The 72,089-nt window shown below is 44.4% G+C and overlaps 1 protein-coding gene across 2 annotated transcripts; it reads right to left on the reverse strand.

The window, feature by feature from the left end:
* Positions 1–1,366: 1,366 nt before the first annotated feature.
* Positions 1,367–29,805, reverse strand: ZNF697 (zinc finger protein 697). 2 transcript variants are annotated; one of them, XM_064488891.1, is made up of 3 exons: positions 29,589–29,805; positions 7,616–7,896; positions 1,367–6,185 (listed from the first exon to the last, which is right to left on the reverse strand). In XM_064488891.1, the coding sequence occupies exons 2-3, from the start codon at positions 7,857–7,859 to the stop codon at positions 4,771–4,773; spliced, it is 1,659 nt and encodes a 552-aa protein (XP_064344961.1). In that variant the 5' UTR covers positions 7,860–7,896; positions 29,589–29,805; the 3' UTR covers positions 1,367–4,770. The 2 variants fall into 2 exon arrangements, with proteins under 2 accessions (XP_064344961.1, XP_031313773.2); XM_031457913.2 differs by lacking the exon at positions 29,589–29,805 and adding an exon at positions 13,430–15,046.
* Between the last annotated feature and the right edge of the window lie 42,284 nt (positions 29,806–72,089).

Below are 72,089 nucleotides of genomic sequence, written 5' to 3' on the forward strand. Positions count from 1 at the left end.
CCTCTTAGGAGAGGATTTGAGGCTTATGAGTTTTACCTACCAAAATCTCCAAGGAAAAAAGGAGGTGCTTAAATGGTCCTATAGACTTCTCAACCCTTGTTGAGATTTCCATTAAATTCCTATTAAAATAGCCTAGGAAGACTTTGCAAAATCACAGGTACTTGGACATGACCACAGACCAATCCATCAATGCCTGGAACACTCTTTTGGTTTGGGTTTTTTGTTTTTGTTTTTAAAGCTCTCCAGGTAATTCCACTGTGCAGTTAATGTTAAATGAAGAACATCTCTGTCTGAAATTAATCAAGCCCAGAGAATTCCAAGTTGACCAGAGACACCTTCTCTAACTGGGACATGGACAGAGGCTGCTCTAGGAGGAAGTTCAGGTTGAGCATACCCTCAAGGTGCAGTGCTGAAGGCCAGGTCTACTGCTGTGTCCCCACAGGACGCTGAATGAATCCTTCAAGTGCTTGGTTTAATGTAGTTTCTCCAGGGACCAGGAGTTAGACTGGTGGTTGCTTCAAGCCAGAAAAAGTCAGGCTTGGGGAGGAATGTTGCAGTCCCAGAACTGACTGCCCTCCTTCCAGGACCAGAACCCAGCATTTGCTGGCCCTGCTAGGCAGGGAAAGGGCTGTGGACATTCTTTCAAGGAGGTAGCTGTGATGATTAAAAGAAATTAAGGTGCTTTTTATGCTTCCTCTTCTCTATTTCTTGGGAAACCCTTCCTTCCACACTGCTCTCTCATTGTTTCCCTGATGTTGGGCAGAGACTAGCTAAAAAGTATTTTGAGCAAAAGGTCAGTCTAGCTGATAAGTTCCATTCCGTATTATGAGTAGCCACTAAGTTACATTTCCAAGAACTGGGGGAAAGAAAATACTTTGTTACGTGATTCAGGAATATATTTTTTATAGATTAGGGATGAGACCTGAGACTGCCTCTCTTCTCCATGACTACCTTCCCCCTGCCCGCTGCCCAAATTCCCCACAGATCGCTTCTTAACAAGGAATGAAGACACAGATCTCTGCAAATCAGGACAACAGTATAACATAAACACGTTCCCAACCTCCCGAAGCCGTATCAGTGCAGAAGTGCTGCCGTGAATTATGGGTTAGAATGGGCAGACTCTTCAGACATCAGCCAGCTCCACGATGATCTCGGATCCACCAGGACATTAAATCAGGAGGCAGCAAGCTCTCTCTGTACCGGTCCAGGCAGTAAATATCTCAGGATTGTGGGTCACGTCGCCGCTGTAACAACTACTCAACCTTGCTGTCTTAGTGCAAAACCAGCCACAGACATTAGGTAAGAAGGCTGTCTGGGTAGAACGGTATTCCAACAAAATTTTGTTTACACAAAGGGGCAGGCTGGATTTGATAGTTTGAACACTCCTGCTTTACCAGAACGGAGCTTCCATAGACTGAACTGAGTGATATTTAACAAGTGACAAGTAAAGAGAGGAAAGAATGACATGGTAAAAGATGGATATGGATTTAATGACATATTCCGGATTGGTTGCTGAACACCAGAATGCTGTCCAAGGAACCATTATTAAATAAAACCACCTGAAAATAAGGCAATTCTCACATACACAAGCACACACCCACACACACACATACAAAACCTGTTACTTTTAGGATCATTAAATTATTCACTATTTTAACAAACGGCTGTAAAATAACATTACAGGAAAGGAAAATGGGCACACACTTTAGAAACAGTTCAGATTGTCTATGAACACGGTTTCTTAGTTTGTCCTTTTTCACATATGTACAGCCTCCTGATCTTGAAGAGGCCACATGGCTCAAGGGCTTAACTTCTCCTCCTCTTCTTTGAACACAGCATTCAATATTTAATCAAGCCGGTTAACCAATTTAAAACTGCTCCAGGTTCTGCTCCGTAAAGGGCGGCCTGCCCTTGACCAAACTCCCCAGGGAACAAATGATACACTTGCCTCCACCATCATGAATGACTTGGTGGAAGGAGTCTTCAGATGACCGTTTTCAAGGATGAACCAGTTGCCAGGGTTTGCTTTAGAAATCCTAAAACTAGATCCAAGAAACAACCTCCTGAATGCATTCAACCTCACTTAACGCAGATATGTTCCCTGAAGAATTGTAAGAGAAATGGAATCACATTTGAGATGCACCAGGAGAGTGGGGCGTTGATGGCTGGACTGTCTTCTTTGCTAAAGGATGCGCTCACAGGACAGATACAGAAGTAGTAGCTGGCTCTCTCATCCAAGGTAATAGACAGAACAGGAGAGGTCAATGAAATCCAAAGATTTCCACTGCCATTAAATTATTTCACATTAACTTCAATCTCTTCTCCTCATTGAACCCACTCTCGAAATCTGCTGCTACAGGACACCCTGGGTGCCGAGGAGATTATGCAATAGTATGAAAACATCAGCAAAAGACCAAGTCACCCATAAAGTCGATCATCAACCCATGAATAATCAAAAGTTGGATGAGATTTCATACGCACAGACTCAAGAGAACTTAAAACAGCTGGAAGAGGTAGATGTGCATGAAAAAAAAAAACACACAAAGGAGAAAGGGCACCTGCAAACTGGCTATATTATTTTCCTGTGAGTCTTATACACTTAGTATTCAGACGACAGCTCAGAATAAATAATGGACGCTTGCTTTGCTCAGACTACTCTTGACTAAAAGAAAATTAAAAGGAATTCAGATCTTCCAGAACTATCTATATTTCGAAAATCTATTCGCCTTTGTGAATAACAATAAACTGATCAACAGGGCAAGATCAGCAGGCTTGACACAAGCCCCGAATTCTCAGGGTTTCTAAATAAGTGTTTTTTATAATGGCAAAAACATGCTTTCCTCTGGTACCCAAGGAGGTTCTTTGCTTGAATATAACTGATCAAGTATAAATCACCAGTATCCATAGAAAGTTGCTAAAATCACAAAAACAATCTTGTGGGCTTTTTTTTTTTTTTTTCCCTTCAAGTGTGTCCAACAGTTTGTGAAGACACTTCCATGAAAAGTGTAGGGCAATAATCACTAGCAAAGAAAACAAAACCGCTTTCCACAACTCTACCTTCTAAAGGCTAACCTAAGGGAGGGGTGTTCAGCAGAGGTCACTGAAGTCTATACAAGAGTCATCTAACTACAGTCCCTACTAGGAATGGAACATCTCTAGGACACTCTTAATTACATGACAAAGACCAGCTTTGTCAACTAGGACATCTTTGGCCCTTCTAGACTAGCCTTAAGTTTTCCATCAAGCATTAAGAATGTTCAGTGTCCTTATTTTATGATATAAATCACGGCAGGTAAGTCTTCCTAGCAGCTGAGCTGGAGAGCACAAAAAGTCAGACCACACCTATCCACACCGTCACCGCCTCTCTTCAGAACTGCGCACTGCACACCTGTCCCCAGGCCCTCCCTAAGACGGGGGTCATAATACTGCTCTACCTCACAAAGACGCGAGAAACAACTAACAATCATGAAAAAGCATAAAGCACTTTACAAATACAAAAGTGCTCTTTTGGCATTTATATAACAACCAGAAAACATTCATTGCTTGTGCTATTTGGCAATTTTGCATTTACACCTCTCCCTGCTTGTGCCCTCCTTGAGTAAAGTCTGAAGCTTTCTATTGTGCCTCCCTACATAGGAAAGAGAAATTTCTACTCACACCAGAACCCATATCAATAGGGATGGAGGTGGGGGTTGGAATAGCGCCTCCATTACTGCAGAGGGGGAGGGGCACACAGATACGAAGTGAAGGCAAATAAGAGGAAGAAGCCTTGCACCCCAACATGTGAACATTTGCTTTCCTGGGTTTATCCCACAAGGACAGGAAAACTCGAAGCTACTGGACTTTTGTAGCAGGTCACCGGGGCAACTGCTGGTGGCCTGGAGTTCACTTGAAACAAACATCAAGCAGACTCGGGAAAGGAAAAGTCACACAGAGCTGGGATCACAGATGAGACCTGAAGGAAATCCTGGGCCTGGAACACACCTGACACCAGGGGCAGGGGTCTGGTCATCCACATAGACAACCTTGACCCAGCAAGAAGCTACAATATTTTAGAGGAAGTAGCCAAGAACCAGGAGCAGGACCAAGATTTCCAAGATCTGAAAACCAGTTATGAATGAATTTCCAAACCTCCGAAATTCGGCCCTTGAAATGAGGGTGTGTAGCTTTTCTGCCCAGTTTCCCCTGGATGTCTCAAAATAGCAGCTAACGGTGGCTCAGAGAGAGGAAGGGAAGCGGACACAAGGTATCCACTCCTGTAAGATTGACAAGGTTCCTCTACTTTTTGTGGGACTAGAGCTGATGTGGGGGTACAGGGCAAACAGTGGCTCCATACCTGGTGAAACCAGGATAGAATTATTCATGCCCGCCTTTTGTTTTACCCAATAACCCTCACTGCAACCACACTCCCTCTCTGCTTCCCCCAGACCAGCACCGCCCAAACTATTCTATTGCCTGCCATCCTGTTCCCTCCCCCAGCCCGCTAGCTCGCCTTCCTCAAGATCCTCAAGTGCCTGCCCCTCCACGCTCTTCACCCCTACGGCGTGTATATGAAGTCACCAGGCTCAAGCACATCTCCCAAAGATGAAGAGGCGGGCAAAAATCCAGCACACCCAAAGAACAACTCTTACTCTACCTTCCCCTTCAGGACCCCAAACACCTAAAGGCTCCCCAGTCATTCTCAGATTGTCCCTCCCGCCCCTTCCCCATTTCTTTCTCTAGGGTCTGTCCCCAAGACAACTCGTCCAGACGCGCTCCCCGGGTCCAGCCCTAGCACAGGTGCAGCTTCTGGTGCTGCGCGAGGTGCGTTTTGTAGCGGAAGCCCTTGCCGCAGCCGGTGCACTTGTGTGGCTTGTTGCCGGTGTGGATGCGCCGGTGGCGGATCAGGTGCGAGCTCTGGATGAAGCTCTTGCCGCACTCGATGCAGGTGTAGGGCTTCTCGCCCGTGTGCGTGCGCTGGTGCTGCGTGAGAGTGGAGAAGTCGCTGAAGCGCTTCTCACACTGGCCGCAGCAGAAGGGCTTCTCGCCCGTGTGCACACGCAGGTGGTTCACCAGGTGCGAGTTGCGCCCGAAGCCCTTGCCGCACTCGCGGCAGACGTAGGGCCGCTCGCCCGAGTGCGTGCGCTTGTGCGTGAAGAGGTGGGAGCTGACGCTGAAGGTCTCGCCGCACTCGGAGCACATGTAGGGCTTCTCGCCCGTGTGCACGCGCTGGTGCTTCACCAGGTCCGAGCGCCAGCTGAAGCGCTTGCCGCACTCGCCGCAGCCGTGTGGCTTCTCACCCGTGTGAATGCGCTGATGGTTGGCCAGGTGCGAGCGGCGCACGAAGCCCTTGCCGCACTCCCCGCAGGCGAAGGGCCGCAGCGCCGCCGGCCCCGCGCCGCTGGCCGCCGCATGCGCGCGCCGGTGGCTCAGCAGGTGCGAGCTGAGGCTGAAGGCCTCGCCACACTCCGGGCACGGGTAGGGCTTCTCGCCCGTGTGCAGGCGCCGGTGCTTGAGCAGGTCGGCGCGCCAGCTGAAGCTCTTGCCGCAGTCGGCGCACAGGTTGGGCCGCTCGCCCGTGTGCAGCCGCAGGTGGTTGGTCAGGTAGGTGTTGCGGCTGAAGCCCTTGCCGCACTCGCCGCAGCGGAAGGGCTTCTCGCGCGGGGGCCGGGCCAGCGCCGGCCCCGCCCCGAAGGCCCCCGCCACGCCCACCCCCACCACCCCGACCACCGCGCCGCACTCGCCCGCGAGGCCGAAGGGCTCCAGGCTGGCCGCCGCGGCGGCCTCTGCCAGGCGGTGGATGCGCTGGTGCTGCAGGAAGGCGGCGCCCGGGCTGAAGCTCTCCCCGCAGTCGGGGCAGATGGTGGGCGCATCCATGATGCTGGCCATCAGGCTGTCGAGCTCCCCGAGGTCCATGGCCATGGGGTGGTGGAGCCGGCGGAAGCGGCGGTGGGCAGGTTTTTCGCCCCGGTGCCGGGTCCCCAGGGAGAGGTGCCTCCTCCATGGAAGCACCGGAGGGGGTGGCTGCTCCTCTTCCTCCTCTAGGCGGTTCTCCCCAGCGCTCTCCTCCTCCTCCTCTTCTCGGGGACTCCGGGAAACGCTGTCGGACTCAGACAGTCCTGGGAACATCGCCATCTCAGCTACTCCAGATTGGTCATCCTCTTCCTCACGGAGAGCAATCCCTCCTTCCTCACTCAGCAGCCCCTCTGCAACAGAAACGGCAGCAGTTGGGGGTGACTACACTTGACCCTCAGGAGGTAAACCCAGAGGTAGCCAGTGACAGTTAAGAGTGTGCCCCATGGGTAATACCCTTCCCCAGGTACGCTCACGCCCTCTCTTTCCAAGGTCCCCCCACCTCCATTCCAGCCTCCTGCCCACGTGGTTCTCCAGGGGAAAGCCTAAAGGAAAGCGAATGCCGAAAGCAGGGGGGAAAGCTCATTAACCTGCCCCCTCAACCCCGCCTGCCCTCCAGCTCTTCAGGCACCTGTCCCTTGGCCCAGGCCCCACCCACTGGACGGGAGGCTCTGCTCAGCAGAGCCACCTGAAAGCCTCACAGGCTGCTTGAGATGGGCAAGTCCGGGATCTCCGAAGAAATTTGCTTACTCTTAGAGCCACCAGCGCCTTTCAGGGACCGAGCCTCAAAAGACAGGACCACTCCAGCCAGCCACAAGAAAAGACTACCTGGCCTAACCAAGCCCTGGGCTGATTTTTAAAATATGATTGGTCAGTCAGGAACAGCTGAAGGTGAAACAGCAAACACACCCCAGCTTAAGGCCTTTTTACTGTGTAAGGGGGTGGGGGTGAAGAGGGAAGGAGAGATAGGGAAGTGAGTGCAGGGCCTGGAGCTTGCGAGTCCAGCTTAGAGTCTGAGCAGGGACACATACTTGTCTGTCCCTGACTGCCAGCCCCTCAGCAGAGGGCGCTCCAGACAGTTACTGAGATGTGGAAGACCGCGTGCTCTGTGCCCTGCAGGGGAGGGCTGCAGGGGGTCTGGGAGGTGTAGGGGGGAGGAATGTAACCTCAAGTTCCTGACCAGAAGGTATTTCAGCTCATTGCTGTCCCCAAGGGATGCACAGGGCAGGATAAAGCCACAAAAGCCCAAAGACGAGCCAGGGAAGTGGTTGGAAGCCCAGCATGTACCCTTTCCAGATCAGGAATAGCAAGGGAAAAGCAGAGGCCTTGGGCGCCTTGGGTATTAGCCATGTGAACCTGAGCAGGTCCCTTACCACTGAGTTTCCATATCTGCAAAAGGGGATGATAGCTGTAACTGTAAACATCTGGATACTGTTTGCTTGGCACTGTGCTAAGTCTTTACATGCAGCAACTCATCCTACTGTCCAACAACCCCATGAGGTTGATCCCACTATTTTACCTATGTCCCTCTTGTGCTGTTACAATTGTTCATTTATGGCGGCAGTATTCTGTACACTGTAAAGTTATATTTACCAGCACAGCCCACTTTAGTCCAAACTGAAAAAAAGGAAGTTCCTCAGCCTTAAGATGGTACAGAACCTGCTTAATGGTCTCCTCTAGAGAGCTCCCTCCCAATGAATGCTGCCCCTGGTTATCACTCTGGAGAAGCTACAAAGAAATGTGAATGGGGCAGCTTCCAGGGAGAGTACACTTTTCCCCTCACCTGTGCAGATGTCAGACACCAGCTCTCTCTCATCTGAGTGCCCCCTGGGAGCTTCCTCCTGTGTGTTGGAGCCCGTCTCCTGCTCTGGGCGGCCTTCTCTCTTGTCTGTGTTGTGTGGGTTACAGCCCATTCCTCTTTCTTCCGGGTCCCCTTCCCTGTCTTCAGAGTTCTCAAAATCAGTGCCCATCCCTTTGTCTTCTGAGTCCTGGGCTTCACACATGCCCTGGTTATCTTCTTGTTCCATCCAGGAAGAACAGGACAGGGGAGGTGACCAGGGATCCCTGCTCCAGACAAAACACACAGATAAAGGTCTTGTGAGTCTAGACGCATCCCCCTCACCATGTCTGGCTTTGATTTCCGTGAAAATAAGAGTACAGAGCTCCAAGCCCCACCTCCCATTTTAATGTAAATAGAAGTGAGGGAAAAGGAGGCTGGTCTGGGTAGCAGAAGGACAGTGGCAACTCACGAGGCTACATGCCAGCTCTCACTGGACTCCAGTTCGACCTGCTCCCACCAATGAAGCGGATTATTCTGTTAATTTGGCTCTATAGCTTTAACAGTGGGGTAACACTGGTATTCCCATTTTACAGCTGAGAAAATCTGAAGCTCAAAAGGAGGACCTGGAGGACAGTATAGCTCAGTGGTAGAGGGCAGGCTTAGCAAGCACCCGCCCCACCCCAACCCAAGAAAAAGAGGAGCCAGCTAGCCTAAGGCTAACTTGTACACAATCAAGTGGGGATTAAACCAGTCATGCTGCCTAAAAGTCCCATGTTCCTTTCTCTTGTTAAAGCTTGCCCTCCTCAAACCCACAGCAATCTTGTGAGGATCTTGAGGGGGCCTCTGAGCAGCCAGAGAAAAAGTACATTCAAGACACAAGAATGACAGAAGCATTGGTATACGAACTTCTCAGCTAAGACCATGTCACCCACAGCAGTGGCATCCTGGCTCTGCAGAGAGGATCTGCTGCTCTCCTGCGAGCAGTGAGCCAAGTAATTCAAGCTTTAGTAGGTCTGCTGGGGGTGGGTGGAACAGATGCAGGGATCTGCTATATGAGAAGCCATCTCTAGAGCTTTATTACATTTTTTTGCCTTATTATGTACTTTAATTGTCCAGAGCCCTTAAAGGAACATGCCCGGGGCATAGTCAGTAACCCCTCTACAGAACAGCCCAGCGTGTGAATTAGAGGGAAAAAATGGTATCAGGTTCCTAAACCTGCTGTAGATGTCAGGTTTACATTTCAAATTTATAAGGGCCCCCTGCCAAGACCGAGCAGTTGAGCCAAAAAATAATTGACTTCTGCCATCTATCACTCTTAGAGCTTAGCCCAGGGCAGCACAGCAGTTTATAGGTCAAGGATCTTGGATTAAGACTTTGATGTGCCCAGCTCTCTCTCTGGGGCCTCGGCAGCCCCCAAATAGGACTTGCAAGAATATGACTGAGCAAGACTCCCCTACCTTGGCTTTTCCCGCCCACCTCTGTTGAGAAGGCTTCCCAGAGGCAGCCCCAGCTCGGCCCACTCTTCATAGTGGAAAACAGGAGTTCCAGGCAGCAGCCATTCTGGCCCGGTCAGCCTTCCTCCGGAGCCCAAGGCAAGTCAATTAACCTCTCTTTGTTTCAGAATCCTCATCAGTGCAAAGAGGATGGGGCTACTTAACCTTTCTCACAGGGAGGGTGTCAGAAGGAAACATTAAAAAGCACTTTGGGCAATACTGTGGAGTGGAATTGATACTCTGAGTATTCCAAGCGTGGAATTCACACATTATTTCGCTCGTTAAGTCCTGACGCCATTCCAGCACACCTCGAAGGCACAGCAGGCCCTCCGTCATTTTGGTAGACTCATGGCCCTCAGTAGCGTGTTACATCCTTTCTCAGGGCTGATGAGATGCTCCCTAGATTAGAGTGAAAAAAGGAACCCTGTCCCTTAAACATCACAGGAAAATGGCAGTGACTGAGGCTGGTCAGTCAGCAGTGTCCTGGAATGCATCTGAGTTCCTTTAGAATATATGCTGTTAAAAATGCCAGGTTTCAAACACTCAGGACTGGGCTGTAGGAGAAAATCCCTTTAAAGCCATAAGCCTTTTAAGAGGTCTCTCCCGCAAGGGACTGTTGCCCCCAAATTGCTTCTACCCAGCACTCTCTGACCTCTTGGAGCGCAGACTCTGTAGACAAGTGCACCCCTTGTGTCTGCATATGTAATACACCCCGAAGGTGAGGGGGGAGAGGTAAGAGTAAGGTTTTCAAACATGTGACCTATTGGTTCGCTAGTGGCTAAAAGCAGCAGAGAGGTTGGGGGAACTTAAAGGGGACCTAATCAGTAGTTTCAGCCTATCTAAGACCAGCAAGAAGAATTTTATAGCAATAGAGTAAAGGAAATAAGTGTGTCACCAGGAACTCACAAAACTAAAATGCAGGGTATGGTGCCCCGAATGTGGTGCGGAAGTGACTGCTGCTCTTTACCAAGAAGGGCAGGGTTTAAGGGTCCACCCTGGGAAGCAGGGAAGTATAGGGTTTTACCTCTAAGCCCTTTTAAGAAGGACAGAACACCTTCTGAGTACCTCAGACACAGCAAAAATGGAACAAGAGGACTTTGTGACCTGTGATTTCCTGAGAACCAAGAGATAATTTATACCAGAGATAGTAAATAAATAAACATGATAGTTTTAGATCTAAGTGGAGAGCAAGGCAAGAGGCAGAGTCTGAGACTCCTCTTTAGGGCTGGCTCTAAAGTTCACAGCGCTGCCCCACTCGAATTAAGGAAGTTCTGGGTTCCCAAAGGGAGCATGTCCAGATCCTCATTCACACCAGGGGAGGGAAGATTAGGGATGCTCTGAAATGAGTGGGAAAGCTTCTGTCGCCTGGAGAGTCACCATTCATGGGACAGCGTTGACTCAAGTTTGTTTAAAAATGCATCATGTCAGTGCAAAACTGGAAATCTGCATGCCCCACAATATGGATTCAGTTCCATTCATGCCACCACATCATAGGGTTATAAGCAGCTATCAAGTAACAGAGAAGGCTATTTAGAGGTAAGGAAAGACAGTCACAATATATTATTAGATGAAAACTAGCTGGTTTAAAAATAATCTCATTTTGTTTATTAGTATATGCACACTAGCATATAGCATTACACACGTCTGCATGGGTTCAGAGAGCAAAACCAGAAGATTATTTGTTAAAATGTTAAACAGCTCTTAGTCACTTCTAGGGGCTTGGCATCATTTAATCTTAACAACCCCGAAAAGCAGGGGATTCTTTTCAACTTCAGAGCCGAGGAACTAGGCACCTAAGTTAAGTCATACAGATCATTAGTGGCAGAGCAAGGGGTAAGCCCCTGGGGTCCAGCTCCAAAGCCCACATTCTGAACCAGAAGCTGGTGTGTTGTTTGGGACAACTTATTCTGAATTCTCTACAATAGAGCCAACTTTGTTTTCAATGTGATAAAATACATTAAAGGAAAACCTATGATTATTGTAAAAGCAACAGAAAGGAAGAGCAGGCTAGGAGTTGTGATTACCCCAATTTAGAAGCCATAATTTTCCAAAGCGTTATCGAGACACTGGTAGAACTGAAGTGTCAGTCACTAGATATCTAGGCACATTCTGTTCCAACTCCATTCTCATTCATTCTCAGAATTAGAACCAGCAACGTGTTTTCCTAGGCAAGGCTAGGATTGGATAATTAGTAGGTGGCAGGGCTTGCTGATAGCTTTGTGGCTACACTGACCCGGGTTCAAATTCCTAGCTCTGTCAGCTACTTCACCTTGTGCAAGTCACTGAACCATGCTGAGCCTCAGATTTTGCACCCATAAAAATAAGGATGCTGCCACCTAACCACGTAAAACTAATGTTTGTAAAAGCCACTGGCACAGTGCAGAGATACAGTAAATATATTATGAAACTTATTCCAATGTCTTGATTTAAAAGAAAAACACTCACAAACACACACCCACACTTCTCAAATTGCAGGTCACCTTTTTACAGCTTTATTCATGGAGAATCGCCTTTGGCAAGTACAAGCAGAAATTCCTCTGGCCTAACAACTCAAGCCTCTATTAATGAATAGCCCACCGTGTGGAGACAAGACCCCAGGATGGGCTAGCTGCTGAGGGGAGCTGGGACAAAGGAAAAACGTTCAGTTCCATGTTGGTTTGGAGATGCTGATAACCCATCCTGTGTACAGAAAGTTGACCTCTCAAGTATGCACGGTCCAATGAACTCTGACTTATACCATCTGTAAGGGAGCTCTTCTCCCCCCACCAGGAAGGGACACTTGTTTAAACAGAAGGGGGAACCAAACAGAGGTGATGGTGGGAGCAGTCAGGCAAGTAAGATCAATCCTGCATCTGGTTCTAAGCACTGAACTAGCAGTCATGAGGGAGAGCCCTGGTTTGGGCCACCACAGACACTGTGCTATGTGACTTTGAATAAGTATTTGCCCCTCCGGGCTTCTGTTCAATGAGGAGGTTGGGTTTGAATGTGCCTGAGCCCTCCTCTCGCCATCACATGACAAGCCAGAGAGTGAGTCCAGGGAGGCACCACTGTCAGTTTCATTAGACGGTTTCAGCTCCAGCTTGTTGACTCAACTCCCACAGCAAGCTGTTAACTCCCCGAACACCCACCACCACCACAATCCCTTCTGTAGGATGCAGATCACTTCGGTGTGGGTTCGACCAACTTTGCCAAGACTGCTTAAATCCTAGTTCTTAGAACTTGCACTATTTTCATGTCCCTTTCCTCCTACCCTATGCCCCCCAACTCAAAAAGGAGTAATGTTTAGTACTCTATAAAGTCACTAGGAAAATGCTCCTTCTAGACACACTCAACCCCATTTGAAAGGTGAAGCAGATCATTTGGAAGATACAGACACAGAGTGGAGGTAAATGTGATGAATTATGTTGGAAGGAAGGAGGGAGGCAGGGAATGAAGAAGGGGAAGGGCAAGTAAAGCCAGTAGCTGAGCCAGATTTAGAATTGAACCTGCCTCCGTTTATTGGCAAGTTTTCCCAATGGCCCCCTCTCTGGACCTATGGAAAGGCAAGACCTATCCCTTTCCAACAGCAAAAGCGCGGCCACTTAATAGATTCAACTTCATTTCCTGTCAAGAGGCGGAGGCAGACAAGCACACATCTCTCATCCGCCTTATTAATAGGGAAACCGCTGGCCTGGCCGTATTTCTCCGGGGGCATTTTGCACGGGACCCCAACAGCGCGCCCCCTGCTGGCGGGGATGGGAGTGGTAGAGTGTGGTGCTCACCCATCGCACTGCTAGACATTTCCCATTGGAATGACCAACGCAGCTGACCTGCACTTGAGTGGATCCCTCATTTGACTGCAATAATTGCGTGCAGTGAGCATGGGGAGTCACCGACCCTGCTTCCTGTTTGAAAAAGCTAAGGCTCGGCCAGTCAAGTTCCAGGGGACCTTGGTGCTCAGGTAGAGTCAGGCCGCTTCCCAGCATCTCGTGGCTCCTGGCTATCGGATTCCCACGCCCCGCTCCTGGTCCCCCGGGAAGGTGACAGCTGTCCAAGGCGTGACGCTGGGAGAGGAGCAGGCCCACCTGTGGCCCCGGAAAAGGACGGATAACAGGGGGAGGGAGCCAGCAGCCAGAGAGCGGACTTCTCTCCACCCCCTCCCCGGCGGGGCCGGGAGTCATGTGCCATGGCCACTGCCAGGTGGCCAGGAGCCAGGCTTGCTGGGTTGTCATGTCAGGGGAAGGAAGCGGCCAGGCGGCCAGCCAGGAGCGGCTCCCACTCCGTCTCCACCAGGCTGCGGCTCCTTTCCTGACCCCCTCTCCTCTCTCGCGGGTCCCTTCCTTACCTTGGTGGCCGGGATGGCTCAGGCTCCTGCCTCCCCCGCAGCCCTCAGAGGCTTCCTCCCTTCACTTCCCACGCCCCCTGCGCACCACTCTCTCCCAAGGGAGGGTTTCCATAGCAGAGTCCGGGCAGGGACGCCCGACTGGGTAGAATCCTGGAAAAACAATTTAAGCCTGCGGTTCCAAAGGCTGAACTCATGACCACAACTGGGGTCTAACCAGGGATTCCAGGGGGTTAATCATTTGTCAGTCTTCAAGCACCAACTGAGTAAACAGTCAACCAACCTCTCAGGGCATATGGCCATCAGAGCCCTGCCTCCTCATGGGTGAGCCTGTGGTCAGAAAGATCGCAAAGAAGTCCACCTCACCATCCTTGCAGGGGATGCCTCCAGTGAACAGGGAGAATGCGTCTGCACCCCAGGGGGCAGCTGACTTGCCAGTCACACGCCCAGAGTGTCCAGCCTTAAGCGGCGGACAGCTGCACTAGGTGCACATCAATTTGACAGAGAGAGCCGAAAGATCCCTGCAGCTAAGTATTGACCACTCTCCAGACAGGAGAAGCTAAAATAATATGGTTTCCTCCTTGCGGTTACTGCTTTTTAACCTGGCGAGGGAAGCCCATGTTGAAAAAAGAGAAAGCCTCAAAGCCAAGGCAACAGAGAAATCAATTTACAGCCAGCACTAGTCTGAGACTCCTTCCAATCTCTATGGTCGAGAATAGCACACATATCCTTGGGGTCAGGCATTTCCTGTCGGTTGGGCTGGGGCCCCTCAGTTTGGCCAGAGGGCCTCAGCCTATCACAGCTGCCAAGCCTCCCGCACCAGCCCACTCCTCCTGTATAAAATCAGAATCACTGCAATGCAGGGACAGATCCTAAGCGCCTTCGAGTTTAGTTTAGACCATCTGCCCTCAGATGAGAAGGCACAAAAGCTAAAGGTTTCCATGCAGGCATTTACTCATCCATAGTTTGCATTCAACTAAAACAGAATGTTCTCCCTGATGTCCCGGGAATCCTTCCATTCATGATTTTTCTCTCTGCTCTGCTTGGCATTGTCCACCACCACTACCCGTACACAACCTCAGCTTCTTTTCTTACCCAGCACCTGGACAGTCCTCAGAAGAATTGTCTTTAGCTATTTACTCAGCAGCTGGCTCAAATGTTCAATGCTTGTAGTTCACGGAATCATAGACTTGGGACTCCCTTTGCTGAAACTCCTTCTACAGACAGGAAACTGAGGCTCAGAGGGGGAAAGTGGCCAGCTCAGAGACCGAAAGGCAGTTTGCTAGAAGAGTTTTGGCCAAATCTCAATTTTCTGATGGCTTTTCCAGTGATCTTTCCATCTCTTTAATATAAAACACCACTTCAAAAAGAGACAGCCAGATACAGTCGGGGCACATTCTGACTTGTCGCTTTTTTTGCACATTATTTGTCAGGGTTCTCCAGAGAAACAGAACCAACAGGATGTGTATAGAGGAAGAGAGGTAGGAGGAATTGGCTCATGGGATTACGGAGGTTGGCAAGTCGAAAATCTGCAGGGTGGGCCAGCAGACTGGACTCAGAACTGATGTGCAGTTCTGTCTGAAGACCATTTGCTGGAGAATTCCTCCTTGCTCAGGGGACTCAGTCTTTTCTTTCTACCCAGGCCTTCCACTGATTAGAAGAGGCCCACTCACATGATGGAGGTCAATCTGCTTTCCTCAAAGTCTACAGATTTAAATGTTAATCTCATCTAAAAGCTCTGTCACAGAAACACCCAGAATAATGTTTGACCATATCTGTGTCCCTACTGGTCAACCACATTGATGCTTAAAATTAACCATCACACACACTGTAATTAAAAGATACAGTCTGCAACAATCCCATCCTATGTCAAAATTTACTCATGAAACATCTTATTTTTCATAAAATCCATTACTACATACAGATGGTGGGAAGGGGCCTCAGAGCATATGCACTGTAGAAGTCAGTGGGGAATAATCAAAATTAATCTTAATTAAAGATCTACAGACACGTGTATACAAGCATACACTCCCTCAGGAGAAAGAGATGCAATTTAATAATCTGTTTCACTGAAGGACATAAAGCAGTGGGGTATGAGAGTTGTTAATAAACAGCTTTATTCTGGGAGAGTTGAAGCTGGACTCCTCTGTTAAGGTTACCAGATGGGGTCAGGTGACTTCAGGAAGTCTTTTCCAACCCAGATGATTCTGTGATCATATTTCCACTGGAATGAACAGCCCTCAAGAGAATGTTCATCAGAGCAAATCGGGAGAGAGGAATGTTGTGATGAAAGGGTTTGAGGCACACATTCATTCACCCCAGTTTCCCACTGTAAATTCAACAGGAAAAACTGCTCTCCAGATCTCTGCCTAAAATAACTGTGAGGTGTTGTTGATGAAGAATGGCTGGCGTGTTCCAGCCCAGTTTGTTTCAGCAGTGGGTAAGTGACACTTCTGCATATAATCTGCCTAGGGGTCTTCCAACAAAGAGAACATGAGAATAAAATGTAGGGACATCACCTGATGCTTCAATTTGCCTGGCTGATTACATTTTTACTGTATAGCTAGACTGTTTTCGGCATAAAGTGAAACATTTATATACACTTCAGTACACTCTTTTCAAAATTACATACTTGTGGTACTCTTATTCCCTTACAAGTAACATTATCAGCAAAACCAAGATCACAGGAAAATATAACAGACACACGATCCAGTTTCTTCCATGATAACAAAAATGGCAAGAAAATAAAAGGAGAACCCACAAGCCAAAACACTTGAGATGTATCAACCAACCTCAATGTACAGACTTTCTGTGAATCCCAATTCAAATAAACAAACTACAAAAACAAATGATAAAACATTGTGGACTTGTAAATGCTGATTTGATATCTGATATTAAGGATTATTTTTACGTTTTAAGGGATGAGTGAGGAAATATTTACAGGTGAATGCTATGTCTGGAATTTGCTTCATTTGAAGTGAGATGTCTGGAATTCCAGGACAAAGGGGAGCAGGCAGGGGTGCAGACGAAACAAGATGGCCATATACTGGTCCCCATGGGAGCTGGGTGGTGGAATAAGTGGTTTGACTTTTGTATTTGCTAGAAAACTTGCTAACCATGTTTAAGAATAGAAAACATCACATTTTTTCCCCTGAAATTCGAAGTTGATTATATTCATTTAAATTCTGAGCAGTCCATAATAAAATGTCAGCGACTTCCACAAAAGGATCAGCCTGCTTTTTCACAAAGGATGCCAAACCAGGAGTGATTACAATGCTTAATATTAAATAGAGCTCATGGGTATGGGGGGAGAGGCAGTGGGGAAAAGAGATTAAAGAAACAAGTTTGATGCTTTAGAGTCTCTCTTTTTTTTTTTTTTTTTTCTTTTTGTGAGATAGAGGAAGGGCTATTACATATAAAATAGAATCAGAAAACTGTTTCTACTTTCACCTACTGTGTATTTCCAAAGAACTCTAAGGATGCTGCCACAGCCAATGGTTGTTTATTTCCATGATTAGTTCAGCAACTCTACACTCCAGAGGGAAGGGAAATAAACCTGGCTGGGGGTCCTGGTTGTGACATCTCTGTGGGAGGAATGCTTTATCCCCAGGGAAGCCAAGCTGAAGAAATGATGTGAGCATCCAACAGATGAAGTACATCAATCATTGGTCATCTTCAGAATGATCTTCTAAGGGGATAAAAAAATGTGTGTAGATGAAAAGGAAGATAGTATACCAGTGATTTATGAAAATGTGATCTCCACGAAATGAACCCTGGCAGGAACAGTATTACTTTATTAGCCAAGACTGAGAACTCTTAAGTCAGTGTCCTTCTCAGAGAAATACCAGGAATGCTACCTAAATATACTCACACCACATTATAAAGAGAACAGCTAGAAGGGATCATGTTCCCACTTTATGCTGGAAACCAAAAGCTTGCAGATATTTTCCGTTTTAGCCAAGGGTACACGGTAAGTCTATGGTGTACGGAACGAGTCACAGGACACGGTTTTCAGCCAGGCAGGGAAGCATCTGTTTCAAGAGTGGGTCGGAGTGTCCAGGGCTCACTCACAGCTTGAACACCGTAGTTCCCAAGTCAGTTGTCAGGCTCCAGCTGTTTGGGTTCCTTCCGTCCCCTTTACCTCCCGTTACCACATTTCCTGGAGAGAGCAGCCGTCCTCACAAACTTGTAAACACAATAATGGTGTTTTTCTTAGACATGTACCCTCAGCCTGAGGGCCTTCAGAGTCCAGGAACTCCCTGGAACTTTATGTGAAAGTGTCTGTAGAAACTCTCTTCCAATGAAAAGGTCCACAGCTTTCCCTTGGACTCTGAAAGGATGCACGACTCACCCACACAAACACAAAATCCCTGCTGTAAACCACCACTACAGCAGACTCAGCATACATTCCTTATCGTTTCAGAAATCATCCAGAGTGGTTTTGGGGTGAGGAATAAGAGCAATTTTTTTTCTGTTTATATATTTAAAAAAATTTTTTTTAATTTACAATATTGTATTAGTTTCTGGTGTACCGCATAGTGATTCAGTTTTATATATATATATTTATACACACACACACACACACACACATACATACTCTTTTTCATTACGGGTTACTATAAGCCACTGAATATAGTCCTTTACTATACTGTAGGACTTTGTTGTTCATCTGTTCCATACACGGTAGTCTGTATCAGCCGATGGGGGATAAGAGCAATTTCACCACTCTATGCCACGAGAACTTTTGGTGGAGAAGACAGTGACAGTACTCCCCAAATCAGGCAGCACATACAAAAACATCAGTAAGTTTTAGATGGGATGGAGCAGAACGAGGGACCCAGCAAACACAACCTCCTTGATCCAGTTTGCTGATACTGTCCAGCATCCTACTTTACAGACAGGTCAGGCAACAGAGACACAGAAAGGTGGTGTGTATTCATTAGCCATAAACACACCAGTTGAGAGCAGGTATGAGCCTAAATCACTGGCATCTCAACTTTTGTTCCAATCCCCTTTCTGTTCAACCCGACGGAGCCTACAGTAGGTGGCTAAGACATTCACACTGGAGATCTGGGCCTCCCAGCATCAGTAGTTCACCTGCTTTGCAGTCCCTCATCACTTCTGTTCTGTGGCAGGTGCACTGAGGGGGTGTGAAGTTGCTCTTCAAGCCTGCAGCACACTGCCTCTCTGGGTTGCAGCTCATGTATACAAGTTTGACCCCGGGCCTGTGGCTCAGCTGCTTATTTGGGCAATGAGTCAAAGCACATTAATCAAGCCGTAACCTACCCAGGACACAAAATGCTTTGTTAGTTAATCCTTCTCTTTTCTAAAGAAAGAGAATTAAAATCTGGCCAAAGTCACCAACTCATTCCTAACAAATCTTCAGAACGTTAGCTAAGTCACCCTGCCTGCAAATACACCACATGGAAGTACCCAGGAGAGGAAGGGGATTCTGGGAGCAACAGAGAAGTCCACAGCACAAGGAGTCAGGGTCACACGTCCAGCAGTGCACCAGCCGTCCGCATCAAACTCGACGCACGGCTACAAATGCAATTTCTCAGATTCAGCCTCTTTTCCATTACCTCCTCTTGCTCCTGCTTGATTAGCGTTGAGTTCTCCGTGTGGGAGGTGGTGCGGAAGCGGGCCAGGTGGCAGGAGCCAGCCAACTACAAGCTAAATAAAGAGGCTCCATCCGCCAATGATGAGAGGGTCTCTTAATTTTTTTGTTGAAAATTTCTTTAAAGGACCCCTCCTTCTACAGATAAGAAAAATGAGGACTAGAAAAGATAAGCGCTTTGTTTGAATTCACAAAGGTAGTGAGGTGGCTGCAGAAGTGGGGCTACCATTCAGGTTACTGGATTCCATTTAAGTCCAGTCTCCCCTGCACCAGGCTCTCCCAGCCAGCTCCGTCATATTCATGGGTTCAGGGCTCTGGCTTTACTGCTAGCCCTTTGCTGATGCTACCTCCCTTCCTATTTTTCTTATTCTCTTCTGGACTCCTGCTAACTTTTTCCCCAACCTACTTTGATTTAAATGATTTTTTCTCTAAAAAAACATAAAGAATGTTCTTCAACTTAACTTCATAGGAGCCTCAGAAATGATCTTGGACTTAACAGGTTTTGGATTATCTACTCTTTTTCTTAGAGAAAAGACATCTTGTTGGCTAGAAAAAAGCAGTCATTTGAACTAGGATTGACTTAATGGAGCATTCTGGTAAACATATAATAACTCCATGGCCTGGGTACAGCATTTGAAAAAAAAAAAAAAAGTCATCATAGAAGAGAGAGGGAGAGCGTTAGAGCAAAAGGAAAGTCTTTGAAGCCTCAACCTGAACAATTTAGTACTGGTTATGTCATTTTAAATGAATTTTTAAAGACTTTTAAAAAATTCAAACCATGAACCTCTCTCATTGAAAAGAGAGACTTTTTCTTCTGCAGAGACTTTTCTTCCTTTTCATTTTTTAGATGCCTAAAGCCAACTATCAAGCAATATTACATGTCCTTCCATAGTGCCATTGTTTGGCCAACAAGTCTTACAGGCCATTGGGAAAAGGAGGGTTGGTGTCAGTGAGCCTGAGAAATTCTAACACCATCCCCACACATACTGGTTTCCTGGGTGAACCATGGGCTGCCCAGGTGTGCACCGTCTCAGCAGATCACAGTAATTGCTAGCAAGTAGACTGGCTCACATGAGTATCAGCTATAATATAACTCCAGCTCTGGAGTCTCTTCTCCTTTGATCTCGCCATCAGCACTGTAGCTCATCGAGATTCACCCAGTGACTGCAGAACCCTGTCGAAATGCTCTCCTTGGAAATTCTCTCCTTCCTTAGCACTGCCCTTGTCTCCTCTCCTTCCTTCACCTCTCTATTCCTCTTCTTAGCTCCCAAGACAGATCAAACTTCCAGGTTCCTGTTTCCTCTCCCTCTCCCCTCAATCATTTTGCCCTTACCCCTGGTTTTCAAAAAACACCTCCTCTGTCTGGAGATGTCACGAATATGAAACTCTGGCCCCACCCCCTGACCTGCAGTCCAGGTCCACACTGCTCACGATGCACCAAGCATTCCTGCCAAGGAGGCTTAATGCCCCTTCCATCCTGAAGTGCTGCCCATGGGACACAGGACCAGAGGCAGCAGAAACAGGGGGGAAGCACATGTGAAGGCATCTACAGACCTGGTTTCAAATAGAAGTTTGCCAATTTACAACACCATATGCCCCTAGGACACGTTAGTCACCTCTTTGCATCTTAGTTTCTTCATCTATACAATGGGGGAAACAAGTTAGCTTGAAAGGCTGTAAACACTACGTGAATTTCCATTTGTAATATATCTGGCCCGAGTCATACTGAAAAACACTAGTTCTCATCCCACATTTTCATTACAAACCAGCTCCTCCTGACAGTGCCCATTTCTGCTAAATCTGCTTCTCGTCATCGGGCTCAAAACGCTGGAGTCGACTTTCACCCGTCCTCTCACCCCTTGCAATCAGATCAGCTGCCAAGTCCTTCCTTTTACTTCTTGCCTCTATTTTCCATTACCGCTATCACTGCAGTAGACACTCTGACTGTTACAGGCACCAACATATCACGTCTGGATCCATCTTAAAACATAGTTGCAACTCCATTTATCATCCTGCTCAGAAACCCTTACAGAAGTGCAACTCTAAGCCCTCAACAGTGTAGCCCAGGCCCTCTCCGCTCTCCCTGACTCCTGCGCTAACCCCAGCCCAAACGGTTGTGCTAACCCCCCAGAAGGCAAGGCACCCTATGTTTCTCTTCTCCTGCCTGCTGTTCCTCCTCAAGAAACAGTTTGATGGCGTCTCTCCTCTCCTGGAGAGAAGCAATACGCCTAGTGGATAAAAGCTCAAATTCTGGAGCCAGAGCACCTGTGTGAATCCAGTCTCCAGCCCTGTAAGTCACTCAACCTCTTTGAGCCTGGGTTTTTCAGCTGTAAAATTGGAGGAACAACGTATCTAGCTTTAGGATTAGTGTGAAGTGCTTGGAAAGAATGATTATTTCACATTGTATGATTCTTTAAGGTACTTTTCCTTATCTCATTCTGCCCAATGTTAGTTTTTAAAATATAATCATAGTTATAATCATTAGTATCTTATTGTTTGCTCTCTCTCCCCCTCCCTGTCACCTCCCAAATGTAAGCTCCAGGAACATGTTTTATGCACGTTCGTGATTCCGCACATAAGGAGCTCTCAAATGTTTCTTGAGATGGGTAAAGTCAGGGCTGACTATTTCATTCCCTCTGTCTCAAAATGAAGAATTAACAAGACCAGGAAATCTCGTGATCTGGCCGAGATCACATCAGGTAAGGCAGAGCCATGGAAACAACCTGGCTCTCCTAACTGGATCCAATAACCTGTCAGCACCAGGAGCCAAGCATGCTTAATTATCCAGCTAAATAGGTAGACATGATAGAAAGTGGTGATTAGCTTCCCAAGTCAGACAGAATGTTCTCGAAAAAAAAAAAATCCCTCGTCCCACAGCCAAAATGTCAGCACCCCTCATTTGCATCAAATAGTCCTGGGTGTGTCCTCCCTCCTTTTTTAACACTCAACTCAGCTGTGGGAAGAACAGAGGCGGCCCAGGGCTGTGTCTGGATTCCTGGTGGGAAATGTTATTGGACTCTCCTGGTCTGACAAGACAACTGCTTCTCTCCCATCCCTGGAGGAAAGACAGGACTAAAACTAACAGAAATTAAACGTGGGGGAGGGGGAGGGAAAAGCTCAGTGGTAGAGCGTGTGCTTAGCATGCACAAGGGCCTGGGTTCAATCCTCAGTATCTCCAGTTAAAAATAATTAAAAATAAATAAATAAATAAACATAATTACCTCCCCTTCAAAAAAAGATTTAGAAAAGAGAAATTAAATGTGAATGAAAAAAGACCAACATTCAACTTTCACAAAGTTGTTAGGAGACTAAATAAGTTGCTCGGGAGGAGAGGCAGTAGGGAACACAAACAAACACAGGAGAAATTTGTATTTATCATTAGAGTATCTACTCAGACCGAAGTTTATTCTCTGGCAGTTTTCAAGGGCTTTGTGTTCTGTTTTATTTTCTTACTATGACAGGAAGGGCATGATTTCTCGTCTCGCAATCATCAGCCTACAAAACCCTTTTTCCTCAGGGTCCATAATGAAGCTATGAGACAAATGTAGGCTTTTAAAGACTTTTTTAAAAAGGGCACATGCCATATGGGAAGTAGGTGACAAGAAATAGTTACCAAACCACTAATCCAATCAGTAAGCCCAAGTACCAAATAGGAAGAGGTGAAACAGAAATAAAAGAATTCCTATAGCACCTGCCCCCAGGCTAGTTCGGGCTGTGACCACAGTCTGGTTAAAATTTAATTGACATTTACCTCATATATATTTTTAAAAGTAGGGGAGTGTTTCTTCAAGTTTATTTCACATTTTGATTTCTCATTTCTGGTGTAAACTTGTTTTATATTAAAATAGATCTGGCCAAACTCCCCAAAAAGAAAAGATAGGAAAAGTTCATATATATAAAAATACATCAAGAGAATGAGAAGACAAGCCACAGACTGGCAGAAAATATTTGCAAATATGTATCTGACAAAGGACCATTAACCAAAATATACAAAGAACTCTTACATCTCAACAATAAGAAAACGAACAACCTGACTTTAAAATGAGCAAAAGATCTAAATAGAGATCTCACCAAAGATATACACATGACAAGCATATGAAAAGATGCCCAACATCATGTCATTAGGGAACCGCAAATTAAAACAGTGAGCTACCACTACACACCTATTAGAATGGTAAACAGCCCAAACACTGAAAACACCAAATGCTGGTGCGGACACGGAGGAACAGGAACTCTCGTTCACTGCTGATCAGAATGCAAAATGGTACAATCACTGTGAAAGACAGTTCAGCAGTTTCTTACAAAACTAAGTACACTCATTCCATAAAACTCAGCAATTGTAGGCCTGACTATTTATGCAAATGAGTTGAAAGTTATGTCCATTACACAAAACCATGTACGTGGAAGTTTAAAGGAGACTTATTCACAATTGCTAAAACTTAGAAGCAACCAAGATGTCCTTCAGTAGGTGAACAGATAAACTGCGGTACATTCAAACAATGGAATATTATTCAGAGCTAAAAAGAAATGAGGGATCAAGCCATGAAAAGACCTGGGGGAAATTTGGATGCATATTACTAAGTCAGAAAAGCCAATCTGAAAAGGCTTCATATTGTATGATTCCAACTATATAACATTTGAGAAAAGGCAAAAGTATGGAGACAGTAAAAGATTAATGGTTGCTGGGGGTTAGAAGGGAGTGAGGGATCACTAGGTGAAGCACAGAGGATTTTTAGGGCACTGAAACTACACTGTGTGATGCTACAATGGTGGATAAGAGTCATTATACATGTGTGCAAACTCATAGAATGTATAACAAGAGTGAACGCTAACCTACGGACTTTGTAATAATGATGTGTCAATATAGATTTGTCGATTTTAACAAACATACTACTCCAGTGCAGTATGCTGATAGCAGGGGAGGCTGTGCGTGTGTGGGGGGGTAGCAAATGGGAACTCTATACTTTCTGCTCAGTACTGCTATGAACCTAAAACTTCTCTGAAAAATAAAGTTTATTTTTTAAAAACCCACATATGTCAATTAAAAAATCCTTTCCTTTATATCACATATAAGCATACAACCTTTGCCACACCTCATTACAAAAAATTGGCAGTGCCATCATATTAGGAAAGAATCAAAATGAAATGTTTTACAATTCATTCAACAAATTTCTTTGAACCCTTATCATGTACCACCCTTGGTAAGTTACAAGAGAAGTTCTGCCTTGTGGAGATTACATTCTAATGAAATAATTTTTAAACCCCATTGCTTTCAAAACCATACCCACTGCTACCAGAAACCATTGTCAATACCTGCTTGAGGAATTTTTTTTTGAAGTGATGCTTTGAAATTCACCAAGAGTCCTAGGTGTGGGGAAGAAAAGGTCAACAACTGGAAAGGTGTTCTTCTCAGAGTGCCCTGCCTAAGTGTTTTCAAGCATCAAAGATGAGCTAACCACTTGAATATGCAGGGCACTGAGACACTGAGACCAAAGCGATGCGTTTCTTATTGATAAAGCCCAGAAAGCATGGTTCCTGTTTTGTAACTTTTGGTAAGATCTTGACAAAGCTCTCCAAAGAAAATACAGCTAAAATGCCCCTCTGAATGAAAGTAGGCCCTTTTCTCTTAACTACACACATTTAACCAAATTAGAGCCTCGTGCACATGACTCAGACGTGACCCTCTGCGGGGAGGGGAAACTGGAGAATTGCACACTGCACACTGGGCTGGAACAGTGTTGCTAGTCTCTGGGTGCACAATGCTGAACAAGGATAGGGACTCCAAAAACTGTCCTGCTTTCATTTAAAATGACTAATGTGATTATAGTCACCCACGCACACCGCCTTTATACTGAGGCTTCCAAAGCACTGGGGGGCCTTGAGATCAGGGAAAGAGTTGCCTTAGCCTCAGGAAATGGGTTCAGTCTCGTGGCAGATAAAAGCTTTTTCCACCCAAAGAGGAAAAGCTGCTGATCTTTTTACCATCCCCATCAATACACGATGCAATAAAACCCAATTCCATACCCTACACAAATCATGCTATTCTACTCAGAGGTAAAAACAGAAGGAAATGTCTTCCTTCCTCATCCCTGCCTTTGTTTTCTTTTTTTTTTTAAATCTGCAGAGGTAGGGAAACCCCTCTAATTTTCTCAGATGTGCAGAAAGAGGTCTCTCCTAGAGGACATGGTAGAAGGTGGTCATAACAGCAGGAGAAAGTACTGAAGCAATGGCCCCACCCATGCTACCCAACATCAAGAAAACACCACAATCATTTAGCGCTGATTTTGTTAATCATAAAACTCAGCAATACACAGACCTGCTCTCATATATTTCAAGAGGGTACTTCCTCCCCTCCTTTTTTTTGGCAGTCACATGAAAATTAACTAAGAAAATGACCCTTTGATCCCTCACCAACATGCAAATAATGTTTCACGCCTACACTTTTGCATTTTGAGTCATTACCAATTCATCATCGACTCAGTTCCTGAAAGCCCACAATATGCCGGGCTGTGTTCTGGACATGAAGTCCCTGCCATGTGCAGAGAATATGCCAATATTCCAGCACACTCTGGGGGCTCATTCAAGTTTACTTTCAAAAGAAGACATCGAGCTTCAGGTATTTCAGACCATGCGAAAGATTAGAAGAGAGGCTGAGTAGGGCCTGGAGTGGTCGAGAAAGGGTACCCAGAAGGGGTGAGACTTGACCTGGAGGGAGGAAGAGAAAGACATTAGATGGGCTGGGAGAAAAGAGAAAAGAATTCCTGTAAACAGTTCCATGCCCAAAGGTTTTCCCAGGGATTCTGAACCTGGTCTTTCCAAATGATGGTCATGGGGTTTTAAGGGCATAAAAGTAATGCTTTTATGAAAAACCATTGCCTCTCAAAATAAGATTTATTAGAATGCATTTAGAAGCTCAGCAATACTAGTAGGAAATCTGGAAAGTGAAGGATCTCAGAGGAGGAAGGAATAGAGATTCAGCAGTTTTCTTCCAGAGAAAGCAAAAGCACACCCATTCTGAACAGGCTTGGGAGTCAATAGAGCTAAATTCCAGTCTATCTCCAGAATCTGGGACTCCAAGCAAGTTTCTTGCTTCTCTCTGAGCCCCAGTTTCCTCATTTGTAGAAGAGAGAGAATAATATATAAATCATCAGATAGAAGCAATACATAGAAATTCTCTAGTTCAATAGTTGATACACAGATGTTCCATAAACAGTAACTGTTGTCATCACATGACAAAGAAGCATAAAAAATTGTCCAGTTAGAGATAAATGAGGTACTACAAAATTGCAGTGTCTTTGGGAAACGTTTGAAAATCTGATCTGTCTTCCAATTCTATATGCTACATTTTAATCCTCGTAGATTGTGTGAGCTATAAACATCAAGGCAACATGGTAAAAGTCAGTGGTTTACTTGAAAATAGCAGGATGACCTTTGTAGTCTAACAAGCCCATAGAAACTTCACAATTGAGAAGAAACCATCAGTTTCTTTAGTCTAGGAACATGACAAAGGTCATTACTTATCCACTTGGGATTAATCCATTCCATACTGTCTATAGAGTTTGAAAATTTAGGCTGACAAAGAACCTATTCAACAAACTTTTAATGAGTGTCTTATACTAGACATAGTGATAGATCTTTTTAGGGTCTCCTAATCCATGAGCAAAAGGAAAAACTCTATAGATGCTTTAGAGACATAGTTGCAATGATCTGTCTATGATAAAGGCTTCATCTCCTTTTTTATAGAAAAGGAAAGAGATAAATTAAGACATATGCATTCTTTAAATTCTTTCACTCATTCCTTCATTTATTCATGTTTTTTCAAAGCACATCCTTTGTGCACCTGCTAGGTATAAAGGACAGAATGGAGAGAGCCATTGTCCTCCAGGGGTTTACATTTTGAAGGGGAAAAAGAGAACATCTAACTATCACAAGGCAGACCCGAGATGCGTGTCATCCAAAGGACACAAAGTACAATGGGGATGGGATTAATCCTGACTAGGAGGTTCAGGAAGACTTCTACAAGACTTCTGCATCCACTGGACTGGCATTTGGAGAAAATAATCAGGACAGGTCAAGGATGCCCAACAAACATGGCGTTCAACTTGATGGAGATACACAGATGGAAGAATGTCTGTTCCATCTTGGAAAAGGGAGCTGTTTGCTGCAAGAATGGGTAGGTAATATGAAGTGGCCCAGGTCCCATGGCGGACTGAGGTAGGTAAGCACTGAATTGGAAAGAGTTTTGAATGCCAAACTTCGGAGTTACCTCTCTTGATTACACAAACACTACATAGTATGTGTAGTACTAAGAAACTTATTAGGAGAGGGGGGAAAGGAAGGAAAAGAAAAAAGAAGTAGGATCTTAGATGAAAGGAAAAGCCCAAAAGGTATTAACATAGATTCAGGTTCCAGACCTCTTAATGAGCTTTTTTGCAGCTTTTTTTTTTTTTTTCACTCTACATGAGCAGACAAGGTCTTTCTTGCTTTAATTTACCATCTTTAACCGGCTTTTACCCTTTCTCCTTGCCTTAACTGAAAGTTAGAAATTAGGCAAGCATGTAGATCCAGAGGAAATCCAAAGAGCTTTTGGAGGGAGGGAGAGGAAATGTGATGCAACTCCATCAGCCTTAGTCATACAACCTACAGCGAGGCACCCTTCCCAGTCCAACTCAGATGCATTAGCCTGTTCTTCTCAGTCTGACTTGTTTCCATTCAGTGCCTTAATCCTGGTAGATTTTGAAAGGCATCTATGTTTTCCTGTCTGTAAAGTTCCCATTTTATGACCTTGGTTCCACCATGGCACCATCTTACTCTCTTTGGAGCCCAGTTAAACTTCTAACATCAAATTTCCCCCAACAACAACCTCCACCTGCACACAGCCTGTATATTCCAACTAGAAATCATCTCCTGAACTCAGAGCCTTTTCCCTTTGTTTCTCCATCCTCATGCCCTCACCTCAACAACTGGGTTTTCCCGGCTCCATTCCACTCTCACTTCAGATGCTTCATCTTTCCTAGAGAAGCCAGTGAAAAATGTTTTGTTCCCCTTCCTATAAGCTATTCATATAGGATGCAGGGCTCTGTGCCTACCACATCATCACGAGCCGTGGGTACTGTCACCTCAACACCAAAGAGGCATCTATAAACGTTCATTTGGCTCCTAAAATGTATTCCACTTTAACTAATATCCCTATGTTGGCTTGTTAAGAGAAGGTATACACTTGAATAGAGCAGTAAAATAAACAAGGGAGGAAAGCAAGGAGAAACAGAGGCCCCTTGGGTGAGTGAGTTCAGTTACAGCAGTAACGCTTGGGCCATTAAAGTTGCCCACTCCTCCATCACAGCTCCTCAAAGACTATTAACTTAATAGCCATATCCAACCGTCTTTACCACACCCTTAGTCCCATGGGAGGAGGATAACACCAAAGGAGATGCAGAGTATTCATGTCACCCTCAGGGTAAAGGACAAATACTTCAGCTATCAGGGCAGGGATACATCACCAGATTGAACTCAGCCTAGCGCTCAGGTAGCCATGGGCGGTTGATTCATTCTAGGGTGGGGGTCGGGGTTGGGGGGGGCGGTTAGGAAAAAGGAGAATCGTGGAAAGTCCCAGAGGAAGGGGTAATCCGATTCTCGAAGCCTGGCCATAACGTACACTGGCCATAAGGTACACTCAGAGCGCCCGTGTTGCCGCTGGCGTCCCCCACCCCCACCTCTTACGCTCCCTCTCCTCCCAACACACGCTTCACCCCATGCCTCCAGTCACGGTATTTTGCCTCGGCATTCTCTCTGGTTGAATGTATCAACTTTGTCCCCGACCCAGCCACCGGCAGACGTGGATATTTGGGGTTGGGAAGCCTGCCAGAGCTATACGGCAACCCCTCCAGGACGGCGAGCTGCTGCCCATCTCTCCGCCCACCCACCCTTATTGTGCCATTTGCCCAGTCTGATGGCAGCCCAAGCCGCTGCTCTGAGTCAGGCTAGAATGGAGTGGAGAGGAAACGGGAGAAGACATTTCACAAGGACCAAGATGACCCGCTGCCCCTCCTCGGAGTCTCCTACCCTGGTCCCCTACAGCCCCGAGTAGGGATGGGGGCGCAGAGAGACAAGGCGAGGGGAACGCAGTCGGTCCCCGTCCGCAGCTGCACACAAAGCCCTTCACCTTCTCCTTGCCTCCCAAGCTCCTCCTTGGGCTTCCTTTTACCGAGGGTCTCGGATGCCCCCTTCGGTGGTCGGCGGGACGGTCCGACTGCCTCTCGCCGCGCTGCCTCCTCCCTCGCGTCTCAGCCTAATCCTCCCCACCCCTCGCCTCAGACCCCGGAGGGAGCTCAGCCCGGGCATGGGGGCCGCAAGAGCACCCCTGTGCGCCCGGAGCCCCTGCACCCCGGGGGAGCGGACAACGGTCCAGTCTACCAGGCACAAATTCGCCCAGAGGTTCCGCCACCCGCTCACAGGCGCACACCCCATCCCCGCAGCGGTCGGGTCGGGTCCCAATGAGCCCCATCCCCAGGCGGCGGGGGAGCCCAGGCGCAGGCACGCTCCTACCTGCGCGGCGGCGGGCGCGGCCAGGAGCGAGGGCACCGCACGCGCCGGCCCGAGCCCCGCGCCGCGGCGCGTCTGCCCTTGTGCTGCGGCGACGGCAGCTGCAGCGGCCGCTGGCTGGCTGGCTGGCAGACTGGCTGGCTGCCCGGCTGACTCCTCACTGGGGCTTCCTGTAGGGCTGGACAAAGGACATTTCCTGGGAGGAGCAGGGGAATGTTCCCAGCATGCCTCGATTTGTAGTTCCCGGGGACTTCCTGCCACCGCAGCAGCGGGCGCCCGGGAGGCAGCTCCGGCCAGCCGAGGACCCCGGGCCCACTTGGGGCTCCCTTCCCCAAGCGCTCCGGGGAAGGGAGCGGCGGGTGAACAGTGGCCTGGGCCCCGCCCCGCGGCGCGCGCCGAGCCCGCAGTCCCGGAGGGCGCTGGTCCCCGAGCCCGAATCCCAAACTGGGGTCCTGCCGCTGAGCTGTCGCCGTGTGCGGGAGGACCGCGGGGGGAGAGGCCTTTTCTTTAGAAATGAGGAAGTTGAAGATGGCTTCGATTTGGGTTGACTTGGGTTTTTAAATAAATTTTTTTTCTTTTTCTTTTTCTTTTTCTTTTCCCTTTTCTGTTTTAAGCCACCGGAACCCTGCTGGGGGCGGATTAAAGAACTTGACTGCTCACCAGGAATTCAGGTTCCTTAAGATCTTGGCGCTTCATCCTTAAAATCATAAGAGCTGATTGTTCCCAGATCCTGACCCGGTGACATTCCTCCCTCCAGTGTTGGCCTCGTCCCAGGCATCTTTTCAAGAAAAGTAATTCAACTGAGAGATTGAAAACAAATTACATGAATTAACTATTAGACACGTTAAAAACCTGTGTGCTGCTGAATGAGGAACTTGCTGGACTTTCTGCTTATCTTTTCCTTTCACCTTTAGGAGTCAGTTTCCTCGGTTCTGCAAAACAGATGTGATGGCCATGGTAACAGTGAGCGAGAGTGTGGCGGTTAGGGAAGGGGGACCTTGGCTACAAGAGAGAGGAACCCGCTTCCAGAATATCAAGAGTCTGTAACGTCCTCCACACATTCCTGTCTGATTCCCAGGACCCTCGTGGGAAAATCAAGGAAGGGAACAGAGAGACTAAATAACTGAAAGCTGTGTTCTCTCCCAAGGAGGGTGATCAGTGTAGTGAATGGAGAAAGGAAAAGAGCAGTTCTAGGATGCTCTAAATGTGTTTGAAAAATAGGCAGGTCACAATTACTTGTAGTATCCACTTGGTCTCTCACATTTCAAAGGCACAGGAATTAGAACATATGGGTGAGGGATTTATTTAGTTTACTTTTAAGAAAAGTGTACCCACTTTTCTTTTCTGCTGTGGTTTTCTTTCTTTGGAGATCCTTAACCATAGGCATAAAATGGACTGGATTCAGGTGTAGAATTAATGAGAAGCACGCAGACGTGATCACCTCCCTCCCCAAAGTTCCTGTTGTATGTCACGCTGTTGACCATCCAGCCTAAATGAATTGTGCTGTGATCTTTGCATTTTCCAGACCCTACAAATTATTATTACTCCTTAATGGTTTGCAGGCTGGTAACATTCAGTGAAAATGTGCCCCTTCCCCACCCCCCGCAAAAAAAAAAAAAAGATAACTGATAATGGTTGTTTGGCAAATGTAGCAACCTCTTCCAGCGTCCAGCTTGAAAAAATGGCACACTTGCTTGTAGCATTTAACACTGTCTACCACCTCCTTGTTGAAGCTATTTTCTGCCTTGCTTCTAACACGGTAGGCTCTCCTCCTCCTCCATTTCTGCCTTCAGCTCAAGATACCTAAAATCTCACTATCTCCATCCCACACCAAACCTGCTCCTTTTATTTCCCCAACCCAAGTTAATTGGTTACTTTAACAGAGATGTATTTAACACTACATGCTATTCTCTAAGCCTGGAGTAGACAGAAGATGCCTCCTGGGTAAATGCAAGCTATGTCTTACCCTCACATTGAAGCTCGCACTCCAGTTAGTGTCACACAGACAATTCCCACACAGGATTCAAGGGCTATAACAAAGCCATCCACAGAGGTTTGTTTTCCTAGAAAGTGGTGCTGTTTCCATAAACTCTTTTCTTCTGGTAAGAGCAGGAAAGGGACAGGAGTGACCAGAGGAGGGGATGGGAGGCAAGAAAACGCAGATAGTACGTTGTAGGGACACAGAGTGTGTGAAATTTGGTTGTGAGAAAGGGGGAGGAGCTGGGAAGGAAGTAGGGTCTAAGGAGGAATTTCTGTTTGTGGGGTTTTTATTTGATTTTTAAGATGAGAGCTCCTTGGGGATGTTTAAATGCTGATGGGAAAGATCTAGGAGAGAGGCAGAGGGTGAAGACAGAGGAGGGAGAAAGGATGAAGGATTAGGCATTCAACAAATACTTGTCGAATTAACTAATTCCTGTTATGGATCACTGCTGAAGATGTTGAGGTTGAAATGAATAAACTGCACATTCCCAGCAAAGATATGCAGTCTGAGGCCAGACAGAAACGACATTCCTTTCTTCCTCGTCATGGGCCTCCCCCACCCTTCTTGTCCTCAGGGAAAGGCAATAGACAAGTGGATAAAGGGAGGGAAAGAAGGGCTCCCTGGCTGTTAGAGGATGGATGTCAAGTTTTCCAACTTGACAGCAGGTTCCGAAGGCACACAACAACTTCAGAAAAGTGTCAACTTTTAAGTCTGTGGGTTTGGGTTTGATTTTATTCTTAAATTAAGCAAATATTTTACCCTTTTTTTTTCTTTTAAATTTCACTTTGAGGTAGAATAGATAACTGTTCTCACTCTCATCTTTCAAAAGAGGAATTGAGCCTGGATAGATTTGCCTATGTTTTTTAAGCTTTCAAGTATAAGGTGGACATCTATTATTTTTCTTACTATCTTGACCATCCATCTCCCCTTTTCTTTGGTGACAACATCTTTGGAAAAATAGCCCCCTTCCCATCCTTTGTGGTTTACAGGGTGGCAGATGGTGGTAGAAATAAGATCAATACCTGCTAATGAACCTGTTCCATTGCTGTGCAAGGGACAAGCTAAAAGACGAAGCAGAGCTGAGAAAAGAGGGGTGTGTGTGTGTGTGTGTATGTGCGTTAAAGAGAGAAAACATAATCACAAGCAAATCTTTATGCTACTGTTGATCATGTCTAAAGCCAAGTTACCCCTAGACTTTTTACATGAGCCAAAATATTCCCTCTTGGGCTTAAGTTATTTCGAGTTAAATTCTATTTCTTGCAGTCAAAAGAGTTCTATAAAACTGGTCATGAGGTCTTGTAGTGCAGATCCTTAAATGTGCAACTGGCTAAGTTGAGGAAGAGTGAGGATGGAAAAGATCTCTCTGTACCAGGCTAGAGAATTGGAAATACTTATGGTAGTAACCAAACAACTGAGCCAAAGGTCTCAGACCCCAGCATTTCAAGGGTGGAGTTTTAGAGGTTAGGATTTTAGACGGTTTGGAATACTTGTAACTTTTCTAAATGTCCTAAAGAGAGAAACATGCTGATGTTGAAACTGGCCTGTGTAGAAGCAGTGAGAAAACAATTGCAGCCTGGCTAAAAGATGCTCTTTTTGCCTCTAGCCGGCAAAATCAAATGGTCAATAGTCAGGTATATTGAGCCATGCCAAGTGGGAAAAATGAAATTCTCTGCTCTTTCCGGAGTGACAGCAAAGGCATGAGGGTAAAAACAAAACAAAACAAAACAAAAACAAAAACAAACAAACAAAAACCTCAAAACTGATAATGGAAAGACTGTTTTCAGGGTCTACATCAGATTCCTCCTACTGTATCATCTTTGTCTGAGGAAGGGAAAATTAACTCCATTTTAAGTAGGGTGACCATATAATTTATCATCCAAAATGGGACAATTTTGGGTGTGAGTTGGGGTGCTATTAATAAGAACACTTGAGTGGCAGCTCTAAATCAGGTCGCCCTAATTCCAAGAGCTATCAACTAGCGCACAGCCTTGCATCAAGAAGCCTATACGTGAGTCCTCCTCAACCCCAGTAATTGACTCAAACTGCCCCTAGGCAGAGGTCAAGATGGTGCGCATTCAGCTAAAGACTGGAAGGTGAAGCAGCCCTAAGGTCTTTCCTTAAAAGAGAGAAAGCCCCAGGCCAATGTCTAGAGTGCAGGAGGGCTCTGCCCCTGAACTACATTAGCAGGTGGGAGCTAAAACAGTTCCGTCCCGAGAAGGGGTGCTCTCCCCAGTTCCCACTGAGGTTGTGATCATGGAGGAAAATTGCCAATAAGAATCTTTCTCGAGCATTCAAGTGGGATAGCTAAACTGGCCAATGAACCCAGTTCCCGGCAGGGCAGGTAAAGCTTGCAATTTCTAATCAGTAGAACTGGATACATCCTATGGAACTGTCTTCTTATTTATGCTTTGCTTTGGGGTAGGAGTTACCCTATTTTTTTCTCTCCATCGTTTTTCACCAGCTGGGTGCAGAGTGATCAAATGTGTAGTTCAGCCATAGCTGTCAGAAAGACAGAATAGACATTATGTAAAGAGCATGGACTAGGCATTAGACACCAAGTAGGACTCTCTTTCCTTGTAGTATGTGTCAATGCATTTGCATGTATGTGTGGAGTAATTCGATGGTTTTAAGTGGGGGCATTTTTGTGTCTGCCCACAGCATCCTCCATCCTATCTCTGACAGCCCTTGCTAGGCATGGCATAATTATGTGGGGTTTTTTCCATTTTATTTTTTATTTTAATTGTTCATTAATAATATTTTTTTCCAGTGTTATTGACATACAGTACTGCATCACTTTAAGGTATACAGCATAAGGATCTGATTTACATACATCATGAAATGATGACCACAGTAAGTTTAGTGAATGTCCATCATCTCATAGATACCGAATTAAAAAAATAGAAAAAAGTTGTTTTTTTCTTGTGATGCAAACTGTTAGGATTTACTCTCTTAACAACTCTCATATATCACAGACAGCCGTGTTACAGTTATCATGTTGTACATTACATCCCTAATACTTATGTATCTTGTACCTGGAAGTTTGTACCTTTTGACTGTACCTTCATCTAATTCCCCCCCTCTCCCCACCCCTTGCCTCTGATAACTACAAATCTGATCTCTTTTTCTATGAGTTTGTTTATTTGTTTGTTTTTGAAAAATAGTTCACCTCGTTCCTGTTACACGACATAGTGATTCAATATTTCTACCCATTTCAAACTGGTCCCTATGATAAGTCTAGTCACCACCTGTCACCATACAAAGATATGACATAGCTAGTGACTATGTTCCCTACACCATGTGTTTCACATCTGTGACTCATTTATTTCACAGCTGGAAATTCGTGCCTCTTAATCTCCCTCACCTAGTTCTTTCCTCCCACTACACCCACTCCCCTCCGGCAACCCCCTGTTTGTTCTCCACATCTATGACTCTGCTTCTGTTTGGTTATGTGTGTTCATTTGTTTTGTTTTTTTTAGATTCCACGTGTAAGTGAAATCATATAGTATTTTTTTCTCAGTCTGACTTATTTCACTTAGCATAATATCCTCTAGGTCCATCCATGTTGTCACAAATGGCAAGATTTCATTCTTTTTATTGCTGAGAAATATTCCATTGTATATATACACCATGTCTTCTTTATCCAGTCGTCTATTGATGGACACTTTGGCTGCTTTCATGTCTTAGGTATTGTAAATAAAGCTGCAAAGTACCTGGAGGTACGTATATCTTTTCTAATTTTTTGTGTTTTTGTTTTCTTTAGACAAATACCCACGAGTGGGATTGCCAGATCTACTGTGTGGTAGTTCTATTTACGTTTTTTGAGGAATCTCCATATTGTTTTCCATAGTGGCTTCACCAATTTACATTCCCACCAACAGTGCATGAGGGCTCCCTTTTCTCCACATCCACTCCAACACTTGTTTTTTGTTATCTTTTGGACAATAGTCATTCTGACAGGTGTGAAGTGGTATTTCTCTGTGATTTTGATTTATATTTCCCTGATGGTTAACGATATTGAGCATCTTTTCATGTGCGTGCCGGCCGTCTCTATGCCTTCCTATGAAAAATGTCTGTTCTGATCCTCTACCCATTTTTTAAAATTGGGTTGTTTGTTTTTCTGATGTTGAGTTGTATGAGTTCTTTTGGATTTAACCCCTTATCAGATATAGTGTTTGCAAATATCTTCTTCCATTTCGTGGGTGGACATTTCGTTTTATTGATAATTTCCTTTACTGTGCAGAATCTTTTTAGTTTGATATAGGGATTGGGGGCATTTTATAAACCGTGTGTGTGAAAGAAGGGGAAGCCAAGAGGTGAAGGCAGTGCAGGACTGTTGTTTTTTTAGTGGCTCTGTGTGTATTCACAATTTTTGAAACAACACCCTAATTTCCCTTCTGAGGAACCATCCTTCCCTCAACTTGAGTCTTGTCTGGAAGAGGCTGCCACCCTTCCCCCACCTCCACCTCTTCATCCTCCAGTTCCAGGCCTGCCAGTCAGCACCTCCGACATCCCACAGACCAGTGGTGGGTTCAGGCATGGGTGTGTGACCCAGAAGCTGAGGTTAAAGAAGCTCTTCTTGCTCTGTTGGAATTGCTCATTGAAAAGACAACAAAACTCTGAAGATGCTGGAGGGTGTCGCTTGCCAGTGGAGGCAACACAGAGAAAAGAAGGGCAGACAGAGGGAGAAACAGAGAAAGGGAAGTTTATCTGAAGTCTTCACTTCAGCCAATCCTAATCTATCCCCGTGCTCTTCAGTTCCAGGGAGGATTAAATCCCATCCCCAACACAATGTGGTTTTTAAAAAGTTTATCTAATTGAATTAGATTTCTGCCTATTTCAACAGAAATATTTCTGACTAAACTTGGAGATTCTGAATGTTTTTCGGTGTTTCTTGCAGGGAAAGTTCTCAGGAAAGGGGTGGGTGGTGGCGAGCAGGATGGAGTAGACTCACCTGGATGACGGCCGTCAGTGATGTGGTCTTTTCCTCCGTGGACGCCGTGTTTGGTGCTGCTCTTCCACCTGGTACTGGAAATCTATGCCAATCCTACAAGAGAAGAAAATCAAAGGTATAAACATTAAAAATGAAGAAACAAAACTGTTATTTGCAGATAATATGATTATCTACATGGAACTTGTCATAAATCAGGAACCATTTATTGTTTAGTGTTCACAATTAATCTCTATTTCACAAATAAGGAAAATGAGGCGTGGAGAGGCTACAGTTACCCAAGGTTGCTCGGAAGTAGGCCTAAGAGGCTGAACTGAAGCCTGTGAGGCAAGAAGAGAGATGAGAATGTTCACAGTGAGAGTGTGAAGGGGAGAGCCAGGAAGTCCCATCCATCCATCCCCTCATCCGTCCAGCCGTCCAGCCATTCATTCGGCAGTTGGACACTCACTGTATTAGTGTACGCCTGCTCCCTTCCGAGCAGGGTGCTCGGTGCCAGGGATGCTAGAATGAAAAGTTGCAGGTCCTGACAGCAATCTTCTGCTGGAAGAACAATAACCACGCGAGGAGATACCGCTGTGACTGAGCGTGCATAGAAGACCATCAGGGCACAGAGGACATTGGGACTGTCAGAGGTTGCTTTCCCAGTGGTGACACCAGAGCTGAATCTTGAAGATTAGAAGTTAAATTTTCTGAGCGAGGAGCTGGGTGCCTCAGGCAACAGAGATGCTGTAGGGTAGGGTGGGGCAGGGAGTCATGCAGAATGACAATGACTGAGTCTAGAGGAGTAGGCATGGCCCCAGGACCTGAATGACATCGTGACTCATGCTAAGTGAGGAGACTGTGGACGCAGGACCAGGGTCTTGAGACAGACTGAGAAGTAAATGGCTCAGTCCTTAGAGGTTGACTGAGAAAGTGGGGTTAAACTGCTTTGTTTTCTCTGACACTGTCTACACTCAACAGCATTAATTATCACTTCCACTGGCATGCTAATTTTCCCATCATTTACCACTAGTCACAGCTTTTTTTTTGGTGTATATATATATACATTTTTGGTGTGTGTGTGTGTATATTAAATATATATATTCATTAAAGTATAGTCACAGCTTTTTAAATGGTGTTACCAACACTTTCTCCCCTTCTGAGCAAGATGCTTTAGCTGAGCAGATTGCCTGGTACCCCCGCCCCCAGCTTGACATCTTTTCTCTTTGAGCACTGTGGGTTTATCAGGTAAGAGGGTCCCCCAGCCTGGTTCCAGTAAAGCATTAAAGATAAATCTGTTTATTCAACAAATGTTCACAGAACATTTATGGTGCTAAGGTGCACCAGTGAGTAAAACATACTTTCTGCTCTCAAGGAGTTTATGGGCTCGAGTTGACCAAATGACAATAACATTTAACACAAGAATCAGCAAACATTATATGAGACTATGTGTCAAGCCTTGTTCTATATGCTTCCAGATAAGACTCCTTCACTCACTTAATACGCTCAACAGCCCTAGGAGGCAGCTTGTAAAAGGCATCCCTGCCCGATCCACCCCGCTAGTCGGCTCGGAACCCAGCAGAACAGCCCCCGTGTCTGTGTTCTTGTCCCCTTCACCTTGCTGCCTGACTGACAATCTAGTGTGACAAGTAACACGGTGCAGACAAACTGCAGCAGAATAACATCCCAGGTGCTACTAACCCAGTCTTACGGGTTGGGAAACATTTTCTGGGAGAGTTTCAAGCTGAGCCTGGAAGGAGGAGTAGTTAGCTAGGTGACAGAGGAGGGGAGGGCTAAAGGAATCTTTTGTGCAAAGATCTGAGCCTAGGAACAGCTTGGCATTAATCACAGAGCATCCTGGAAGGCCAAAATGAGGCCAAGATGAGGGGGTTGGGTGTCAGGGTGGAGAGAACCAGAAGTAGAGCTGGTGTTACTTCACATGTTAGTGCTACAAGAAATCACCTTGACAAGACAATGGAACTAAGTTCCAGAAAATCCTGAGCTTAAATATTATATGCCTTTTCAAGCATGATGACCATTTTCTTTCAGACTAAAATCAGAATCATTTTGTAGAGTCATGGTTTCCTTTAGGTCACACGTCTTAGAAAAGTATTTCTTTTTTTTAACCTTTTAATACTATGTTTAATAGAGACGTGAATAATTTTTACAAATCATTAAAAACCACATTTAACACAATGCATAATCATTCCTAACCACTGGACGTTAGAACGAGTTTGGCATGGTGGCCTTCGTACAGACTTTACATCAGAGGATTAGGATCGGAGTCGCATCTCAGCAACCTACTAATTAAGTGGCCTTGCGCACATTTCATAAAGTCTTTATTATCTCAGTGTCTGCATCCATAAGATGGGAGTGATGATATTGATTGGAGGGTTGTTGTAAGATTAAAGACAAGTAAATGCCTGGCAGAGTGCCTTTCACAGAACATACTTACTAAATAGCTCTTCCTCCTCTTCCTCTCTTCCTGGATAGTCTGCAAGTTCCTTCAGCTCAACATTTTCCAACCAAGAGCATTGTTTTCCTCCACACTTCTGCCTTCTTTGTCTATTTTCAGAAAAATATTACTTATTAATTACACAGAGTTACGTATTCAACCATTCATCTTTGTTGAAGGGAGTAAAGTTGCATTGACAGAAGTATAAGATTACCCCACAAATCAGGTGCTACTACGACTGAACAGCCATTCTTGTAGTCAACGTTTATTTACTGAGTATATACTATACGTCAGGCCTAGTGTATGACACCAGAGGACGCCTCAGTGAAGAAGATGGGTTCTTGTGCATATTTCAGCAAATCCTAACTTTCTTAGAAAGTCTGAAGCGTTGTTTTCACACTTAGAGAATTTACAGGGTTTTTTGTCCAAACATCCAGTTTTACATACAAAGGAACTGGGAAGGCTAAGTGATTTACCCAAGTTCACTCATCTCAGCGTAGTGGAGTGCTGCAGACTTGACCTAGAGCCACACTTCCAGGCCAGTGCTCCTTCCAGTGACTCCTTCCTCCCTGGTATATTCTGAACCATGTGTTCAAGAGGAGTTTTTGCAAAAAGAAGTCAGGATCCTTACTGCAGTCCTTCTATACCAACCTGGCACTCTCTGCCTCTCCCAAGGTAACACTCTACCTATGGCCAACATTGTCCAATTTACAAAAAATGTTTTCACATTCATTATCTCAGTTGAGCTTCAAGGGACTCTACGAGGTAGACTCTGGGACTATGAATATCCCCATGCAGAGGAGGAAAAGGGGTTTCAGTGGCAAGAGCCAGAGGGCACAGTTAGCTGCCCCAGGACAAATCCCACAGAGGCATCCAAACTCCCTAGGGAGAAACCCGAGATTCGGCACCATTTAACTCAGGTTTCTACCAACACTCCCAACACAAGGGATGAAATGTAAACTGGTTCCAGTCCCACTCAAGAAGGAAGTTTTCTTGGAGAGAAATGTAAAAACACTCCTGGGGCTGCAGATTGATCTCCACTGAAATTTCCTGTGATCTACACTGCCATGTTTCTTCAAGAGGTCCTGAAGCTGGCAGCTGAATTCCAAAACAAACCAGTGTGTGAACGCAGTGCAGGGGAAAAGATTTTTTAATATAAATTTTAATTAACATTAAATGAACCTCCCATGAAGTCATCTGGTTGGAAAGGGAAATCGAAGAGAGAATAAAAACTGTAGAAATGTGGGAAATGTTTTATTGGTATAAAGCCAATAAATACGTAACAGAATGGAATCTTAAAATATGTATATATACACATTATAGATTATACAAGGGATATGTGAATACGTTCTTGCTATTATGGAATTAAATAATCAAGTATTTAGATTAAAAAGTAAAAGTCACCCTTCAGATACCATGAGTAGTCTTGCTACTCTTCCAGTGATTTGAGAAAAATATTTTTTTAGAACCATATCTTGAACAAGACTATGTAGCTGTATCCAAGTAAGTTATCTCTGCTCATGGTGAGTGTGAGTGACTAATGTTTTCCAGTTACGAGTGCTGGGAAAACTGTGACATAAAAGATGATTCCAAATAAGTGAAATATTCTGCTATAGTTAGTGCCAATAATAAACCCTTTATTTGAGCATAGAGGGAGATTTGATTTTCATTAATGGAAATAATCAGCTATTTTTTGTCACCCTTCTCTATTAAATATATTAATTTAAGGGGACAGCAAATTACCCAGGGTCTGGATCTACCTTTTGAGGCCTTGATTCATTGTCTGAGGCTCAGTTCTTTTATTCTACAGGTTTAGTTTTTTTTTTTCCCTTTGACTTGAAATTCTTTGCTCCTTCCACTATCATATTTCCCACCTCGTGAAGGCCTACAGCTCCGATAGACTGTGCCACAAAACACTTGTGTTTTATTTTATGCTCTTTTCATTGGTTCATGTGATGTTTTCTGCAAATTGTTGGTTCTGTCTCCCCAGCTAAACTCGAAGCTTCTTAGGGGAGAAATCTCAGTTTGTGTGTATCCTCTCCATGCCTCCCCTACTGATGCCCGGGCTGCACTCTGCACAGGGTAGCTTCACAAATCCCCAAGGGAGTGTAGTCTCGCTGGGATTCAGAAAGCTACCCAGTGGCCATATGGCGCATCCTTAGTGCCGCAGAAACTTCTCGGAGCTGGGCAGCCACCCAGAGTAGATGCTGAGTTCCTCCACAAACTCACTAAGCCTCTTCCTGGCTCTGTTCTCCCAAGTCAAATATTTTTGGTCCTGTAGTTAGTACTCCAGTTGCATTTAGTTTCTGGCTCAGCTTCCTGCCTACCGTCAGCCAGAAATCCTTTCTGGTCCAGAACTTCAACTCCATCCTCTGTCTTCTTTCGCTAACTTTGTTTTCCTCTCCTGCTGTGGGATCCACTGTATGAGCTTGTTTCTTCTGTCTGCTTCCAGAGACGCTTCATCTATTGCCAGTGGGCTCTGTAATAGTTGCTTTAATCATTAACACTTCCAGTTATTTATAGAGCGTACCCACGTCAGCCCAGGAAATGTTTACCTCCAGTCAGGCCCACCCAAAGGGAAATTCTGTCCCAGGATGGTTGTGCCTTGCGTGCTTAGATTATACCAGCGTGTTCTCCTGCCTAGAGTATGGTCTGTCCAAAGTGAAAGGGATTTAACTATGAAGAGAAAATAATGCACATTTTTTTTTTCTGGGAGATTTTATTTATGGTCATTTGCTTGGGCTGTTGATATAAAGAAACCAGTTTAACAGCTTCAAAAGGTCAACTGAAAAAGGAACTAGTCAACCTGTGTACTCATTAAAAATGAATGGGAGAGTTACGGCGAGTTATTAGAGCTTATGTCAAGACTGTTTTTGTAGAGGGGAGCGGAAGGCAGGGCCAGGTGGTTAACTGGGATTATGCCCTTAGCTACATCTGCTGTGATATCTGGGTTTACTCCACGTCAAGACCCCGGAAAATGAGAACAAGGGTATGTCCCAGGCCAGGGTCTCTAGAGACGAAGATTAGGTGAAGGATTTTAAAGGCACAGAATCCAGAGGCATAACTCTTCTAAGGATTCAGATGGCTACAAAAAAAAAAAAAATGCAGTTCTAACCAGAGCAGAAATAAAAACCTCACAGTCACCAGAAAATACCAGGTGTTTTCAAGGACCACACTGAAACGTTGGCTGAGCACATAGGAAGGGAGAAAGCTGTGAAGCCAGAGTGCAGGGACTCAGGGTGGATTCAATGCCCATGGTTCATACCAGGAGCCTCTCTATCTGTACACCGCTCACATCAACCCCAATTCCTCACCCTGTGGTAGCGCCCATCTTTAAATCTGAAAACTCAAGTGTGTCCTGGACTGATAAACAGCTGAGAAAGCGTAGGGAAGAAAGAAATGGGGGAGTGGGGCTAAACCGTAGCCCCAAGGCAACAACAGAGCAAAAAACAAGTAACCGGATTCTCTTGGAGGTGGCAGATGAAGGAACCTATTGTTACCGAAGAGAGTCACCTAGCCAGGAGACCCTGAGGCATTACATTAGCAGATGAGCACAGATGACTCTCTACTCTGCCTCCAGTTTGGAACCATATGCCTGCTATAAATGGTGTTTGGAGAGAAGGGGCGGAGATGAAGTGTCAGGTTTTTTTTTGCCTCCCACGTCTCTATTAAAATTTAGCTACTGTGGGCAGGGTATTCAACATCTACTTTTTTGGTAGCCCCTCAAATTGCAGTGGGACACTTGGTAGTGTTCTTTGATGACACGGTCAGGGAGGATGGTTAACGCACAGCAGTAGGTGGACTGGGTCCAGCCAGTCCTCAATGTTGAGATCTGGGGCCCATCTAGGGACAGAGCTTTGGAAAAATAATGGCTGGTAATTATTAAGAGCCTCATATGTGCCGGAGATGCGCTAAGAGCTTTAAAGTTATCTCCTCATTTACTTCTCATGACAAACCAGTTAGGCATTACTGCTTTCTCTATTATACATGTGAGGACACTGAAGCTCAGAGAGGCTCAGTAATTTGCTCAAAGTCACAGAGCCGGTAAGTACCAGAGTCTGATTTCAGACCCAGGTTTGACTCCAGGTCTCATGCTGCTAATTGTTGTGCTGTCCTACGAAAGGCACTTGAGGGGCATCTAGTTCCATAGTCCTAGATTCAAAAATAAGAGTGAGGGGGAAAGGTGGGGAGGGATAAATTGGGAGTTTGGGATTTGCAGTTACTAGCTACTATATAGAAAATAGATTAAACAGCAAGGTCCTACTGCACAGCACAGGGAACCGTATTCAAAATCTTGTAATAACCAATAATAAAAAAGAATATGAAAAGGACTATATGACTGACTCACTGTGCTGTACACCAGAAACTACCGCAACACTGTGACTCGACTATATTTCAACTAAAAAAGAAGTAAGGGTCAGCTGCTTCTTTCCTTTTCCGAGTTTTCTTCATTTCATCACATTTACACTGCATATCCAGGTGCCAATATTGTACTCTTAGTTACATGCTGAGTTGTGTGGATGGGTGGACGGAGTTTACTTCTGTGGAAGGACCTGCCGTTTTATGGTCCCAGTGTGATAACAGGGTGTCGTTCCCAGGGTGTAGGGTGGGGTGCACACAGTTCTCAGTCTCAGGAGATTTACAACCTCCTTTCAAAGATAAGACAGGCAAATCAAAAGGTAATCCAAGGCAGCATGTGATCAGTGCTAAATCAGCAGGAAGAACTCCCCTCTACACTGGAGAGATCATCTCCCAATGGGTAGTCAAGACAGGATTCCTGGAGGAAAAACAGGATCTGAAGTGTGTGGGAGGGTGTTTATATGGATGTGGTAGAATCATGAAACAGAGGCATGAAGCGAGGAAGCAAAAGGCGTGTTTGGAAACAGTGTAGGCACCAGGTCACTTGAGCTCGGCTCACTAGGGGAGGAATAGGAGATGAGGCAGGAAAGGCAAGCTGAAATTGGACTGTGCAGATCCCGGAAACGAATGCAAAAGAGATGAGGCAGGAAAGGCAAGCTGAAATTGGACTGTGCAGATCCCGGAAACGAATGCAAAAGAGATGAGGCAGGAAAGGCAAGCTGAAATTGGACTGTGTAGATCCTGGAAACGAATACAAAGTAGTTTGAAATCATGATAATAAATAAGAGTCACAGCATGAAACACCAGACCTATGTAGGTGCTTGATAAACTGGGTGGGGTGGGGGGTAGGTTATTGTGCAGTAAAAGCAGAAAGAACAAGGGCTTTGAAAAGAAAGTCGACTTTGCGTCAAACTCTAACTCCGCGATTTACTAGTAATATGACTTTGGTTACTTAATTTTTCTGAGTTGTTATTTATTCATCAGTAGTTCCAATCTCACCTGGTTATAAAGCAGGATTCAGCAAGCCTTTTCTGCAATGAGCCAGATTGTACATATTTTAGACTCTCTGGGCCATATGGTCTCTGCCATTGTACAGTGAAGGCGCAGAGACAGCATGTAAACAAATGAGCTTGGCCGTGCCCCAGCAAAATTTTACTTACAAAAACAGTCAGCCAGCTAAGTTTGACCTTTGGGCCATAGTTTTCTAACCCTTGTTATAGAAGATTAAATGAAATAGTATCTGTAGAACACCTAGCACAAAATAGGCTTTAAATAACCATTCCCATCTCTACCAATTGCTTTTGGACCCCCAAAGTGGCTTGTATCCCCATTACCACACTCTGGTACAGTTGATACTTCTGTGTATATTCTTTATCACTTGTTTTTCTGCAGTGCTGGCCATAATATTGTCATATAAAAATGGGCTTCAAAACCAATAGATTTCTTAGGGTGTTATTTGCTAAAGGTATAAAGAAAAGGAACTCTTCATGGTCATAATAGTAAATGAGAACCATGTCCAATTTCTAGGCTGAGAAGGCATGTGGCAATACCCTCTCTTTCCTTGCTACTTAAGCACCGGAATTCCACCTGCTGAATTTAGAACAGGGAATTTGCACAGGGAATTTGGGGTGAAAGGGCGCCCTCTAGTGGAGATATACAGAATTCAGTTGAATTCTCTTCGTTTCTCTTAGGAGTAACCAAGATGAATATACTTTGCAAGCAGTCTACTTCTTATAAACCCCCTATATGTGACCTCATTTGATCCACACCTGTGTTTTGGGGTGATTTTTCTCCTGAGGAAATTGAAAAAGAAGTGGTTAGGGACTTAGGCAAGGTCACACTTCATGAGGTGAGCCAATGGGTGGGCAAAGTGGATGAGGCTTGCTCGCCCTCACAGTCTCACCCGTTGCCAATACCATGACAAACTGAGCTGCAGGAAGAAACCATCAGCCCGTCTCACTGAAACCTCTCGACTGCAAAAGCGTTCTAACTGAGCTTGACAGGCTCCAGGCAAAGCAGTCTTCCAGATGTAAGTCAAGTTGCCCACCAGGAAGGACCTAATGATTCTTTCCAAAGCTGCCATTTGGAGTCACAGCACACTCATTTGTAACTGGCTCGCCATCGACCTCTCCCCCCCTCACCAGTAAGTTACTTCTTTAGTTGCTGAGTGAGGTTTGCTGGCTGTGGGACCAAGCCCATGCGTTGCAGAGGGTACACACGGCCACCCTGGAGCCCTCTGGTAGCCACCTGGGGAAACGCTGGAAGCCCACAGAAAAGCAGGACCATGTTACAGATGGAGAAGCCGGCTCTCGTTCCATTCAGGAAAAGCTCGACAGATTGGACATCTTTGAGCTGTTTGAATAACAGGATTTGCAAGGTACATTAAGAGCAAAACAAAGATTGTGGTAGGAAATGTTTAACTTAAGAAAACAGGTCTAAGCAAGCTGAAGTACAAATCCTAATGAGTCTTACTTGTTCCTTAGAGCAGTGGCTCTCAAATTCACCTCCTACTTATCCCATAAACAGGAAGATGTTTTGAACTGACTTTCAACCAAATCATGGCATTTCCCCAGGAAAAAAAAATTAAGTTAATGGGAAAAATGTTCTCAATTCTATCCATAATTATTTCTCTCTCACTGATACTAAAATCTAGTACAGAATAAAAGTATTCCTTTAGTGAACACTTAATATAGCAGGATTTTAACTGTGGGAGGGGAGAGAGGGTTTGGGTTTTTTTCAGTTGGGTGGAGGCTTGTTTATTTGTTTTTACTGGAGTACTTTGACTTCAGACCTTTCTTCATCTGAATACGTTTAAGGACCACTACCTAAAATCAACTCTGTTCACAGTGTGTCATCTGAAAACAATGGGAAAGTTAGTATTTTATAATTTGACAGTTGTGTATAATGACAATGCTTCTCCCAAGTGAATGCATTTTAGTCAATTCAACCTCTTGTTTACTTCAAGCTTCAGGACATTAGAATGAGAATTTTCTTTCCTTGGTTGACACCCATTCTAAAGAATTGGGCCTTCCACGTGGTCCCAGGATCTCTTCTGATGGGTGACCAGAAGGTTCAGGCTGTCCCTTGCCAATGTGTTTGGTGATGCTCTGTGATCATTCTGATCATCTGGTTCACTTCCCTGTGAGTCACGCCTTTATGCAAGTGACTGGTCTGGAAAGCCAGCAGACTCCTCAGCTCCAGACTCTGGAAGAATTGGCTAGATGTTTCATGTTGGCCAAGAGGAATCAAGTCTGCCAGATTTAGGTCAGACTCTTCAACTGACTGTGAGTTCAAGGTTTTTTAAAAAATTCTCAATTTCTCAATTTTCTTCTCCAGATCTAGCTAATAGACTTCATGGAAAGAGAAGCAACACTCTCCCCTAAGGGTCCCATGTGTGCTCTGGGTGGATGAGCTTCCCAGCTGCCTCAAAAGATTTGGGGGAAATTGAACAGATGTCCAGCTGATGCTAGTGGGGCTGTTCTGGGGCCCAGAAACCAGGCTGGTGGGGCAACCAATCATCCTGGTTTGCCTAGGACGGAGGCGGCTTTGAGGACGTGGGACTTTCAGTGCTAAAACTGTGAAAATCCTAAGTACATTGGAATGAGTTGGTCACCCCACTGGTTGGAAAGAACTAGAACCTTGTCTGTAATTGGGGTTCAGAAATATACAGGCTACCTAGTGAACTGGAGAACGCGGAGGGAGGTGGGAGAGGAGGGACTCTCAACTGGCCCGTAGAGAGCGAATGACCAGGAATGAAGAAGCGTCCCTGGAATGGGGCTTCCTGAGCAGCAGTGTCTGGGGCTTGGAGGAGCAGCTGTTCCAGACATAATGCAGAACAGTTCTTCCTGCCCCTCCACCCAGTCCCCCGTCATCCCCAGGGCACCCGTGAGCCCTGCAAGGGCAGGGCTGTGGTAGATGTGCCAGAATCGTGTCTCTGGGGGCTCACGGAGCACAGCTGCAGCCGTCTTCCTGAAAGAACTGGACACGAGGGTGCGCTGGCCAGAGAGAAGAGAGCGCAGGGGACACAGGCAGACACTCAGATGTCCCGAGAAGGGCAGCAATGGCGAGACCAGGTCCCAGAGATGATCAAAGTGACAGTGGACAACAGAGGAGAGGCTCAACAGGGGCTCAGATTACATATGAGCTGGTGGTCTAACTTCTAGAAATCTCAGAGGAAGACACCACCAAAACTGGTGATTCCACTAAAGTTATGTATTTCCAGAAATTCCCAGAAATAGCTGGAGAAATCGAAAGTGAAAAAATAAAAGCCTTCCTGCTAGCCAGCCGTTGTCAGGCATGGAGGCTCAAGATTTAGATTATTATTATAAACGTGACCCTGGGCTAAAATTATACAAAACTACCCAGTAAAGCTTGGGACACACAGACTATAATTACACTAAGCTTCTTTTTAAGTAAATTTTTCACTGAAGTACAAGTACTTAGAGAAAAACACATTAATCACAGGTGTTCAGCTCAATGAACTTTTTTCCAAAGAGAACACGCCTGTGTGCCCCAAATCCAGATTAAGAAACAGAACGGTATTACCATCCCAGAGACCGAGCTCTTGCCCCCTCCCAGTCTCCACCCTCCCAAGGGCAACCACAACCCTGACTTGTAACATGGTGCAGTAGTTTGTCTGTTCCTCGAACTTTATATCAGTTCAAGAAACACACATAACTCTTTTGTTTGCCTCCTTTCACCCAGTGTTATGTTTATGAGGTTCATCCATGTTCTTCCGTGAGGGTGTGGTTTATTCGTTGTCATTGCTGAGTAGGATTCCATTGTGAATATACCGTTACCTATTTATCCATTCTACTGCGGTTGGGCATTTGTGTTGTTTCTAGTTTGGGGCTCTTGTGGACAGTGCTGCTGTGGACTTTCCACTGCAAGTGTTTCCGAAAATATGTGATGTGTTTCTGCGGGATGTACGCCTGCGTGGCAAGGTCATAGGGCGTATGTATGCTCAGCTTTTGGAGATACTGCCAAAACAGTTTCCTGAATTGCTCTAGTGATTTAGACTCTCTGAACGATATTTGAGAATTCTATTTGCTTTTTTTTCCCCTCTGCCACACTATCTTTTCTTTCCTCTTTGGCCATTCTGGTAGGTGTAACATATGCATAAAGCTTTTAGTGTTATTTTCAGATCTGGCAGATTCCTTGAAGTGTGCCTCTCAGTTATTGAGGCCTTTTTTCTTGGATTTGGCCTGACAAAATCCTCAATATAAAGATCCAAGTGATTTTCTCTTTCTGAGAAAGTCGAATATGTTTGTGAAGGACTTGGCTTTTAGAAGTTGCATGTCTTTGTTTTCGAAGCTTTAGAATCTTTTACATTCTGAATGTAAGAGCAAAACAAAAATAAAGCAAAAGAAAAGAAAACGGCAGATTGTGAAGGTGATCACAGAAGAAATTTTCCTTTCCCTCCTGAGCTGGTTCTTAATAAGACGTCTACAGTGGGAGAGTGCGTGTGCCCCTACTGCTAGAGTGTACTTCAGCCTGCTTAGCAGAGCGGGCTCAAGAAGCTGATTATGTCTGGCTACTGTAGCCTAACATATGGACTTTTGATTGAATCTATACATCCCAGAACAGAGAAGATTATTGCTGGAGACCTGCAACCAGTGTTAGCGGAGGACCTGCAAGACTTTTCTTGTAATCGATCTTGGAATGGAAGACTTCTCTCATCGGGCATTATTCTAGGGGCAGCTGTGGTAATTTCAGTGGAAAGGATCTGTGAGGACCAAATTGCAGTCAATAAAACAAATCTGGTGTGGCAGGAGGACTTCATGAATTTCCACTCTAGAGATTGATCTGTAAAATGCGCGTGATTGGTTTTCTCGGTTATCACTTTTGGCCCGGAGAGTTTGAATTCCACAGAACTATTTTTGGCTTTACATGAATCATTGACTTAGCTGTCTCCAAAGTGTTAGCATACTTGGGCTGGTGTATGGGACCACTGAAAGGACTCAGAGGGAACAGGGCCTAGAAATAACGTGATTTAAAAAAATAAACTAAAACCAGATATACATGTTTGTGCAAAATGGGCTTCATTCTCCCAGTACTGCTAACAAGCACAGCTAAGAACCCGCAAGCAAAAAGCATGACCACATTGATGAGGAAGCAGGTGAATTGAAACAGGAAAGACATTACCTGAAAACTTTTAAGAATCGTGTTATTATTAGCATTTTCCTCAAAATCACTTAGGTATCATAAAGCTTTATAGGAAACTTGGGGTTTGGTTGCAAGGAGAGAATTAGGGACAGGGTAACCCAGCTATTCTCTGAAGGACTGCCTCGTCACAGCTCTTAATTTCACAGACTATGTACAATAGCCTTGCTCCCCAACCAGACTGTATGCCTCTGGAGGGCAGGGACTATGTATTCACTCAACAAATTTTGTGGAGCCCCTGCCTGGTGCTGAGGGTGGTAAACGATGCTTCCCGCTGTCAGACCTTCATTCAAGAATAGAGGGAACAAAACGTGCCCATGGAACTGTGAAGGCATCTTGAGACCAAAAATCAAGGCGGGTGGCTCCATGTAATCAATGGATCACTTTATTAGAGGGTAACTTGCTCATAGAGTGGGATCAGGATTGGACGGGCAATGATCTGTAAGCACTCTGCACCGCCAAAGGGCCATTGGGACCATTTTATAGTTAACCTAGGGTATGGGGTAGGTGCTTGGAAACAGGATGTACATTCTTAAGTCAAGATTCACAAATGGGTAACTAGTCTCTCGGGCACTGCGAATACGTCAGGGAAGGTTTTCATCATTGTTTGGGGACTAACAGAGCATAGAGGCCACCTGGTCCTAAGGATTATTAAGCAGTATTAACTACAAAGCCCTTGACGACAGAGAAGTGATTTACTGCCCAGTACAGTCTTGGATGGGGTCAATGGAAGGACAGGAGAAACTGTAAGGGCACAAGATGCAGGCAGTTATGCTAACAGCCATGCATTCCGCCCCTCACCTCTTGATGGTCCTGAAAGGGAGCAGGACCCTGTAGGGCCCTCGCCCCCCAACCCCTGCCTCTTGTTTATAGAAAAGCTGAAGGCTGTCAGGCCCCCCTGAGTCATAGAAGAGCAGGCTCAAGCAGTTGATTAGAACAAGCCTGCAGGGATTGGGGGATGGCAATGACTCTGACCACGTATCTCAACGATTAACTGAGATTATTCCTTCAGTTCCCTTTAAAACTTTCATGGCTGAACAGAATCTTTGGAGTTGTTTTTGTTTTTGTTTTTGTTTTTAAGGAGGGACCAGGGAGTGGGAATGCTGGGTCCACTAGATTGCAGGCATTCTGGTTAAAAGCAACTTTCCTTTCTGTTAGCAAGGCTGTTGCCCCCAGGATCATACCCCTGTCCCCACCTTGAATAGAAACCAGTTACTCTTATCCAAGCCTCAGGAGGCAGCTGCAGAGAAGAAACAAGAACTGGTTAAAACCGAGAAGTCCAAGACGGTGGAGGATCTGACTTCCAGTGGACCTGGAGCCTCAGCACATGCTTATTGTAATATATTAACATGCTAAATGACACACCCGCCAGAGCCATGGCAGTGGACAATTGCCATGACAACAACCAGAAAAGCCCATACAGGGACTGAAAACCTTGAACAAGGACTGGCTGGCTCCATCACACTCGTAAGGAGGGCATGATGGCAGAAGACTCCCATAACAGTCCATGTGGCCCCACCCAGGCTGGAGCTGTTCCTATTGCCCATCTTGGCTGACGGCTCCCCGCACCAATGCCTCTTCCTCCATCAAGTGCTTTTCTTTCCTCCCTTCTCTTTTGAGAAATAAAAGCTGTCCCTCTGCCTCAGCTGTGAATCCTTGCCAGCCAGCAAGCACTTTGGTGGGCCTCTTAATTTCGGGGTCACGCTATCAGCTAACGTCCCTACAGCCTCATCTGGCTGTCTTCCGCATGGACCCTTGGGCGAGGTATCAGGAGGCGACTTGCCTCCCTAACCCGCAACAGCAGTATAAGCAACAGCAAAACAAAGGATTCCTACTCCTCACAAAAGAGTACTGAGAACTATGGTTCCCCATTTACGTGGGAGAGGAGTAAGCCACCCAGAGGGTAAAAGCATAAGCAAAGGAAAGCTTATCAATTTGATTAATGAGCACTTTCATAAATAGGAGTCAGACCACCAGGTGGATTTTTTGGGGTCCCCAATCCAAGCCATCATCCACATTCGGAGTGGCTGAACGTAGGAAGTGTCCACAGCGTCCCCCAGGCACTGGAGACAGGCAACAGACCACAGACCCAGCGGTCAGAAGGACCATGGACCTCCATGGATGTTGAGGCCCCGGCGAGGAGGACACTGCCAGTAACCCGAGCTAGTGTTCCTTCCATACATAACTCCCAATTTTGACAGGTCTTTGATTGTGGCAGCCTGACCGCTTTCTTGCTGTTAAAGGCTTACACCAATCCAGTGGCTGTGTTGGCACAGATTAGAGCATATTTATGCCCTTCTGCACAAGCAAGGCCCTATGCAGTCCGCTTGCCAGCCAGTAACCAGACGGTCAGAGTGTCCAATGTGTCCTGGGGTGGGGTACATGGAGGGGGTGTGCCCCAAATGATACGGAGAGCAGTCTTTATCTGCAGCTTGGAGGTCCGTATATTTGAGAGGCAAATGGAGACTTTTTCCTATTTCCCATGTTTTTTGGGAGCCTCTATGTCTTGATTTTCAGTGGAGTTATTCTGCCATGTCAGATGGAGGTCTGGATATATATTTACATCCAGTTCACAGCTTGCACCTGGCATTAACACGTCCAGTCCCTGGACTTGTTTGACAACCAGCTTGGCCTCTTCAAAGCCTCTTGTGGGGTATTTAAGCCTTAGATTCTTAGATTTCTTTTTTGTTTTGTTTTTTGTTTTTATTTGTTTGTTTTTTGTTGGTGGTGGTGGTGGGTTTTTTGTTTGTTTTTTCACTAAAGCATATTGGGGTCTTAGTATCTGGGCAAGGTGGGGAAAAAAAGGCCGCCAGTGCCCTAGCAGAGCTATAAAGGTGTGTACTTCTTGTTCATTGTGGGGAACAGGATAGGTCTGTGTTTTATTAATGACAGCCTCAGGCATCACTCGGGTCTTACCAGACCAGATAGCTCCCAAGAACTTTCCTGACTGCCCCTCTCCTTGCACCATGTCAGCCTTTACCTCTGATCCCCACGCCAGGTGCCATTTGGGTTTTCCACCAGCCACAAGGGACTACTGAACAGGTTTTGTGCCATCTTATAACCCCCAGCTTTTCTAATTGCTTGACAGTGGTCTTTATTTCTTCCTGACCCCTGGATAGGTGATATTGTTTTATTGCCGCCACTCTCTGGGGGCAGAGGCAACTTTACAGGGCTCCATTTAGCATGGCCCCCCATTACAGGCTTGACCGTGGTGGTTTTGAGGTCCCGTGACGGCCACCATAGCTTGCTCACTTTCTTTTTTCCATTTTTGCTTTCCTATCGCTTGGGTGAACATGTCTAGCAAGCCCTTTGGACTTTTGGAGCACCCCTGTTCTCACGCTCCTGCCAGAGCATTCCATAAACCTAGCCAGGTCCCCCACCCTGGAACTGGCTGGCCAGCCTGGGCTTCTCCCACCGATAACTGGGCTCTCCCCACCTGGCACGCCCCCTTTATCCTGTCCTTCATCACTTTCTGTCTCCTGTTTGGGTCATCAATTGTTGGAAGACGGAGGGAACAAAAATTACCCATGGAACTACAAAGACATCTTGAGACTGAAAAACGAGGCAGGCGGCTCCATGCAATCAATAGATCAGTTTATCAGAGGGTGACTTACTCACAGAGTGGGATCAGGATGGGTGGACATCCATCCAGAAGCATTCACAGCTGTGCCCTGAACCACAGTTTTATAGCTAACCTAGGGTACGGGGCTAGGTGCTTGGACGCAGGACGTGCATTCCTGAGCCAAGCTGTACACCTTGCTAGTGCCAGCCGCTTACTTGAATCCCTGACTAGTGCCTGCTCTCAGACTAGACTCCTGGGGACTCTCTTCTCCTCCTCTGCTCTGCCCTCATGAGGTCACTCATTTCTTTGGGCTAGCACCAGTCACTTGCCTGCCTATGTGTTCTCCTTCACAGACCTTTCTTCCAGCACCTGTGGCAGGTCTGCCAGCCCGGCTTCCCACTGCCCCACTCTGTTGGTGGAAGAACCACTTCAAGCTTGTAGACCCTTCCAGGATGCTCTGTCCAACTCTTTCCTGGACTATGTATCTTCATTCATAAGCACTTTAATTCCACAAATATTAATTGAGCTTCTACTTAGTTTCAGGGGCTGTGCCTCCTCTCTTCTGGAAGAATTTGCAAATAATTGGTGTTAATTCTTCTTTTAAATGTTTGCTAAAACCATGAGAAAAGCTGAGAGAGCCTATTCTTTGCCACCAGAAAGGAGCAAACTAATTGTCAAAAACAGATTTTCTTAAATAGAAAGAAGATTCAAACTGCGTGGAAAATGGCTCAGAGCGCTTGGAAGGCCTTTTCATGGTCTGACAAGACAGACAACGATAGAAAATTACAGTTCAACCCATTTATGAACATACATGTGAAATCTTGACCGAAAACACCAATGAATCAAAGTGTCACAATATTATTAATGGAAAAATCATGATGAAAGAGCCATTTCATATCAAGGATGCAAGGACAAAGCATGATTTAGAAGTCTATTAACACGAACAATAGGTCAAAAAGGAAACTGCACCAACTCAGCTGATGCTAAAACAGTAGTTGATAAAATATCCATTTCTGATAAAGGCTTTAAAAAAACTTAGCATTCACAGGCAATGCAGCACCAAGAGTGAACCTAATGTAAACTGTGGGCTCTGGGTGATCATGGTGTATCAATGCAGATCCATCAGTTGTAGCAAACGTAACACTCTGGTGAGAGATGTTAACAGCAGGAGAGGCTGCGCACGGTAAGGGCAGGGGGCATGTGGGAACTATCTCTACTTTCTCCCCAGTTCTGCTGTGAATCTAAAACTTTTTTTTTTTTTAAACATTAAGTCTGTTTCAAAAAACTACTCATTCAAGAGTATTTCCTTAAAAATGATAAGGAATGTATATACTTCAGACCAAGAGAAACAGTGTATTTGATGGTAAATGACTGAAAGTCATTTCATTGTGTATCAACTATCTCTAGTATTATTATCATTTGAAAGGTCCTGGTTAATACATTAAGACATGCCACAAAAATAAAAGGAATCACTTTTAGAAGGGAAAACACAAATAACTACTATTTTACAAATGATAATATCCACTAGAAAATGCAAAGAAATAAACTGAAAAAAACTTTAATTAATAAGAACAGGAAGCACGATACCCAAGCTCAAGGTCAATATAATTCAGTATCTTCTTTTGGTGATAATAAAAATGATAATGCCCATGTTGCAGGAGCACACATTATGTGGTAGACACTGTGCTATGTGCTTTTCATTCACAATCTAATCTGTTAAGAAATCCTTTTGTATGAATTAATGACACTTCATGTAACACTTACGAGGAACGTACTCTCTTTATCTCCATTTTATAGGAGAGGAAACTGGGGCTTAGGGAAGCAAGTTAACTTGTCCAAGGTCACAGAGCTAGTATGAAGCAAAGCTGGAATCAACGAAGTCTCATTCTTCATTATTACTGCTATGGTTATTCTTATTACCATTACTGAATTATTATAGGCTGAAAGTGTAGGGAGACACTATTTCGCAGCCTCTCCCATTTCTGCACATCCTGTGAGCAGCAGCACTGTCAGCCTTTGTTCCTGGCAGTTTGTATAGTAAGTAGCCTTGGAAGCTAGAGATAATCTCCATCCAGAGCAAAGGGCAGGTGTGTTTACCATCTAGTATAATAAAGATAATGTCTTCCTTCAGGAAAAAAAAGAACCTTCATAAAAATTTGGATTCCCTAAGCTCAGAGTTCTTCTGTAATGCAAATCTCTGTGTATGCAGGTGGTACCTGGCCCTCTTCCCCTTGCTCTACTGGAACTGGGCTCAGGAGATGATAACCCTCTGGCTACTGCTAACGCTGTGAGAAATGGAGTCCTCTGTCTCCAACCTCGGTGCCCCATGTCTTCTGCCAACAGCCAAAACCTGCTGCAGATTAACTTGCTAGTTCACACGGAGGGTAAAATTGCAGACCCTTCCCGCATCTAGAGAGATTTTGATGATAAAGACTTTGAACTTTCCAAATTGGGTGATAGCTTTATCCTTCTGGGTTTTTTGAATTTAATCAAATTATTCTTAGTTTCAGTGAAGGAATAAATAGCTAAGCATCACTACAATTTTTAAAACAGAAAAAGAGAGTAAAGAAGGAGTACTTGCCTCCCTCGATATTAAATTATTTGTAAAGCTATAATAATGAAAACAGTAATTGTGGTTCTGGCGTGAGAAAAGATGGGCAAATCAATGAAACAGAAGGAACAGCTCAGAACGAGATTCTATCACACAGAGGTTACAATGTCGCAAGGGAAGCACCACAAATCAATGGTGGAAGGTTGAACTACTGAACAAAATGTGGCTCCAAAACGCCAGTTGGATGTTTGGGGGGGGAATCAATTTACAGATTCCTGTGATGTATCAGTACACACACTTCTGATGGATAAGACTTAAATATGAAGAAACATATTAAACCATTAGCAAATATAAACAAAGCCTGGAAGAGAGTCTCATTTCTGGACAGGAAAGAACATTTTGAAATATCTTTCAGAATTTTGAAATTGTCATGTCCGTTGACCCAGGACTTTGACTATTTAACTATAATTTAACTAAGAGGGTGCAAACGTCATCTTTAGGGATCTAAGACCATTGACAATTGCTTATTGCTTCCTCCAGAGAATGGTAGGATTTCAATAAATGTTTATGGAATAAGCAAAAAAAAAAAAAAAAAAAGTTGCACCAAAACTGAAAGTTGTGTGTGCAAGGATGTCATTGCAGTCCTGGCTGTGTGAGTCAGTTGCCAGCAGTTACTCTTTGCCTTAAGATTTATATGAATTTGACTTGAGAGAATTTAACCCTGAAGACTGTTTATTGCCCTCCCCGTGATTTCTATGAGTTTTGGGTGTTTTATTTTCTCCTACTCTCTTCTCTCTTGCTCAGAGTTCTGGCTGTGTCTGAATCCTCCTCGTTCCCACTTGTGTCTCTCCTTTCAAAGCTAGTTTCATCTTTTTTATCTGAGCAAGCCAGTTGGATGTGGCCTTCAGCCCCCTTTCTTTAATTTTCCATCTTCTTAAAAAAACAGACACAGCAAAACAGCAAACACACCTCCTAGCACATTTGGGAGCAACTTTTACAGGTTTGGGATGACAAAAGGGATTTTTATAGCCACACAAATCAACTCATTCAAAAATTAATGTGAGGCATTCTCATACATAAAAGTGCTTTGGCCGCTCTCCTGTGAAGAATTTCTCACTGGCTACTTTTCCCCACGAGATCCTGTCCTGATTGTCACTTGGCTTCCTCTCGTCACCTCAGGACTTTCCTTACATCTCATCAGTCTGTTTCCAGGGCTTGCTTCCCCTTGGGTTGCTTAGGGACAGTGGAAACACCTCGCTTTGTTATGCAGAGCGTTTTTTCTTTCTCTGCCTTCCCCAGTCTCCAGCCTATCTTGGCATCTAGAAAGCCGGACTATTCAAAGGACCATTAATTTGGCCTTAAGCTTCAGCAACACAGAAAATGGATAGCAGTTTTCACATTTCAGACTTTCTGTTGCCCACCAGGATTTATAAGGAAAAGGGAAGCAGTAAGATGTTTGCTTTCCCTTTGATGTGAAGTATGTCTTCCCTCTTCCCTCAAAAGGCAGAAGTGGCTACAGACAGTTTGAGCTTTAAATATTTTTTTTCACCCAGCTACATCTGTAATAGTAAGAAAATTAAAGACAATCCAAATGATCATCAATTATATGAATCATGATACAGTAAAAAATATGTAATAGATTTAGATGTTATGAAATGGAAAAGATGGCCAAGATGAGTTATTAAGGTTTTTAAGAGAGAGAGAGAGGGAGAAAAAGCAAGTTGCAGGAAAGCATGTATAGTATGAAACCCTTTGGCACCGGGCACATTTTTTGTTGTCACAACTGGCTGGTGGTGTCGCTGGGGTTACTACTGAGGCTGACCAGCTTACAGTGCACATGGCAGTTTTCCAAACAAAGAATTTTCTGGCCCCAGATACCAGTAGAGTCGAGGTTAAGAAACCCTGTTCTGGACGAATATATGCCAAACTTTTATCAGTGGGTATTTCCAAGATTTGAATTATGGAAGAATCACATCCTTTCCAAGTTACTAATTTCTTTGTTTGCATTTCTTTTAATGAGTTTATTATCATCTAAAAAAAAAAAAAGACTTTGAAAAGCTATAAATATTTGGGAGAGATGGCAGGCACATTTTAAAAAAATCAGTGTATTTACTCAAATTATGCGGCAGATGAGCAGATAGGAAGAGATCAAGACCAGAGCAGCTAAGAGAGGAGAGGCGTGGCTTGTTCCCAAAGGACGCCGCTGAACTGGGTAATGAACTCAGGTAAGAATCAGGCCCTCCATCCAGGGAGGCCTCCATCCGACCTCACAGATGGTCGGTTCTTTCCTGGTCTCACTTGGAAGTGCTCCAACTTCACAAGATTCCTGTTGGCAGGGCAGGGGTCGGTGTGGGAAATGCTGTTCCTCTCAGTCCAAATGTCACACCCCGAGTCCTGGCGGTTGGGAGCTGTAAGAGTTAGAGGCGTGATAGAACGTAAAAGTACTGGTGGAATGGAAGTCAGATGCTATCTGTCTTTCAAGGGGTACATTTTGCCTCCCCTCCCTGCCCCCGCCCCCGAAGTTTTGTTAAACTGGAGTCTCTTGAGCGCCATCTGGTGGACATATTTCTATCACCAAGTCAAGATACACTCTCCTTCCCCACTAAACATTTTAGTCACAGCATGGCCACTACATTTAAGTTCCTCTCTGGGCAGGACTATGTCTTGTCGTCAATGCCTCAGCACCTTGTGCAACTGGCAGATTATAAGCAACTAGAAATCGTTTGTTGAAAGAGTAAATACTGATCCGTTATAAGCTGGGAATGGTTATTGGCATCAAGTCTGAACTGGTGTTGGGAGAAGGGGCTTAAAACCAAGAAAGAGTTGTCCTGGTTGTGAAAGATGAATACAATGCCTTCAGCCAAAGGATAAAAGTAACTCTAAGCCAAAGAGCTTCTGAAGTCCCGAACAGATTCCTGGGAGGGCATACAGGGAGCCAATAGAATACCCCTGGAGCCTAGGCAACCCTTGACAGTAGTGGACTCAGGCCCTGAACATGATGAGATGCCAGGAGGTGCACAAGTGCTCTGGAGTGCAATTTAACTAGTCCCTGTCACATCAGCTCCGCCCAGCTCAGCTCCCCAGTAACACGATTCCCGGCTTCCAGAGTGGGCCCCGGGGAGCTGGCAAGCACTTCCCTTCTGCCGGGGACAGCTTCTCATGACTGGGCCCAGCAGGTACTCGAGAGCAGTGTTGCAATGTCTTCAGACTTTTCCAAAGAAATGGGAATCTTAATTAGCAGGTGAAATCCCTTCATTTTCCAATATTGGCTCATGTTACTTTTAAAACACTCAATGGGCCAAAAAAACACATGTGTTTGTGGCCAACACATAGTGACCCATGAACTAGAGGATCTCTAAGCCTCCCTCCACTCTCCTGACTCCCTGTGGCCCTGACCTCTGCCCACATCCATGCATGGCTAGTTTAGAAATGAGGTCAGTTGATAATCCCAGCTCAGCGTGAAGCACAGAGTCAGGAGTGCTCTTTCTTTGAAGTTTCTGGACACTGAGCTTCTCTTTAGGGAAAAGACCAAAGTTTTTATATTTAGGTAAAATATCTTCCAGAGCAGCCCCTACACCCACCCCCCAATCCCTCTGCACCCAAATACCGCTGTCTCCTGTGCGTCTCTCTGCTACAGATCTCTGCCGCAGGTGGTGTTTGGTGTATCTTGAATTGAATCAAGCCTCTGCGGTGTCATCTTTTCCCCAGGGTGCAGTCTTTTTCAAACTTTCTGTTTTCATTGGTTAAGAAGCCTATTATGCTATCAAATTAATTAAACTGATTCCCATCAAAGCACCACGTGGTAAAGCCAGTGAATGATTTTGCCAGTTGGTTTTTAAAAGGAGCAGAATTGAACGCAGACCCTGAGACATATATAGATGCATATATAATTTTATACATATAATTATATATCCATAGGTAATTTTATGTATATATATAATCGTTTATCTGTTATAATCAGAATGCATGTTTTTTACTGTATTCACAACTTAAAAGTTCTAGAGAACTCAGTGTGGAGAGAAAGAGTTGGTGGAAAATGTCTGATGCCTTAACTCAGCCTTACTGATAGTTGGGGATAAGTTTCTAGAGTTGCCAGTCTCAAGCCCATATGAGAATCTGATCTAAGCAACTGAGCCTTCCCTCAAAAAAAACCACTCCTGGGCATATTCTTTCCCACAGCCTGCACAGAGGCCCCTAGGAATACATGGCCCCAGGCACAAGAACCCCTGCTATGTAAATGAGGGGCAAGGCAACTACACAGAGCCCGGAGATCTAATTCATTTGAAGGAGGGCTATTGACCATAAGCTCTTCCTCAGTACATCACACCTTCCAGCAAAACTGAGCTAAGATCGCAAGACATCCTTTTTCTGTTCCCTTGGGAACTCAGGGCCCTGTTCCACGCAAAGCTTCCCCATGCCATTAAGGCCTGTTAAGATCACACTGGCCCGCTAAGCAGTCCCACGTCTTACTTTTTGCTTGGGTCCTGTCTCCACCACTTATCCTTACCTCTCTCTTTTCAGGTAAATTAAGGCTGAGTTTAGGGTCAGAACTGGGGTTCTGTTGGCTTTGCTGCTGGGCTAAGCAGGAGAAGGTTAAGACCCCCAAGCCTGACCACCCTACCAGGTCGGGACAGGCTTCAGTAGCAGGTAGCATGAAGATGTCCAGGGAGCTGCAGAAGGTAAATCCCCAGGCAGATGGGCAGAGCAGAGCCTTAAGAAAACCTGGCAGGATGTTACAGAGTCCAAACTCGTTCTGCTCGCTGCACAAATGGCCCATAAATCAGGAGACAAGGTGCTGGGGCAAGTGACTTTATTCAGAAAGCCGACAGACTGAGAATATGGCAGACTGATGTCCTAGAGAACCATCTTCCCCAAGTCAGAATTCAGGCTTCTTTTATTCTAAAGACAGGAGGGGGTACGCTTGGTTGCTGCAAACTTCTTGGTGTGGGAATTCTTTGTTCATGGGTTCCTTTGTTCTTGTAACTGTTCACATAGGTCAGATCATGGTGTCCCTATAAACCTCCAACAAAACAAAGGTTATTTTCTATTCTGCAACTTGCTATCTTTGTATGAATGGAAAGTGTTAATGTCCTTAAAGGTCAGAGCCTTGAGAATAGGCTCTCCTGTATATTTCAGGCTCGAGGCAACATTCTTTTACAAAAGGGGCAGAACCAGTATGACTAAGCCCAGGAAACAGAGCACAGGGTTAGAGCCAGAGGAACAGATCTAATATGGGGTCAGATTTGTTCTTTTCTATTATAACGATATCAAATGGCATTACGAACCCTTTTTTCTCCTGGGGAAAAGTTAACGTCCCTCTAGACTATGTTCCACCACACATATCACTGGTAGGAGGTACTTTTGATACCTAATTGCTTCTGTTTATCTGTTTTCTCAGGCATATTTGCTCAATGGGGCTGTTACCATCAACATCTAACACGATGCCAGGCCCAGATACACAGGCTGGGTGAATACGTAAATAAATGTTCAATGAATGAATGATGAGGGAATTGTTTTCTGAGGCTTGGACTAAACAGGATTGGTAAACGCATGGGATCTCCAGGTGTTGGGAGAGCCTTTCCTTCATTCTAATCCGTGGGTCTCACTTGGGCCGTCCATCAAGGTAAATCACTGGGGAGCCCCTTCAGGGCAGACTGGAAATGCCAGCAAATAAATTCTAAGCTTTGCTGACTCACAATATCACTGGCTGGCCCAGGGAAGGCTCCCTAGTTTGTGACCTCAGATTTCTTTCTATAAAAAGGGCCATGATCGGCTGGCTCCAGGAGGATGGTAAACTTGCTGTGAGATCATAGATAAGAGGCAAAAAATTAAAATTTTAACTCCAAAATGTCCTTTGTAATAGATCTATGTTTGTTTTAGACTATACACTGGTCAGAGGAGATCTTGAGGTCTTATTCTTTCTGTTCTTCTAATGTTTATGCTATGAGAACAGAAGGAATAAATTCTTGAGAAATTATAGGACAAATACTGGAGGACTGAATTTTATACCATATTAGTTTGTATAATATCAATAAAAACATGAGCAGAATCAAGACAAAAGGAAAAATTATGTGTAATCCTATTGTTTTACTATATTTTAATTTATATGCTCCATTTTATGCTTTATTCATGTTTGCCTGTTTTTTTGGCAAAGATAATGAAAAGCACACATGTGCACAAGTACAAGCACACACAGACAAATCTGATGTGTCTACGGGTGAGGCCAGCGTGGGGATGAACACCAGGTCACACTAATGATAATCAGGTAATATTCCTCTGATTCCACCCCTACTCGTTCTGTGGAAATTCTAGTCTTCAAATCCCCCCTAACTAGTTCTTCGTCCTCGGGAACTAATCCTCCCAGCTACTGTAAACCATCTCCAGTTTCCCCCTGCTTCATAGCATCTCCCTTGCGAAATGTCTCCCGTTGCTGATGCTGCCACAGAAATCTCAGAAACAGCCCTGTTCCTCCCTCTTTCATTCTTCTTCCATCAGCCAATGCAGGCCGGTTAGCTTGCTTCTTCTCCATCAACAAACCCAATGTGTTAGAATCAGGTACACGGGCTAAAAAGCAGTACAAACGTGAAGATTTTAGAGAAATTGCACATGGTTTTTACAAGCTTTTTCTTACAATCCAGTCTTCCTTGATTCTCTTCTCTTTACTCCGAGACTGAGGTTTTACTCAATTCCACGTGCAAACATACGGCAGGTGGGTCTCTTGAGACAAGCCTAAATATTTAAAGTCTTGAACAAACACAATTTAAGGTGTCTGGGCCTCCTGATACAATAGCATAGACACAATTGTGGGTTTTGCCTTTTTCATTTTTCACTTTGAGTGTGTATTCAGGTTACTACATAGTTCTCATAATCATTATGTGAGTGGTTATGTAATAAATATTACATAGGATGAATATACCGTAATTTACCTAATTGCTCCCTTATTTTGGACATTTAGGTTATCACTGATTTTTCTCTAGTTTAAGTACTGTGAATTAGTTTCTTCTGTATAGCACAGGGAACTATATTCAATGCCTTGTAGTAACGTATAATAAAAAAGAATATGAAAATGAATACATGTATGTATATGTATGACTGAAATATTATGCTGTACACCAGAAAGTGGTGCATTGTAAACTGACTATACTTCAATAAAAAAAAAGCACTGTGAATTGAGCAATAGCAATTTAAGTAGTCCCAACTGTGTCTTACTTTGGAGGTAGATTATTTAAGGAAGTCGTAGCTTCTGTAACTCCCCAGATTTCAGGAACATAACAGTGTAACCATTTATTTCTCATTCATATACCGTCCAGTATGGGGTTTTTGGTCGACGGTGTTGGTGAGTGTTCTGTCCACATATTTACTAAAGGACTCAGGTGATGAGGGCTCTACCATTGTCAACACAGAGCTTCTAAGACCTCTCTGGGTGCCACCATCAACCTGCAGATGAGTAAGAGAGAGAGGTTCAAGTGAGGGTTTCATAAAGTAAAATTCACCCATTTTTATGGTACAGTTTGATGAGCTTTTGGTAATTGTATATAGCTGTAACCCAATGTGACAATCAAAGTATAGACATTTCCAATATCTTAAAAAGTTCCTGGTGCCCCTTTACATCTGATTCCTTCTCCCAACCCTTAGCCCCAGGCAACTTCCTGTCAATATAGATAAATTTTGCCTGTTCTTGAATTCCATATACTAAATGAAATACAGTATGTACTCTTTTGTGACATGCTTCCTTGCTCAGTATAATTCATGTTGATGATTGTGTCAGTAGTTCATTTCTTTCTATTGCTAAGTTGTTTTTCACTGAATGGACATGCCACAATTTGTTAATCCAATCACCAGTTGATGGATGTTGGATGAGTTCCAGTTTTTAGTTATTATGAGTAGTCTGCTATGATTGGGATACATGTCTTGTGTGTGTACATGTATTTTCATTTCTCTTGTGTAAATACCTGGGAGTTTGACTACTGGGTCATATGGTAAGTGTATGCTTAAATTTATACTGTTTACTAAAATGACGGTACCATCTTGCATTCTCACCAGTAATGTCTGTTTGTTCCTGGTCCTCATCAGTACTTGGAACTGTCAGTGTTTTTAATTTCAGCCACTCTAGTCTATGTGTAGCAGAATCTTGGTTTTCACTTGCACGGTCCTAACGACTAGTGACGTTGAGCATCTTTTCATGTGCTTATTGGCTATTTGCATATTTTATTTTGTGAAGTATCTGTTCAAATCTTTTGCCCATTTAAAAAATTGGGTTGCCTTGTTGAGTTGTGAAAGTTCTTTATATATTCAGGATACAAGCAAAGAGGATACTACTCACTGGCTGGTAGTTTCCAATACCATTAGACAACTGCTTGTTGCATTATGTTCAGATCTGATAGTTGTTTTCTGTGAGAGAATTGGCCCTGTGGCACCTTACTCTCTCATTATGGGAAGCAGAAACTGTAAAGGAGGTTTTAAGGGCCAGGGCTGGAACTGGTCTTCATCAATTCTGCTTACATTCTGTTGCTAGAATTCAATCATGTGCTAACACCTAAGTCTAAGAAGGCTGGGGAATGTGGTCTATCTGTGTGCCCCTCAGGTGGTGTGCCCGGGAGAAGAACAGAATGGATGATTAGCTAGCAATGTCTGCTGTGGCGGGCTTAGAAGGAGCATGCAGTAGCAGAAGTTCTGGCCCAGGGGCGTGGTAAGTCTGTTTCTAGATCCCTCCCACGATAAATAATGACATAGTACTTACTGTAATCTAGAAACTGAGGCTAATGTTTAATGAGCACTTACTAGGTGCCAGGTTCACATAGACTCTCTGTAAATATTTCTTAACTGTTGAGTGGACTTAACTTCCTGGGGTGGCTGCAGGAAGCCTACCCGCAGCTTTCACCACTACTGCTGTACCAGCTGTGGTGTGTTCAGTGATGCCTCCCCGTCTTGCCAGCCACGGCAGGAATAAGGTTATGAGTAATGAGGTTGCTTGCCAAGCACTCCCAGTTCCCATGGGGGAAACGATCACTGGAGAAACAGAGCATTATTAATATCCCCAAAATTCAACAAGCCAGTTTTTCCACTCTCTGGATAATTATTTGCAGATGTCTATTGACCCTCAGGGGTATGGGTAAGATTCCAGTTTACAAGCTGTCCCTTTGCTCTCTGCTGTGTTTCTGCACCAGGCTCATCACTATGCACAGCACTTCATGCTAGAGCAGTTCACGGAACTGTGTTTCTGATCTTTCAGTGAATTTCCCGTCTCACTGCATGGTTTTGCCAGATTTACTTGTGATAGCCCTTTGATTGTCCAAACGGATTGGAAATGCTGCTTGTGTTAACATCTCGCAATGCAAAGCATCCAGATACAAAATATACACACTAATAAGAACACCTTGAACCTGGTGGTCACTGTTGCTCACGGAGTGCTTCCACATAGGTCATCCTGTTTGGTCCTCCCCCACCTCATAGGTCATTTGGATGCCAGTGGCAAAGCTACTTCACCCATTCACAGGCTTAGTAGAGTAAAATGTTCACATTTTAATTTACCTTTTCCCTCATCTTCTTCTCGTGTTACAAAGGTTATGGATATTGATAAGGTCCAAAGTCATCTTGTAGCACGGCCAGTAAGAGAGTAAAAAGACCAGAGAGTACACACAGAGTCAAAGGCTCCGCAGTGTTTTATGACTGAGAGCTGTCAACACCTCCACACCTAGGATCTCTCCTGTGTATATATTCCAGACAAAACCCCGCCACCTGAACACACTCTCTATCCCTTCAATGCTTCCCGGTCTCTTTTTTTGATAACACATGCACACCTCTGATTGCACAGCTCTTCCTGATCCAGCCAATGTCCATTCTCATGCACCACTCCCATCCTACACGCTGATATTGCTAATCTGCTTGCGGTTTCCCTCTCTACAAGGTACGATTTATTTACTAGACTGTACTCCTTCAATGTTCAGCTCAGTGTCCCAGGCATTGGGAGCTTCCTCAGCCCAGCCCCACAGCTCGGCAACCCCTCTGGTTTCTATTAGAGCATGTGGGAAGCCCTCATCAGAGCATTTTCCACACTGCTTGGTAATACAGGGGCTGATTTACCACATGCTGTGAGCTCCTTAACGATGTAGAATCCTTTTTGTTTGCATAGTTCCCGGAATACTTTAATTGAACCATAAATGTGAATAAACAAATGCATACATAAATAAATCAATATTTACACCACATGTGTCAACTCTTTTGTTAGTCTGACTTGTATTTGAGGTAACTTTCACTTATTTTTAATTTATTTATTGTTTTTTTAAAACACTTTTATTGTAGTATGGTTCCTACAGTAAACCATACATAGTTCAAATGTACAAGTTGATGAATTTTGATAGATCTATACAGCAATGAAACCACTACCACAGTCTAGATAACTAACATTTCCATCACTCCCCAAGAGGCACAATTTTTGAATTCCCAATTTATCCTTTCCTAATCCCTTTACCCCTGGTAACCGTAAGTTTGTTCTCTATGTCTGTGAGTCTGTTTCTCTTTTGTAGATAAGCTCATCTGTGTCCTTTTTTTTTTTTTTTTTTGATTCCACATATAAGCGGTATCATATGGCATTTTTCTTTCTCTTTCTGACTTACTTCACTTAGAATGACTATCTCAAGGTCCATGGCTGAATAGCATTCCATTGTGTGTGTGTGTGTGTGTACACACATATACATCTTCTTTATCCAGTCATCTGTTGATGGACATTTGGGTTGTTTCCATGTCTTGGCTATTGTATATAGTGCTGCTATGAACATTGAAGTGCATGTGTCTTTCTAAATTCTATTTTTCTCCAGGTATATGCCCAGGAGTGGGATTGCTGGATCTAAGTCTATTTTTAGTTTTTTAAGGAAATTCCATATTGTCCTCCTTAGTGGCTGTACCAATTGACATTTCCACCAACAGCGTAGGAGGGTTCCTTTTTCTTGAGGTACCTTCTATAATCTTGCATAGATGGGCAAAACAAAAGAGACATTGGAGCAAAAAAATAAAAATAAAAAAGATCGACAAATAAAATGGCTTCAAGAAAGACAAGGTTAAAGACTTATTTATAGAAAAACAAAACAATAAGTGGTCATCTTTGAACACATTTGCCTTTTTTTTAATCAAGTGTATACTCTTCAAACATACCCAGAATAATAGTGTCTCTTATTTCTCATCCCTGGACAGTAATAACAAGTAACAGTTGCTTCAGATGTGTATTTTCAAAACATTTACACAACCATTTTTTTCAGGACATGTTCACAACAACTCTGTTTTTCAGAAGAGGACAGTGAGCTACACAGAGAAGTAATTTATTAAATATCCCATAGTCACTATATGACCAAACAGAATGCCTATCAGCTCAAGTCTTTAACTTAATATGGGCTCACTAGGACAGCTTCTGATTATTGGATTGCCAATTTATACTTTAATCTGCCTATCTGATTTCCTAAGAGTTTGCCTTCTGGGAAACACAGAAACGTGCTTCTCTGCATATCCTATACGTTACCTCATAACTGGTTATACAGAAAGTTGAGCAAGTTGCTAATGAAGATATAATCATGGGTTTGATTCTAGAATTTACAGTTAATTTGTCTTTTCCCCCATCTCTATTAACAGCCTGAGTCCTGCGTCAGTTTTTAAATTTAAAACCTCTGCATGACACAGAAGGTTTTTCTGTAACTCACCTTTCCAAACTAATCTCCTTTCTTCCCCAACAATAATGCCTGCTACAGCCAGGCCAGGCTCCTTCCCCTTCACCCCCGTCACCCTCCTAATGCACATTGCTGCCTCCATACCTGTGCTTAGAGCCCTCTGGCAAGGCTCACCCTTCTTCACTGCCTGTCCTATCCTACCCTAGTCCTTCTTAAGGGCCCAGCCCAGCAATTCCATGAAGACTTCCAGAAATGTTAGCCTCCAGTGATAAATAGTCCTCCTCTGAGCTAACCACCAAACATTTGGTCCATTCCACTTTCTTGGTACTAAATGATAATGATAATAATAACTTAGTGCCTTATGATGAAGTTTTTGTATCCTCAACATTTACTCATTTATTAAGGGCTCATCACAAAGTCCTTAATAAATGCTTGTTAAGTGAAAGAATGGGGGTTATGCCTTCATTTAAATCATCTAATATCAGACTCAGTTTGAACTACAGTAAGAACTATTTTAGGACCATCTCAGGTTCTGAGCCCTGAGCCTGTGATGCCTAATAGGCCAAGTGGCCTTGCTCTGGATTTAAAGCGGACCCATGATACAAGTGCTCTAACTTACAATTTTGGTGTGGGCCTCCGTTCTCAGGGTATTCTCAGAACTTCCCATGCCTTTCCCTAAAATTAGTCCCTTCCTTCCCATGTCTGATTCCCCAAATAGAATGTAAACCCCTTTGGGAGGACAGCATGTATTTTATTTACTCTTGGATTCCCTCACATTGCCAGTCTTGCACAGCACTTTGTACAGAATAGGTGTGTAATCTGTGTTTGTTAATTAACTAAATGAATAGCATTATGTACAGCTGCATGGTGTGGTGGGTATAGATTGACCTTGGTGTCAAATAATCTGCACTCAAGTTCAGAATCTGCCACTCCCTGACTTCGGGCAAGTTATGTGGCATCATTGTATTTATCCACACAATTAGCATTTCCGGGATTCTTCATTCCTTTGTGTAGATCCAAATGGTATCATTTTCCTTCTGCCTAAAGGATTTCCTTTTACATTTCTCATAGTGAAAGTGTGCTGATGATTAATTAATTTTTCAACTTTTGTATGTCTAAAAAAGAATTGTTTTCATTTTTGAAAGATATTTTTGCTGGCTTTAGAATTCTAGATGGATAGTTTTGGGTTTTTTTCCCCCCTTTCAGTATTTTAAAGTTATTATTCCTCTTTCTTCTGGCTTGCATTAGTGAGAAATCTGGCATAATTCTTATCTTTGTTCCTCAGTAATGTAACATCATGTGTTTCCCACCCTCCCCCCGCCCCCTGCTGCTTTTAAAATTTTCCCTTTGTTCCTTTTTTTCCCAGCTTAGTTGTGTGATAGTTGGTACAATTTTCTTCATATATCTTGTGCTTGGGTTTCACTGAGCTTCTGAATGTGTTGATTTATAGTTTTCATCAAACTTGGAAAAATACTTGAACTCCAAATGTTTTTCTTTTCCTCTGTCCCCTCCCTTCCCCTCTGGGGACTCCAATAACATTTATATGAAGTTTTCCAACAATTCTGTTAAATTTTTTTCCCAGTCATATTATTCTATGTACTATTTCATTTTGGAAAGTTTATACTGATGTCTTCAAATTTATGAATCTTTTCTTCTATAATGTCTAATCTGCAGTTAATTCCATCCTGAGACTTTCCATCTCAGACATTGTAGTCCATCTTTAGAAACTTGATTTGACTCTTTCTTATATCATCCACATCTATACTTAACATGTTCTATCTTTCCTTTAGCCTTTTGAATACATGGAATACAATTATCATACTTGTTTTATGTCCTTAATTCTATCATCCGTGTCAAGTTCTGGGTTGTGCCATTGATTGATTTTTCTCCTTATCAAAGGTCATGTGTTCCTGTTTCTTTGCCTGGTAATTTTCTATTGAATTCTATACATTGCAAATTTTACCTTGTTCATGTGCTAGCTATTATTGTATTTCTCTACATATTCTCATATTGTTCTGGGATGTGGTTAAGTTAATTGGGAACAATTTGATCCTTTCAGGCATTTCTTTTAAGCTTTGTTAGGCAAGACCAAAACAATGCTTATTCTAGGTCTAATTTTTCCCTACTATTGAGGCAAGAAATGGGGAGTTTGCTAACTGGAAAATAATAAAATTAGAAGAATCCAGAAAAAAGGAAGATCAATGCCTTGCAGTATCAGTGCAAACTGCATAAATGGAGACTTTGAATTCATAACTCAATTTATCCATATATATTTGTATTCTGAAATACCCTGTGCACTGAGCTGTGGAAGTATGGACTCCTGTGCTTGAAATATATTGAGGAGGCCTAACATTGGAGCCCAGGTTCTCAGGGGAAAATGCTGTTTTGGAGGGTGCTGTGGACTGAATGTTTATGTTCCCACCAAACTCGTGATTATTTGATTAATGCTTGTCACCTCCACTAGAAGTAAATTCTGTGAAAGCTAGAACCCTGCACCTGCCTGAGATGTTGCAGTTACTCTGTTGTACATGTATGTGGAAAGAACGAATGAGGAGTGGGGACAGTGCACCCCTCCCTCAGGGTATCTGGAAAATAAAAAAATTGCTCAGAAGAATGGTAAGGAAAAAGTTGCATTTGGGATTAGCAGATACAAACTACTGTATACAAAATAAACAGCAAGGTCCTGCTGGATAGCACAGGGAACTACATTCAATAGCTTATAATAACCTATAATGAAAAAGAATATGAAAAAAAATATGTATGTATAACTGAATCACTATGCTGTACACCAGAAACTAACACAAAACTGTAAATCAACTACACTTCAATAAAAAAAACAAAAAGAGTTGCATAATCAGAAGGGCTATTTTTATACAGATTATGATAAAATCTGATGAATTCTCCCTGTGCCACATCAGAGTACACCTTGCTAATGACCATGGCACTCCTGTCTGTCACATGCACTGTTTTCCTCTTTTTCTCCTAGAACAGTGCTGGGTAAAAGCCAAGACTTGCCCCAAATCAACTTTTTGAACATGCAGACCAGCTTTTCTATTAATAATTCTTTTTGCAGAAAAATTATAATATGATTAATTATATTATGAGTTTTGTTCCTTACTATTCAGTTGTGTTTGGATGAAATAGTATTCTTCTTCCCTTAATTTGATCTGGTGACTCCCCAAATTCCTTTTCAGGGTTTTACCTTCTCTCAGGACAGCTTACTTTCTCAGGTGATTAACTTCATTCATTATTCATTGGTTCTTATTAGTTTCACTGTCAGAGAGTTGCCTTTTCAAGTTCTGAGTGCACCTTACGGAGTGGCTTCGTGTGCCAAACAAGGGACCCACCCCTCTTCTAATCATTATCGTCTTCGTCTTCGTTGTCATCAGCATCGTCATCAAAACACTGTGAAAGGGGGCTTTTTTGTGTGTTAATAAAGAGTGATCATTTTAAAGCTTAGAGAATACTTGCCCCTTCTTATAACTAACCCTTCAGTGGTTTCCCATTCTGGTTAGAATACAATCCAAACTCCTTACCGTGGTGGGGTGCTCAGTGGTGGGGTTGTCAGCCTGCCCTTCAGTCCCCACTTCCCTTCTTTTGGTTCAGCACCCTGAACTTTCCTTTGGGGACCCACTTTTATCATAATATCAGTGTACACTTCAGATAGAACTAATCCTTTCCCCAGATCGAAAGTGGGTGCTTGCCTCAGGACTGAGTAGCAGGAGAGCCCTTCCCCTGGTCACAGTGAACAGTCTAGGGACAGATGTATATCCCACCTTGGCCTGATGAGGACATTTTGCAGCAATCATTGGAAAACTATTGCAATCTTCTAGGATGCTAAACAACTAGAAAATAGAGCTGAATCTTCTGTTCTTCAGTGATGACACTCATGCCACATCTTGTCCTTTTGGAATTGAAACAAACCCAGAGGAAAACAGAGACAGGAGAGAGACACAGATTGCCAGTGACACCATTTGAGCTCATTTCTGCCTGCACCAGATCTTTGCTGACACCTGAGTGATCCTTTTTCCCTTGGCCCAGTTTAAATGGTATTCTTTGCTTATGCACAAGAGTCAGACTATTCCCATGGCCTGAATGGTCAGGCCTGTGCCAAACTCTCCACCTCGTCTTGAACTACAGTCCCCCTTGTTCTGCCGATGTGACAGGTGTTTTGACCTCTGTCGGTTCCTGGGAAAAGCCATGTTCTTTCCTACCCAAGCGACTTTGTTCCCACTGTTCTCTTTCCTCCGAACGTTCTCCAGGGCTCCTCCTCCACTTTCAGATCTCAGCTTCAGTGCTGCCTTCTCAGAGGCTTTCCTGACTCCGCAACAAAGACTGCACACACAGCATACCTGCTTACACACTGGACTGTGAGCTCCCTGAGGGCGGGGGCCCTCCTGTGACTGTTTCAGCATCGTTACCCCAGTGTCTGGCACTGTGCCCCGCACACAGTAAGTGCTACAGAAGTATTTGTGGGCAAGTCCCTTGAATGTTCCTTGACTTGCTCTGCTTTTCCCTCTGCCTAGAATTCTCTTTCCTTATTTCTTTTCATAAATGCCTTTTTTTTTAAACTGGGGGGAGGTAATCAGGTTTATTTATTCTTCTATTTAATGGAGGTTCTGGGGATCGAACCTGGGACCTTGCGTGTGTTAAGCATGGGCTCTACCGCTGAGCTATACCCTCTCCTCCACTACGACTTCTTATGTCAGTCTCAGCCCAAACATTATCTTCTTGGAAAGGCCTTTCCTGACCATAATTTTATTTATTTACTCTCTCCGACCAAAACATAAGCTCCAGAGGGCAGGCGTTGTGTTTGTCTCATTCAAAGCTTCATGCCCAGCACCCTCAGC

The sequence above is a fragment of the Camelus dromedarius genome, chromosome 9 (genome assembly GCF_036321535.1).
Source record: "Camelus dromedarius isolate mCamDro1 chromosome 9, mCamDro1.pat, whole genome shotgun sequence".
Taxonomy (NCBI): Eukaryota; Metazoa; Chordata; class Mammalia; order Artiodactyla; family Camelidae; genus Camelus; species Camelus dromedarius.

Coding starts and splice junctions, on each gene's coding strand:
- ZNF697 (XM_064488891.1), bottom strand. CDS start 7,859: ATGGAACAAGAAGATAACCAGGGCATGTGTGAAGCCCAGGACTCAGAA. Junction 6,186..7,615: donor GGTGTCTGACATCTGCACAG/GTGAGGGGAAAA, acceptor TTTCTGTTGCAG/AGGGGCTGCTGAGTGAGGAA.